The 72089-nt window shown below is 39.1% G+C and overlaps 5 protein-coding genes across 13 annotated transcripts in view; 1 reads left to right on the top strand and 4 right to left on the bottom strand.

Moving 5' to 3' along the window:
* Window positions 1-1317, top strand: part of LOC105052252 (uncharacterized) — a 6123-nt gene extending 4806 nt beyond the window's left edge. Inside the window, exon 3 of one of the 3 annotated variants that reach the window (XM_073244591.1) lies at window positions 881-1317. The gene's annotated coding sequence lies outside the window, so the exon portion shown is untranslated. Of the gene's footprint in view, window positions 1-855 lie in introns of all 3 variants that reach the window. The other 2 variants (XM_010933006.4, XM_029266792.2) reach the window with 2 other exon arrangements.
* A 1809-nt stretch (window positions 1318-3126) lies between these two features.
* On the bottom strand, window positions 3127-9964 carry LOC105052253 (uncharacterized). Of its 5 annotated transcripts, none has more exons than XM_073244371.1 (5): window positions 7077-9964; window positions 6889-6946; window positions 5439-5520; window positions 3539-4303; window positions 3127-3456 (listed from the first exon to the last, which is right to left on the bottom strand). In XM_073244371.1, exon 1 carries the CDS (start codon window positions 9947-9949, stop codon window positions 7313-7315), a length of 2637 nt encoding a protein of 878 aa, XP_073100472.1. In that variant the 5' UTR covers window positions 9950-9964; the 3' UTR covers window positions 3127-3456; window positions 3539-4303; window positions 5439-5520; window positions 6889-6946; window positions 7077-7312. The 5 variants fall into 5 exon arrangements, with proteins under 5 accessions (XP_073100472.1, XP_073100473.1, XP_073100474.1 ...); XM_073244372.1 differs by having other exon boundaries at window positions 3127-3713; window positions 4058-4303; XM_073244373.1 differs by having other exon boundaries at window positions 3127-3701; window positions 4058-4303.
* Window positions 9965-34951: 24987 nt separating this feature from the next.
* On the bottom strand, window positions 34952-39580 carry LOC105052402 (probable protein phosphatase 2C 73). The gene is made up of 5 exons (XM_010933201.4): window positions 39197-39580; window positions 37215-37577; window positions 37015-37132; window positions 36655-36878; window positions 34952-35860 (listed from the first exon to the last, which is right to left on the bottom strand). Exons 1-5 carry the CDS (start codon window positions 39383-39385, stop codon window positions 35414-35416), a joined length of 1341 nt encoding a protein of 446 aa, XP_010931503.1. The 5' UTR covers window positions 39386-39580; the 3' UTR covers window positions 34952-35413.
* A 3376-nt stretch (window positions 39581-42956) lies between these two features.
* On the bottom strand, window positions 42957-46110 carry LOC105052255 (WRKY transcription factor WRKY24). The gene is made up of 5 exons (XM_010933014.4): window positions 45667-46110; window positions 44973-45161; window positions 44244-44824; window positions 43980-44141; window positions 42957-43713 (listed from the first exon to the last, which is right to left on the bottom strand). The coding sequence occupies exons 1-5, from the start codon at window positions 45982-45984 to the stop codon at window positions 43371-43373; spliced, it is 1593 nt and encodes a 530-aa protein (XP_010931316.3). The 5' UTR covers window positions 45985-46110; the 3' UTR covers window positions 42957-43370.
* Window positions 46111-64468: 18358 nt separating this feature from the next.
* Window positions 64469-72089, bottom strand: part of LOC105052256 (uncharacterized) — a 14236-nt gene continuing 6615 nt past the window's right edge. The window contains exons 5-12 of one of the 3 annotated variants that reach the window (XM_010933015.4): window positions 70790-70854; window positions 68759-70698; window positions 68237-68476; window positions 68063-68155; window positions 65386-67934; window positions 65192-65278; window positions 64996-65100; window positions 64469-64890 (exon numbers count right to left, since the gene is read on the bottom strand). In XM_010933015.4, the coding sequence (XP_010931317.1) occupies window positions 64837-64890; window positions 64996-65100; window positions 65192-65278; window positions 65386-67934; window positions 68063-68155; window positions 68237-68476; window positions 68759-70698; window positions 70790-70854 (5133 nt within the window). In that variant the 3' untranslated portion in view covers window positions 64469-64836. Of the gene's footprint in view, window positions 64891-64995; window positions 65101-65191; window positions 65279-65385; window positions 67935-68062; window positions 68477-68758; window positions 70699-70789; window positions 70855-72089 lie in introns of all 3 variants that reach the window. The other 2 variants (XM_019853449.3, XM_019853448.3) reach the window with 2 other exon arrangements.

Raw genomic sequence — 72089 nt, 5'->3', positions numbered from 1 at the left:
TATTCGTTTATAATGCATAAGCTTTTGTGTAGATACAGTTGTCATAAATATATTGATAAATATTTAGGATGGGGCCTCTTACTGTTTTTCTAGTGAGGTTGGTGATTGGTGAAGGGCTGAATTTGAAGTTATGAATGCTTATTAGAAGAAAAGTATTTAATAATACAATGAATTTTTTTGTATATACTTTCGGAGTTATCTTTATACTTTAAATACGATTATGCATGTTTGCTTGTACAATTAGGTTCGAAACCAAGTCCAATGTGAAATGGACCAAGTCCACCACCGTTAGATGTTAGTTCACTTATTTTAACTATGCCCATTTCTTATGGTATTGGGTTATCTTGTGAGCTCAATCCTGACTAGGGGCTCCACTCACAAGTCGAGGTGTTATATATCACATATGCATTGGATATACCTTTGTAGTTACTATTATACACTAAATATGATTATGCATGTTTGCTTGTACATCGAGGTTCCAAATGTTTGCTTGTACATTGGGGTTCAAAACCAAGTCCAACCTGAAATGGACCAAGTCCACCACTGTTAGGCTTAAGTGCACTTATTTAACTATGCCCATTATCTATGGTACTGGGTTATCTTGTGAGCTCAAAATCCTGAGTAGGGGTTCCATTCACAAGTCAAGAGTTTTTATATACACATACGCATTGGCTAGTTACATGCCAATTGAACATTCCTGCCTGTGACATCATGATAGTTTGATTGATGCTACTATTAGCTAGGTATTGCCATATTTGCAGCTTTATGTTTTTATGATTTAATTATCTCTATTAGACTTAATTTTCAATTATCCCAACACCTCCATTCCGTGGTAATAATCTTAGTCACTCACAGTTTTTCATATTGCAGCCCTTTTCAGTGCATTAATGTTCCAAATGAAGGCTGGTTGCTTTGACAGAATGCTAGAGAGCGGATGGAAGCACCATGGATGAGGTGAAGAGGAGACTAGGAAATGCTGTTACGGTTTTGTTGCCTTGAATCGTCTAGGGAAAATTACGTTCTATTATAAGAGTTAGCTCAACTTGTGTTTATGAAGGATGGTGGAGAGCAACAATGCCGAGGACACCAATCCTGGGTAGATTTTGACTTAAAAAGAGAGACATCTTGTTGGGGTCTATGTATATTGTGGAGAAATACGTTCCTCTGAAAATTAAGAAATATTACCATCCGTGATGTCGCATGATGTTGCTGCTTGAGTTTCTTCCCTTTTTGTTATATGGAGCTAAAAGCTGTTGTTTCATTTGTTCTAGACAAGGTCTAATGGTATCTCCACAGCCTTTTGTTTAAGAACTCAAATTTTTGCCGGAGCTAGCCTTTAGATTGATACAGTATGTTTGATTCTTCTTCATCATTATTATTGCAATGCTTGGTTTATCTACATGGGAATTTCTAATTGTACATTGATAGATTCACTTACATTTTCTTAGATGTATACTTATGTCTATTTGGGGATGAAGTTCCAGAGCCATCTGGTAGAGTGCACTCGTCACTATATACTATAGCATCAAGTGCATTGGCATTGCATGTAATCCCTAGTTTATCTCTTTCCTGATTTTCACCTTTAAATCTATGGTTTGGGTACGACCAGAAGAGCCAACCTACGTTCCCTGTTTGGCACTCACAACAAATTTAAGAAGTGTTAAAGATGGACGAATAAAAAGATCGGCATGCAGGTTCAAGAACCATGTTTTCTTTTTAATATTAAATCTTTATCAATTTAAATCTGAATTTGAAACAATAAGATGCACCCTATATTTTGTTCCATAAGAGACCAGTAAATTCTGCTGGGATTTACGTTATGATATCACTAGGTGGGCGACCGGCCGCATGGAATCTTTTACTTATTGCGCTATTTAAATCTGAAAAGCTAACTGGGGCTAATATTTGCGTTGGTTAATTTGATTAATTATGATGAATATAGAACATAAAAGGATAATCGAAGTTGTTCATCTTTGAATCAAGTTGGACCCCCTAAAAAAAATAAAAATGAAAGAGAAGGTTTAAGTTTTTAAATGGATCGTTTTCGATATGTCGTAGAATATTTTTTTTTGCTTCTCGTTCGAAATATCATGTAACCATTTATTAATGTACTGGATCTAATGAATTAAAAAAATAAGTAAAAGATAATATCAGATTATTCATCTCCCAAATGGATTAGATCTTTTTTATTAAAAAAAAAATGATCAAAATCAAAATTCTTTTCAAATCTATTTTTTATTTTATTTTATAATTATTTAAATATAATTTAATTTTTGAATGAAGCTATACTGCATAGTTCTTATTACTATTATTTTATCTAACTCACGACTTGCACAATAAAACTATTAATTTGGAATCACAAAATTGATCGATATCACAGTTGATAAATCCAAAACTATCAGTTGAACTAAACTAAGCCTGTCATTTGATTTTTTCTTACCATCACTGATATTTCCTTAACAATCTGCCCACATTCAGAGCGGACTCAGAAATACCTATCTTTTGGATACAATAGTGTGAGTTTCATGCCGTTCATTACAGAATATTATATTAGAAACCGAGCACCACTAGCTCGATGGATTGTTGGACCTGTAAGTTGGCATCACCTTTCGCATTAGCTTATGATATTAGGTGAGTCCATAAAAAGTTACAATTGAAAAGCAAAGGAAGCACATTTTTCTTTTCATGAGGTGTCACGGTTGTCCCATAAACAGGCAGCAAGCATTTCCGTGGACATCCACAATATCGTTTTTATTTTCTTCTGAGGCTACGACATTCACAATATTGCTAGAAATGATGTTTGCTTATTTAAATGGAAGAACTAAACCAGAAGGCTGTAGAATAATAACATCATAAAATTGAAATTTGTTAAAAAAAATCAAATTCTTAAAAATGGGTGTTTCATTTTTTTTTCTCAAGAAAACTGATAAAATGGGGGCTAGTATAATATACACAAGGCAAAAGGAGTGAAGAGAGAATTTACATCCATAGTCAAATTCAATCACCTAGTTGCAAAATAATAATCTAAACCATTAAATATGATATTAAGGTTTAAAATATGCATTAAAAAAAAGCATATTTTGGAATCTATTTGTCCAAAAATCAACACATCATATTATACCACAATAAGAAAGGAACTTCAGGAGAATGTGATACATAGGAAAAAGATCTTCATAATAGATACAATTTTATTTACAAGCAGTATGCCAGGTAAAAAGATATCCACTTTACAATTGCGACTATCTTCACGAGGGCTCAAACCCGTAGGCTAGTTAAAACGATCCAAAGATGCACGGTTCATCCAGAAGTAGAAAAGCATAAATTTATGTAACAAGTCATGCAACTTGTAGGTTCAGTGTATCCGTATCAGTTAGCCAAGATAAGAAGGTGTGAAGATGAACCTTTATGTTACTTCGGCTCAGTATCTTGTCCCTCAAATCACTTTCTAATGCTTTGCTGAGGGATCACACCATTAAAATCAAGATTATTTTGCTTTTAAAAACAGTGGACTAGAGTAAAGGAAGCACTGGCATTTTACCTTTTCAATGGGCAGGCAGTAAAAATTCAGAGTCTCATCCCTGGATATGGCGTGATGCAATGATGAACAACTTTGATCATAACTCATAAGACGAGAAGACGTGGTTGGTTTCCAATTCTAACCTCTTAGCAGAAATGGCCGCTTCTTGGATCCTAGTACGTCTCTGCAGTGAAACCTGATAGTGTTCTCAATACAAAATGATGGATTTAGGTGACATTAGGAAAATAACATGGAACTGAATATCTGGATTGTTGCTGGGACTCTCGGTCAGCACATTTAACATCGAGTTACAACTGCCGATTTGCTTGTAGTAAAGGAATTTATAAAATCAATTTTGCTTCATACTATGTTTGCAAGTATGTTTCCATAACTGGTTACAAGTTAGGATTCGACACTTACATGAATCAATTGAATTCAAAACTGACCAAAATCAATATATGGCCTTTATTGATCAGGAATTAGCATGTAAAAGAATATAAAAGAATGACAGATTAGTTAAATCAAATAAAACTGTAAAACCTTTGTTTGTCTCCATTGCCAGAGATATAAGCCTTCAAATCACAGAGCCATCATGTAATGTGCTTCAAGATTGCTAGTTGTGGCAGCTTGCTCGAAAAAGCTAGCAATGCATACAGATGGCACCAAACCCATTTTTGCAGGATGTCTGAAGAAGAAATGATGATCCAGATTCCCAGAATATTGCATCTTCCTATCATTCACCATGCTCATACAATAAGAGGATCCCAGGCTTGCAGCAGCCATGCCCTGTCATAAGGAGCCTGGTTAGCAAGCTGCATGATGGGAACCACTCTCAACGAGATACATCTGAATGGTGTTTTGTGGTAGAATAATATCACATTATAATAAGATTTGCATTTTACTGCAGAGGGCCTGCATGATCTCTCACCCCAACGAGCCATCCAAGGTTGGCAGGTAAGCCACCTCTGAAGCACCACAGATGATTCAACATCTTCCCAGCCAACCAGTATCTTGTCTAAATCTGAGAGATGATGGTAAATAGCTGATGTGGTATTGCAAATATAATTGAATAATTTTTCTTTACTGTTACCAGCTAGATGGATATAAGTAATCCACATATAACATTCCCGACTCCCAAGGAACATAATGTACATCCTGGAGAAATAAAAGGCTATATCTAAGTCCTCCTGTTTATTCTAAAACTAAATCCCTACCAAAACCTTGAGACACCAGCAAAACTAAATCCCTACTAAAACCTTGAGACACCAGCAAAATCTAATTTCTTCACTTTCTTTTAGATCCAACTGCTCCAAGTGAAAAATCTTAACTAAGACAGCAGAATGCATTTTCATTATTGAATACAAAATATCCGTTACATCTTGTCTCCAGTGTCACCTACACACTCCAAACTTTGGACTCCCAAAATGGACACCAACACTCGTTGCTTAAAATCATTAAACCGTGATGTCACAACCAGTGCATGTCAACTTTTTGCCATTCTAAGAGCAAAAGTCAAGTCGAACATAACATTTGTGAAGGTTTTATTAATTTTATAATTTATGAAACAATTTGTTCAATTAATTATCCATTATATTCGTACGTACACACATAAGCATATCTATAAGGTACAGACATGTCCTGGTGCTAGATTTTCTAGTTTTTTGGATCAGGTTCCTTTATTTTTATTTCATGGGCCTGAGATTATTTGTTTCCAACACCAACCATCAAACCTTCTCCGAGTCAAATTGCAATGTAACATCACATAACAAATTTTTCTATAGAGCTGTGAAACTGTAGTGTGTTTTTTAATTTTCGCTAATAAAAGACCTTAAAGAACACCAGCTGCATGTACATGCAATCAAGCACAAGCAGAATGCAACTTCATAAAAAAATAGTAATATGAAATAACAAAGGAATTTACCTTATTTCTTTACATCAATTATGACGCTTGGCTGATGGTTTCTTTGAGTTGAACAGCATAATCCTAAGCTGGAAAAATTACCCTGCAGGTAACATTGATTTTCAGTTAATATTTACAAGAGATAATTAAGTCAGATGCACTAAGGAAAAAAAATCACATGATTAAAATTTTTCATAAGACAGCTATTGTATCTTAAAAAATTTCCTGAGATATCACATGGCAGATAACAAAAGGTAGCATTCTATCACCTTGGAAAGTTGATTCATTTTTATGCATCTTATTGAAATCTTAACTGGAATTCTTCTTGTGTTAAAGTTATAATTGTTTTCAACAATTATAATCTTAAGTAGAATGTGTTTGATTAGCATTAAATGGTCAATAAAATAATCATATTGTCTTATCCCATTTAGTTTCTAGGTGTCTTTCTAATATCATGTTGTCTTTTAAAATGTGCTTTTTCTCTGTACTATTTTCCATTCACCTGTACATTGTACAACTGGAAGTCCCAGTGTTTGGTCTATCATACTATCGTTATTGATGCAAACAATGGTGATGCATAATTATTGCCATATTCCTAATTCTAGATGGAAAAAATAAGGATCACTTGAATGATAACCAGACACTAGATAGTATATGATGAAGGTGGTTCATAGGCATGTACTGGCTTCTATAACATGGAAAGAGAACCAACAAGTCTTGACAAAGTCTTTAACTATGTCCTGCCCCAACAAGGCAGTCTTCGAAGGATGGCTGACTGTGTTGTAAATTTTGTCAACACATATGTATATACAGTCATGTTGTTTTGATTTAAGATTGTCGCTATAAAGATTCTTAGGGTTTGAAACATACCACATTTCACATTTAACTGAAACTATGAACGGGCAACCAGGAGAGGTAGAGGATCCAAAACCAAGAAATTTTTTTTAAAAAAAAATATATCAATACATCTAATATAAATCTGAATAACAAGTTGAATTCTAGTCATTTTCATGATCAAGTGGATTATGATTGTGTTGGATCCAACCAACATTCAACCCACTAACAACCCTGATTTGATAGTCTGGTGGAAGATAGGTTGGAATCAATCTTGTGATATCAGGAATACCAGAAAGTTTGCGAACCAATCAGAATGAATTGATCAAAACCCTGATCTTTGATATAATGTTCGCAACACAAGAGTTGGGTACAAGGTTATAAAATTGGTCATAATGGAAAATGAAAAAGAAGCATCATTATACAAAAGAAAACAGGGAAAAGAGGCATGGGGTTTTCGTACAACTTTAAGAAACACGTCTCATAAACAACAGCAATATTGCCTAGCTGCAAAACAACTAGCCATGTATGTTTGTCCCAAAAACAATAACACCGATCATGGGCATATGCAAATCAAACAGGAGTACAACTTGGACGAATATACAAGGATTCATCTAAAATGAGACAAGTTTCATGCCTTATATGGACTATGATTTTTAATCCATGCACCTTTAAATGTTCCTCCGATAAACGACCTGCAAAAACAGATATGCTTAGAAAGAAAGATGAATATCGGGTCACAAGAATGATATGATTAAATGCATGTATACTCTTGTGATGCAAAGCCATGAGCTACAAAAACCACAGTTTAAGCAAGATTAGAACCTGTCAGCCCACAATCATCAGCCGGCCATGAATGTCAACCATCTGTGCCTTCAAGAATGCCATCTCTGAAATATAATTAGTGCTCAAGGCAGGTGAATATAAGCACAAGTTTGCATTTGTATTGCAGCCCAGGGAAATGGATAGTCCTCCACATGTTAAAGCATGCATTAGATGCCTATGAATTCTTCTGAAGGTAGTTGGTCAGATTCAGTTGTCCATGAAAATAGCTTAATATGCTAAGGCCCAATTCCCTGCTTGATAATGCCTCCTTTGGATATGGAAGCAGCTTCCTTAGTTATTCCATGAACTAAAGTAGTGTAAGACACCTCATCCAACACCATATTTTCTTGAGTCATACGATCAGATATCTTAAAAGCCTCTTCCATTCTTCCTTCCTTGCAGAAACCAGACATTAACGTGTTATAAGTGATGGCATCTGGAACAATACCATTATCCAGCATTTCATCTAGAAGTTTAGCCGCTGCATCGTAGTTTGCCATGTTACAGTATCCACGCATCAGGATAGTGTAAGTTACCTTATTTGGGGCTAACCCACTAGCATGCATTTCCTCAATGACTTTGCTTGCTTCATCCATTTGACCTATCTTACAATACCCATCAATAAGTGTCGTATAGCTCACAACGTTCAATTCCAAACCATCCTCTTTCATTTTCACAATAAAATTCTTAGCCTCTTCGACACGACCAACATCACACATGCCATGCATAAGAGTACAGTATGTCACAGAAGTTGGTTCAATGCCTTTACTCTTCATTTCATCTAGAAGATTAGAAGCCTCTGCAATTTTCCCATCCCTAGAGTAACCACCAATAAGTGAATTATAGATGACACTGTTTGGCTCTAAACCCCAACTAGCCAACTCCTTCAAGTAGACTTTGGCTTTATGGACTTCTTTAGCCCGGCAATAACCATCTATTATTGTGCTAAATGTGAAAAGATCCGGAACCAAACCCTCATTCTTAAGCTCATGAAGAAGCCCGATGGTCTCTTCCATCCTACCCAAATTGCATAATCCATGTATTAAGGTATTATAGGTAATAATATCTGGCTTAAACCCTCTTTTAACCATGTCGTCCCGAAGTTTAAACCCTTCACCAATTTTCCCTTCTTTGCAATAACCTGAAATCAAAGTATTGTATGTCACCCTATCCAAAGCCAACCCCTTCTCAAGCATTGTGCTAAGCAGCCGAACTGCCTCTTTCATGTTCTCTGACACACAGAGCCCATGAATCAAAGCATTTGAAGTAATGATGTTCACACCAAAGCCCTTCTCTACCATTTTGAACCAAATATCAATTGCCTGACAATACTTCCCATTCTCACACAGCCCCTTGATCATTGATGTCATTAGAGAATCATTCGGTCTTAAATTCCTTAATAACATCTCCCTGAAAAGCCTCAATGCAGAATCAACTCTTAATGCCTTTGTGACAAGCCAGAAAATAATAGAATTAAATAGCCCGACATTTATCTCCATACCATTTGACAGCATCTCATCTAGTAGATACTCGGCCTGCTCCATCTCCCCTGCCATGCACAAGCCTTTTACAAGTGCATTATAAGTAACCGAATTTGGCTCCATCCCTTTCGCCACCATCTCATCTCTTAAATTCAAAGCCTCTGAACTCTGCCCCATCCTGCAGTGACCATCAATCAAAGTATTATAAATAAACTCATTTGGTGCAATACTCATCTCGTCCATCTCCTTTAGGACAGACTCCGCATCTCCAAACCTATTGCATTTAACCAAACCGTTGATGAGAACATTGAATGTAACAACGCTCGGTTTCACCGAGCTTCTCACCATCTTCTCCTTGAAGCAAAAGGCCACATCAAACCACCTCTTCTTGCAGAGCCCATCGATCAGCACATTGTAAGTAACGACTGTGGGACGAATTCCCGCGCTTTCCATCTCTGAAAACAATGTGATCGCTTCATCGACCTCGTGGTTCTTGCAGAGAACGTCAATGACAGGGGTGTACGAGTAGGCATCCAGAACAACAAACTGTCGCATTCTGTCGAACACCATGCGCGCGTTCTTGCAATCATTGGCCCGAGCAAGCGATGACAGGAAAAAGTTACAGGTTTTGAGAGATGGGCAGAGCCCTCGCTCAACGAGGATCTGGAATGCCATGACGGCGAGCTTCGGGCCGTCGCATCGGAACTGGGTGCAGCACACGTGGACCAGGGTATCGAGAGCGCCAGATGGCGTCTCGTCGGCGGAAACAGTCTCGGCGAGGGCGCGAACGATCTCGGGGAACCGGCGACTGGGATCGTCGAGAAGGACCGGGAGACTCCCACTGGTTCCGCCACCGATGAGGCGGATGAGGAGGAGGCGGGCGGCGGCCGCGAGGTTGGATCGGAGGAGGGCGTGGACGAGGATGGAGTAGGATCGGGGAGTGAAGCAGAAGCCGCAGCGTTCGGAGGCGAAGGAGAAGAAGCGGAGGGCGGGGCGGGGCCTGATCGCCGGCCGGAGATCGAGAAGGAGGATGTCGAGGCGGCGGGGGGAGAGGCGGGCGAGGGTCTCCCGGCAGAGGTCGGCGTCTATGGAGGGGCGGGATAGGAGGAGGGAGAGGTTGCGGCGGAGCAGGTGGGTGTCGTCGGTGGCCGCGGAGCTGGAGCAAGATAAGGCGCGGGAGCAAGATAAGGACCGGCCAGGTTTTCTTGGGAGAGGAGGAGGTGGTCTCATGGTGCGCCGTCGGGAAGAGAAGGGAGAAGAGTTGGGGGTTTTGGAGGGCCGTTCGGAACGGGCGGGGGAGTTGGGGGAGGAATCAACGGCTGGAATTTGATCGGGATCAATCGGGGTGTACCACTTGGGCCATTCCACGGTAGGGCTCGTCACAAAAGTCATGATTCATGGCAAAATTTGATGTTGGTGGCACTTGAGTTACTAATCCTAACCGAACTTTAGGTCATGACAGAAATGGTTCAGATTATATCATCTGTGGTCCGGATGCTAAGCTGTTAGCTGCGGAGAGCTTACATTTTTTGAGCCATCCATTTTTAGAATGAAACTTTATGCCACTTGGACAAATATTATTTAGACAGGAGCTATGAGCGGAGAGGATTTTCATTGAGAGTGACTTCGCCACAGTCATCGATTGAATCTAGAATGAGAAGAAGTATCTGGGTATTCATCTACTTCTCTACGATATGTGTAGGTCCCTTCGTCATTCCATCACGACGATTGTTCGACATATTTTTTGGAAGACGAACAATACTACAGATTGGATTGTTTCATTTGTTGTTGAGCACATTCGAGATTGGATCCGATGTCTAGATGAGGATTGTCCCTCGATCTTAAAAGATATTTTGTATTCTCACTTTTTGAATTGTACTCACACCAAAATGATTTGACTGTCCGATTGTATTAGAAAAAAAAAAAAAAACTTTAGGTTCAATGCACGGCCACCATTTGTGAGGTAGTAGTACAATACATGGTCCAAATACGAGATGTATGTATGAATAAATAAAGAAGGCTAAGTCAACTTAAATGTTTGTGTGGGCAAAATTTGCATCTCCATGATGATTGTCACACTTTTCCTTGCTCAATATTCAATTTTGTATGAGTTATTTGGAGGATCCATTTGGGAGGATGGAATATGTGGTTCCCATTTTATGCAGATTACACTGACTAAGGTCCACGGAACGTGTGCCTCCATCTACAACTCCTAGTAGGTATGGCGATATGTATACATGCATGTAATGTCATATTTTATGGAACAATGCATAATGAAAAGCAAGATGTAGGTGATAGAAGAGGAGATCCCTACTTGGCCCCACGACCACTCCTTAGATGTAGTATTGGAAGTCTTTGATTTCATATCATGCATCAACCGAAATCTTATGGTCTTATATTTGTCATATTAGGCTCTACAACATAAACAAAAAATTTTTACTATCCAGTAGAAGTAATCTATGTTCTTAGAGAAATGATTATGCTTAATTTATTAATGGATATGAGTTGTGTTACGGTGGTATCATGGGTATCTTAAATCTGTGTGTTATCAAGGCATACCTCAAGCCACCGAGCTATCACTGTGGCTACCGACCTAAGCACAGAGCTAAGACATACAGAGCTGAGCTACCTACATCCTATCTACTGCGTGGCCTGTTCAGCATGTGAGCTGCCTCCGTTATCTCGATCAATGAGTCTCCTGACACGTGCAGCAGTCGTCTACCCTAAGTGGATAAGTTCAGAGATAACCACCTCTCCTAATTTCACGAAAGTGATTAAGGACTAAAATATCTCTCCCACAATGGCATGTTTAACGACGCTGCAATCTTGAGATTGCATAATTTCACAGTTGTTCGATCAGCTATTCGATGTCATTATATATAAACAACCAAAGCTCCGAGGATCAAGATAAGCAATCCCTCTCAAAGAACCCATTGTTGCTCCTTTGTTCTCTAATTTCTGACTTGAGTGTCAGAGAATTTTCATCGGAGTGAAAGCCTCCGATTTGGATTTATTTTACAGATCACTCCAGCATCCCTATGCAAGGCTTAGTTATCCGCCTTCCAACCTAGACAAAAACGAACATCAACAGATAGAAGAAGGGCCAATCTTCATTACGCCACCAAAGCGAGTATCATCCCGAATCTCCAACATCGCCACCTTCCGTCAGATGGAGAGCCAGGCCAACAGGCAGGCACAGCAACCGACGATAAAGACTCCGCCAACCCAACCAGCACTAGTCATGGCGGACCAGTTCAACCTACTCTTCCAATAGGTCCAAAATTTGACAATCAATATTCAAGTGGTCCAGACTATTCTTGCATCTCCTGCAATGGTGCCACAGCCTGCTCAAGCTACCCTTGCACCTCCTTCAGCGATACAGCTAGTGATTTTTTTGGTAGTGCCACCAGCGCCTCCCACAGTGGTGCCCCCAGCAAATTCGACTTCGCACTCGGCTTCTTAGCCGCTACAACAACTGAAGCCACGTGTGCGTCCTTAAAATCCGGAAAGGAGGCAGACCTACCAGAGCCATCCTAGGGCCCAGCAACCGGTCAGGCGGTGATCTCTTAGCCCACGATCAGGGCATGGTTCAACCCTTGATCGCCATTCTCCTCAGCATTCAGAGGCCTGCACCGTCCGCAATCTTGCTGTAGAGAGATGGTTCCAGAAAATCGATAAGCGGATTGATGCCGTCCTCAACAATACTTTCTCGATGTAGCCCTATGATGGATTCAATAGTAAGCCACCCTTTGTTCCGAGGATAGTGCAAGAGCCATTCCCTCGGCACTTCAAGGTGCCGCAATTTGATACCTACGACGGGACTGCCGACCCCATTAACAACCTAGAGACATTCAAGACGGCAATGCTCTTTCAAGGAGCTATAGATGTCATCCTCTATCGAGTGTTCTCTACTACCCTTAAAAGGGCAGCTCAACAATGGTATTCGAGCCTGAAGCTAGCTTCCATCCACTCTTTCTAAAAGCTGTGCCGATCTTTTGTCGGTCATTTTGTCAGTAGCTGATGACAGTAGAAGCGGTCCGACTACCTTCATACCATCAACCAGAAGGAGGGGGAGTCAATTCGCATCTTTGTCAACCATTTCAACATGGCAACTTTAGAGGTTCGCAATCTGGATCAGTCGATCGTGATGGCTGCCATGATAAGTGATCTGCTGAAGAATGACTTAACAAAATCATTGATTAAGACTTATCCTTGAGATTTTTTTGATATGCTTGCCTGTGTGGAGAAGTACATCCACACGGAGGAGGTTTTTGTAGAGGATACCCCCACCAGTTCTATTATGGCAGAAAGGAATAAGGAGCGCTCTTCAAGTTGGGAGGGGAGAACCTACCAGCACTCTCGGTCCCCATCCTAGAGGTGAAAAAATGGGGGTCGGAATTATCGATCTCAGAGTCTTCAGAGAAGGGATCGACATCTCAGAGTCCTCAGAGAAGGGATCGACAACCCTCACCTCCAAGGTATTATACTAACTACACACCTTTGACTATTTCTATGGGGGAGATATTGATGGAGGTACGAGCCGAGCTATCTCAGCCTCCAAAGTTATGGATGAGGTCAGAGCACCATCGCAATCCGAGTAAATATTACTTCTACCATCGTGACCACGGTCACGACACTAAAGATTGCATTCAGCTCCGAGATGAGATCGAGAGGCTTGTCAGGCAGGAGAGGTTGAATTACTTTATCCGTAGGGGAGCACCTCAACGTCGACCTTCAAGGGCTCAACAGTCATCTCCTTTTCCTCATCAACCATTCCTTCTGCCTCAGCTACAGTCAGTACCGATGCAGCAGGAGAGGCAAGAAGCAGAGGGACCGGTGGTAGTAGAAGACCGACCCATATGGAGAGAAATCCATATGATAATCAAGGGATCGTCTGGATCAGCGAAGCTTCTGAAAGCGAACAGGCAAAGGCTCGAGGATAGGCACGAGGATGTCATCATCTTCACCGAGTAGGATGCAGAGGGTATGCTAGCCTCACACAATGATGCGGTGGTTTTAACCGTAAATATCGCTGATTATAATGTACACCATGTATTCATTGATAATGAAAGCATGGTTGATGTTTTGTATTACTTTTTCTTCTCCCAAATGAGATTCACTCTAGACCAGCTAGGTAGGTTCGATAATTCGATTTAGGATTTCTCCAAAGGTTCAGTGATTCCAGAGGAAATGATTAAGCTGCCTATTATCATAGGCACCCCACCGCAGCGAATGACGATCCAAGTCAATTTTCTGAAGGTTAAACTTCCTTCAACCTACAATACAATCCTTAGCCATCCAAGTTTGTAGACTTTAAAGGCAGTAGTGTCGAGCTATCACTTGATGGTGAAGTTTTCAATCAAGAATGGAGTAGGGTAGATCTGAGGCAATCAGGCTATGGCTCACCAATATTTTGCTACCAAGCTTCAAGCAGAAGGCCAGCCATCCCAAGCAGAGGTCCAACTGAACTTTTGATAGGGCTGGACGCCTGAGATGATCTATCTGAGGAGTGCGCCCAGCCATCTGAGGACCTCCTCGAGGTCCCGCTGGGGAAAGAGAACCCCAACCAGATAGTGAAGATCGGCTCACACCTAGATGAGGTAACCAAGGCTCGACTAACCATTTTTTTGCTGAAAAATATGGATCTCTTTGTCTGATCAACTGCAGACATGTCTAGCATAGACCTAGAGGTGATGTCCCATCACCTGAAGGTAGATCCGACTTGTCGCTTGGTGAAGCAGAAGAAGCGAAGCTTCTCCCCAGAGTACCAGAAGGCCGTATCTAAGGAAGTAGACAAGCTACTCAAAGCTGACTTTATCAAGGAAATAATGTATCCAGACTGATTGGTGAATATAGTCTTGGTCAAGAAGGCAAATGGAAAGTGATATATGTGCATCGACTTCATCGATCTGAACAAAATCTATCCCAAGGACAGTTACCTGTTATCTCATATCGACTAGCTGATGGATGCTACTTCTGGGCATGAGCTCCTCTGCTTCATAGATGCCTTCGTCAGTTATAACCAGATCCGGATGGCACTTGAAGACCAGAAGAAAACAGCCTTTATCACTGATCCTGGGCTTTTCTATTACAGCATGATGCCCTTTGTCCTAAAGAATGCAGGGGCTACCTATCCGTGGTTAGTGAATAAAATCTTCAAAGATCAACTTGGCCACAATATGGAGACGTATGTGGATGACATGCTGATCAAGAGCCAAGCAGCTCCAGATCATGTTGCTGATCTCCAGGAGATCTTCAACACCCTCTGTCGATGAGTAGAGCAAAAATGCTACTCGCATCAATAAGTAGAGTAAAAATATCACTCGCATCAATGAGCAGAGCAAAAATGCTGTTCACATTAAAAAGAGCAGAGCTTAGATCGATACTCTCAAATAATTACCTCAGATCGGCATGCATGGATGATTATCTTTGATCGAGTTAAATCTCAACGATCTTTGATCAGTCCTAATTCAAAATCGGCCTAGCTACTGTTGGAGTTCCTTTGCTCAAAATATTCCTACTTTCTACCATCAAAACTAAGTTCATGACAAAGCTTAATATCTTAAGTCAGTTCGCATGCTGAATAAAAATATGCAATCATAAATAAAAGGCAGAGGATATAAAGAAAAAATAAACTTCATTTCTTCAAAAGTTTTTATAATGACCTCAAAAGGTCCAAGTACAAAAGAAAAAAAGATAAAGGCCTATAAAGCAGCATCGGGAGTTGAGGCATCCATCATGGGTACGTCGGCTATAGCGGATTCCTAGAGTTCATCCAAAAAATTCAAATTTAATTCTGGATACTTGGCAGCAACCCTATCTCAGACTAGTTGCTTCCCACCAATATAGATGTCAGCGAAGAACTCGATTTTCTCATCCTCATACTCCATTGATGTCCGAAAGTCCATAATAGCTCTTGAGGGGACCTCTACGGCCTTGGCTGTAGCTTTACTCATCTTCAATTAGGCTTCAAGCTCCCTCATTCTCTCTTGTAGTTGAGAGTTCTTTTCGATAGCTCCTTTCAGGGCCACTTCGACATCTTCAGCCCTCCTTTCAGCGACGACGACCCTCATAAAGGCCTCTCCAGCCTCCCTTATAGCCTTATCTTTGGTTTCCTTGAGTGTCTCGACGTCGGCTTGGTGCATCCTTACTTCAACTGAAAGATTGCTGCAGCTTTCCATATACCCATTCAGATAATAAGCGAGCTATCAAAAGAAATCTCTTATCAGTACACATGATAAATATATGTTTAAAGTAAACAAAACTGTAGAAGTTTCAACTTACCCGAATGAAGCTCTCCACAGCTTTTGTCCTCAACTCCCTGCGTGGCTCGATCGGTAGCTTGGTTGTATCAACTGGGAGGAGCATCCTGATGAATAGCTTGTGCGCTAGCTGGTTGTCCTCTAAGGCTGAAGTCTCAAGCTTCAGTGTAGCTGGCATGGCCCCAGAAGTCCCAGCCTCATTGGTTAGCTTGTCTTTTAAGTAGATTGCAATGACAGGAGGAGCCGGCAAGCTCAAAATTGTCTCCTCAAGGATCGACAGGCTCAAAATTGCTTCCTCAGTGGCTCGACTAGTTTGGCTTCTTTGATTTTTATCAGAAGCCGGTGAAGTTGAGTCAGATTGAATCCTCACAACTCTGAAGTCATCAGTACGAGGAGGCTCAGGATCCTTTGGCCCAAGAACTGATAGTGCTGAGGGATGCCTGATCTTGATACGGGTGCTCCATCCACCCGCAGGTTCAGCTGCCCTCTTCTATGGGCCTTCTTCTCCACCTTTTTCGGCAAATCCAAGCTCATCTTTGCAACTATCTCTGCAACCAAGGCAACCAAATGGTTAGCGTAAGGGTAAAGTGAAAATTGAAGAACACATGACCCTGAGGCAGATGACCTATGCACACCTTGAGGAGTGGCTTGGCTGATACAGCATTGAATAGTGTCTGCACTGATAGAAGCTCCTTCAGCACTGAGACCTTGAAGTTATGCAGAGCCTCCATCTCCTGCCTCTGGCATTGATCCAACAAAGATTTTTTTAGCACGGCCTCTTGAGGTTCATCCTAGGCGATGAACCCCCAATCCTCATTGGATGTCTGAGAGACAAAGAGGAATCGCCTCTTCCAGTCATGGACAATGGTAGGAGCATCCTGTATCAATGGGTGGATACTTTTTCTCCTTCGTGTCGATACGTACCACCATCCGCATGAATCAGGATGCTTTTGTTGGAATTTCTATATCGGGGCATGCATGTATGTTTCAAAATTTTATTTTTTAAACATCACAGCAGAATAGTAGATTAAAATACTTTTAATCTATATCATGCATGTATAAAATATAAACCATAAGGATCTACTTCAAATACTGAAATTAAACATATGCTGAAATTTAACATGTGATAGAATCACATACTTATTTCATAATTTTTTTTTTAAATTTGGATCTGGAAGAGAAGAGACTCTCTCTTAGCTGCGCAAGTACACGGCCTCTATGGGTATCCACTCAGGATCAGCCTAGAACAGCCCTCTTAAGATTGAATTTTTTTTCTCTAAGAAAATTCAGTTTGCGAATCTGAACGAAGCCTGGATCATGATCAACTCTTTGATCCTTTTTTTGATTTTCTTTTTCTCTTCTTCTCTTGCCTTTCTTCCCTTGAATATGCTGCTACTAAGCACCAGGATCCAGCACTCAAAGGGGGCACCCAAAGCCCTTATGGGCTGAAGAAGTGGGCCCAAGGGTGGGGCATGTGGATGTCCAAGGGGAGGAGAAGAGAGGGCATGGGGCACTCTAATAGGGGATGTGGGCTGCTGGTTGTGATGCCTAGGAATTTTAAGAAAGGCCCCTTTAAATAGACATAAGGATTAAATCCTATTCAATCTCAAATACAAGTCCTACTTGCATTATGAATCTTTATAACTTAAGTTATTCAACTTACTTTAGAAAACCTATTAGGTGTCAACTCTTAGAGCACTTGTACCTACAAAATCATACCCCAAAATGCACCCAAGGGATGCCCCAATAAGGATCCATACATCCTCTAAAGATGGAACACGCCCAACTTGATCAAATCAAGTGGCGCCCTATCAAAACTATCAAGAAAATAAATTAAGGACTTGTACCCTTAGTTCAATTGATCCAAAATCTTAAACACCCAACAATTGAAGTCCAATGAATCTAATTCATTTAGGTTATTAGCAGATAATTAAGTTTAAATTATCTTATCAAATAAAAAAAATCAAACATAAAGAGAAAATTGAATCCAACTATGTGCTAGCAAGGTTACCTTGAACCCAATATGATTTCTCTAAACTCAATTGACATTTCATAAGTCCAATTGCTTATTCAAATCTAATATCTTTGTTGTGTGACCCCATAGGTTCAATTCTATCTGATAGTAAGATATACAATGATCTCTATCAAAGTATCATTAAAATTTTTTTCAATGAATCAAAATAATTTCACTCTAATTCATCAAGAATTATCGATCCTGAACAATCCTAGTGAGCTCTCACAATCCATCAGTGACACCAAGCAGTATGTAATGGTAACTCAGTAGAATCAAAAATAAATTTTAAGGTATAGTTAACATGTGATTCAGTCTCTCCATTGTGAGTCCCGACTAGATGGCAGGTCATGGATAAATCATCAAACCTCATCATCAGTCATATGATAAATTCGATCAGCTCAAGTCCAATTATGATCCTTATGAAAACTCTTTTCCATCAATCATACTATTGTGACCATAAACTCTCGGACTTAGCCTCTCAAATCTCATAGAACTACTCTTTTGTATCAAGATCGATAGATTTTATCTTGACGTACATCCTACTTCTATAGTAGATCAATTATCACCAACATCCACTACAAGGGCTCATTGAGATCATGTTTATGAGTCAGTCAAACTTCAGCAGTCTCACTATGAGTATCGTACCATCATAGATCAAAAGATTATTCATACAACTACAACATCGAGACAATCACTGACAATCGAGTAAAAATTTAAGTGATCTCTCATATGATCATGCTCAATACTAGTTGTTCTTTAACAACTATCCGCACTCGTCGCCTAGTATCTCTATACTGTAAACTAGAGACTCATCTATTTGAAAAGAAGCGATCTGTGTATCGGTCTATCTGGATCGATCACCATCCTCATGATGATTTTATGATCGAGAGCATTTAGGAATCAAATACATATCTCTAATTCTCAACTCTTTGAGAATATGTATCGATAGTTAATTCCATGGATGATTCAAAGACACATCAAACTTGAACGAAAAATAAACTTATCTTTTTATTAATCAAATCAATATATTAAGTATAAAATTATGTCCTAGATTTGTTATAATGTGTCAGTCATATTGACTTCTAGGACATACATCTAGCAATCTCTCACTTGGATTAAAGTCAATTGGCCACTAATCTAAGTCCCATCTTTTCAAAATGGACTTTCATTTTCGGCTGGCTCAATTGCTTTGTCAGTGGGTCTGCCATGTTGTCCACAGAGTCTACTATTCACATCTTAACATGTTTCTTTTTGAGATAGTCACGTATGATATGATACCGTCGCTCGATATGCTTTAATTTCTGATGAGACCTCAGCTCCTTAGCAAGTGCTATGGCTTCATTGTTATCGCAGTAAAGTGGTATGACATTCGATGTCATAATCTCAAGTTTCATGATGAATTTTTTGAACCAAAAGCTTTCCTTTGCAGCATCCGAAGCAGCGACATACTCAGCCTCTGTGATCGAATCCACTATGATGGGTTGCTTGAAATTCTTCCAGCTGACTGCGCCACCATTGCAAATGAACACATATCCTGACGTAGACTTTCTATCATCAAGATCAGACATAAAGTCTGAATCAGTATACCCCTCGACTCGCAACTCAGAACCTCCTTCAAAGATCAAAAATAAATCTTTAGTTCTTCTCAAGTACTTAAGGATGTTCTTCACAGCTATCCAGTGCTCCTCGCTTGGATTCGACTGATATCTGCTCGTGACATTCATAGCAAGGGCAATATCAGGTTGAGTACACAGCATGGCATATATGAGACTCTTTATGGCTGAGACATAAGGAATCTTACTCATGCGCTGATCTTCCTCAGATGTTGTCGGACACATCATCTTGAAAAGATTAATATCATGTCTAAGAGGTAAAAGTCCTCTTTTAGAGTTTTCCATATTGAACCTCTTCAGCACTTTCTCTATGTACAGCTTTTGTAACAGACCTAGTATCCTTTTAGATCTATCCCTATAGATTTTTATTTCAAGAATATAGGATACTTCTCCTAGATCTTTCATAAAGAATTTCTTGGACAACCATTTTTTGACCATGGTCAACATGAGAATATTATTTTCAATAAGAAAAATATCATCCACGTACAATACGAAGAATGTTATTGCACTCTCACTGACCCTTTTGTATACACATGGTTCCTCTTCATTTTTTATGAAATCAAATGATTAGATCGCATCATCAAAATGATGATTCCAACTTTGAGAAGCTTGCTTTAATCCGTATATGGACCTTTGCAGCTTGCAGACTCTGTGATCACCATCACCAGATGTAAAACCCAAAGGATGCTCCATATAGACATCTTCCTCAAGATATCCATTTAGAAAAATAGTTTTTACATCCATCTGTCAGATTTCATAATCATAATAAGCTACAATAGAAAGCAGAGTACGGATGGATTTCAGCATGGCTACGGACGAGAAAATTTTTTGATAGTCAATGCCCTTGCGCTGGCTATAATCTTTTACCATAAATCTAGCTTTATAGGTCTCTACCTTACCATCAGCACCTATTTTTCTTTTGTAGATCCACTTATACCCAATGGGTACTATACCCTCGGATGGATCCACTAAGATCTATACTTGGTTCGAGTACATCGAGTTAATTTTTGATTTCATTACATCTAATTATTTCTCAAAATTGATGTCAGACATCATCTCGTCAAAGGTATTAGGATCATCACTATGACTCTTATCTCCCATAGAAATATTTTTTTTACTTCCTCTGTAAGCATACCCATATACTTTTCAAGAGGTCGGGATATCCTGCTAGATCTACGAGGTGGTAGATAAACATCAAGTACTGGCTCATGAATAATGGGTTCTTGAGGATCTATAGCTCTTTGCTCTTCAGAGACCTTCTCTTCAAGCTCAACTAACCTCCCACTGCCACCATCCTGAATAAATTATTTTTTTAGAAATATAGCATTCTGACTCACAATCACATTATGATCTTGTGAAACAAAGAAGTAGTATCCTATTGATTCTTTTGGATACCCTATAAAATGAGCTATTGCAGATCTATCCTCTAATTTATCAGTCATCTATCTCTTGACATAGGTCGGATATCCCCAAGTCTTGAGATAACCTAGACTCGACTTCTTACCGTACCATATCTTATACGGTGTGGTAGGAATAAATTTTGATGGAATCCTATTCAACAAGTGAATAGCAGTTAATAAAGCATGTCCCCAAAGATATAAGGATAGATCAGTGAAGCTTATCATGGATCTGACCATATCTAATAGAGTCCTATTCCTCTTTTCAGATACCCCATTGAGTTGAGATATTTCGGAAGGAGTCCATTGAGAGATTATACCGTTATCCTTGAGATATCTTAAAAATTTTCGACTAAGGTATTCACTTCCTCGATCAGATCGAAGAACTTTAATGGGCTTGTCTGTTTATTTTTCTACTTCATTTCTGAATTTTTTAAACTTTTCAAAGGCTTCAGATTTGTGTTTCATCATATATATATATATATATATCCATACTTAGACAGATCATCGATAAAGGTAACAAAGTAGCTATAACCACCCCTGATCTGCACATCAAATAGCCTACACACATCGGTGTGTACTAGAGCAAGTAACTCAGTGGCTCTTTCCCCATGTCCTACAAAGGATAACTTGACTATTTTTTCTCGAAGGTAAGATTCACAAGCTGGATACGACTCTGGATGAAGAGAGCCAAGGATCCCATCTTTTTTCAGTTTGTTTATCCTGTTCTCTTCAATATGACCTAGTCTATGATGCCACAAGTACTTCTGGTTAATTTTATCTCTAGATCTCTTTTAACCAATGGCACTCAATATTTGTTCGTTCAAATTTACATTCGCATCAACATGTAAGTGATATAGACTGTCAATTAAAAGACCTCGTACAACCAATTTATTTCATAAATAAATAAAAAAAATTATTAAAATTAAATTCAAAAGCTTCTTGTGCTATCACAGAGACGAAAATCAAATTTCAACTAGCTACAGGAATAAAATAACAGTCTTTTAAATCTAATCTAAATCCTAACGGTAATCGAAGAGGATAAGTGCCAATGACTTCTGCAGTAACTTTTGCTCTATTGCCGACTCGAAGGATCATGTCATCTTTCCTTAACCTCCTACTTTCTATTAGATCCTATATTAAGGTACATATATGAGCACTCTAATTAGAGTCTAATACCCAACTAAAAGTAGAAGAAACTATAAGGTTAGATTCAATTATGGACATACCTTCTGAAGGTTTATCACCCTTCTTGGTCTTTAGGCTCTCTAGGTAGAGTGGACAGTTCCTCCTCCAGTGGCCTTCAGCATCACAATGAAAATATTTTTTTTTTGCTTCAGCCTTCTTTGGAACGTCCTTCTTTGGCTTGCTCTCTTTCTTCTACTTTCTAACGGTTTAGTCTTCTTCTTCCAACTAGACTTTCTCTTGAAAGAAGTCTGCTCCATAGCGAGAACAGTGCCTCTTGAACTCTTCAAGATTCCTTCCGTAGTGACCAACATGTTGATTAGTTCGGATATAGTGTAATCGAGTTTGTTCATATAAAAATTTATAATAAATTGACTATATGAACTCATAAGGGATTGAAGGATCAAATTCATCTGCAATTCTTTTTGCATATCAAGCCCGAGCTTCCTAAGCTCCTCAATATCTTTGATCACTGTCATACAGTGCTCATGGACTGACTGTCCTTCGCGCATCTTCAAATTGAAGAGTCTCTTGGACACTTTGAAGCACGCTGTATGGCTCTGCTTACCATACAACTCTTGTAGGTGAGTGATCATAGCTCTGACAGTGGGTATATGCTTATACTGGCTCTGCAACTCATTTAACATAAAGGCCAGCACATAGCACTTAACCCAACTATCTTCATCTGTCCACTTTTCATAAGTAGCTCTTTGCTTAGCAGTAGGATGGTTTGGTAACACTATGAGTTTCTGATCAAGTACATGACCTAGTTTTTCTGAGATCAGGACAATCTTGAGATTTCTTAGTCAGTCTTTATAATTTATTCCGATCAAATGATTGGTTTCAAGGATGCAGACTAGAGGATTTGAGACTGACATTGTTTAACTGCGAGAGTAGAGATTCAAGTTAGACTTTTGTACTTTAAAGTTATATTTGCTTCTAGGGACTTTAAGATGCAAACAATGATTTTCACTAATTTTTTGGATCCCTCCACTCCCTGAATGAAAAGTGAAAATCCTAACACGATAATTGGATTCCTAGTAGGTGCTGCGGTCCCATCGATGCCATGTACCTTATCTAACAGTTATTGGTAACATGCACACTGATACGTGGACAACTCTTTGTCTAGATACTTCTCTAAGCATGTTGCAGCGACTTGATCTCTAAGTCATGTGGGCTCACCTAACAGTTATTGACCATACTCCTTAGTTAAGCCCGACCCACCATTCACAAGCAGGTGCAAGACCGTCATTGGGTCCCTCACCTAACAGTTAGTGGGTCCAACCTGATCCTTACCCTGGAGCAACTCTTTGCTCATAGAGTGGTTGCATATTCCTAGTGCAACTGAACCACTGTAATCAGTTGAAAACAATCAACACCAGTAGCACGCCCGCACATCTACAATGGTGGAAAACCCATGGACTTAATATTTATGGAGAGATTTAGGTTTAGGTCTCATCTAATCAGTCATCATATGACCGATCTAATTAGCATGGACTAAACCAAAATGCCAAGCAATCCAATTGAAGACTCAATCTTCCACATTGACCAGGTAAGTGAAGATCGGTGGGATTCTCCCGTTGCTTTCCTTAGACATCAATAAATTGGTCAGATCAGCTAACAAAACTAATTAAATAATTATGTCTCAATTACTTACCTTAGACACTAATAGGTCAATTGATCCAAATAGGATAACTCAAGCGAATCAGGCTCAAGCCATTGAGCCAAATTAGGTCTCTAGATTAATCAATTCTACATATGAGATTCAATCAATTTGATCAACAATAATTGTATGATTATATAACTTAATTGATCTAGTCCTAATTAATACTTGACTTAGTTTGATCAATTATTTAATCAAATTAAACCCATATGATTCAAATCAAAAATTCTAGATATAATCGTATTACATGATCTAATTTTTGATTGTCCCATAACCAAAATCCTTATACACAAATTTTAGATTTTAAAATAAAATTTCAGATCTAAATTCTTTTCATAAAAAATAAGTTTTAAATTATAAAATTAATTTTTAGATTTAACATATAAATACATATCTTATATATGTATGTAAAAGTCAGATCTAAACAAAAATTTAGATCAATACATGATATCATACATCTCATATACAAATCATGAATCATATTAAAAATAAATTTTATGACCTAAACATGTAATCACATATCTCATATATGAATCATAAATCAGGTCAAATAAAATTTTAGGTTTATGCATGCATCTACATGTCATATGAATATGAACTAGAAATCGTTCTAGATCAAAATTCAGATCTATACATACTTTGACATATCAACTATATATTCTAAAATTAAATCTAAAATTAAATTTTAGATTCAAAATATTTATCTATACATCTCATATATCAAGAAAAAAATCAAATTTTGAAACTCTTTTCAAAACATGTATGTCAATTTCATGCATATGAAACCCATGGCTCTGATACCACTATTGAAATTTCTATGTTGGGGCATGCATGTATGTTTTAAAATTTTATTTTTTAAATATCATAGCAGAATAGTAGATTAAAATATTTTTAATCTATATCATGCATGCATAAAATATAAACCACAAGGATCTACTTCATATGCTAAAATGCAATATATATACTAAAATTTAACATGTGATCGAATCACATACCTGTTTCATAATTATTTTCTTCAAATCTGGATCTGGAAGAGAAGAGGCTCTCTCTTAGCCGTGTAAGTGTTTGGCCTCTACAGATATCCACTCAGGATCAGTCTGGAACAGTCCTCTTAAGATTGAATTTTTTAAAAAAAAAAAATTCAGTCTGCGAATCTGAATGAAGTCTGGATCGCGATCAACTCTTTGATCTTTTTCTTGATCTTCTTCTTCACTTCTTCTCTTGCCTTTCTTCCCTTGAATATGCTACTATCAAGCACCAGGAACCAGCACTCAAAGGGGATGCCCAAAGCCCTTATAGGCGTGAAGAAGTGAAATGCCCAAGGGTGGGGCATGTGGACATCCAAGGGGAGGAGAAGGGGAGGAGAAGAGAGGGCGTGGGGCACTCTAATAGGGGCCGTGGGCTGTTGGTTATGATTTCTAAGGATCTTAGAGGAAGCTTCTTTAAATAGACATAAGGATTGAATCCTATTCAATCTCAAATATAAGTTCTACTTGTATTAGGAATTAATCCTTATAACTTAAGATATTCAATTTGCTTTAGGAAACCTATTAGGCGCCAACTCTTGGAGCCCTTGCACCCATAAAATCACACCTCAAAATACACCCAAGGAACGCCCCAATAAGGATCCACACGTCCTCTAAAGATGAAACACGTCCAACTTGATCAAATCAAGTGGCGTCCCATCAAAACTATCAAGAAAATAAATTAAGGACTTGCACCCTTAATTCAATTGATCCAAAATCTTAGACATTCAATAATTGGAGTCCAATGAATCCAATTCATTTAGATTTTTAACAAATAATTAAATTTAAATTACTTTATCAAATAAAAAATCAAACATAAAAAAAAATTGGGTCCAATCATGTGCTAGCAAGGTTATCTTGAACCCAATAGGATTTTTCTAAATCCAATCGATACTTCAATTCTATCTGATAGTGAGATATATAATGATCTCTATCAAAGTATCATTGAAACTCTTTTCAATGGGTCGAAATAATTTTACTCTAACTCATCAAGAATTGTCGATCCTGAACAATCCTAGTGAGCTCTCATAATCTACTAGTGATACCTAGTAGTATATAGTGGCAACCTAGTAGAACTGAAAATAAATTTTAAGGTGTGGTTAACGTGTGATTCAATTTCTCTATCGTAAGTCCCGACTATATAGCAAGTCATGGATAAATCATCAAATCTCATCATCAATCATAAATAAATTCGATCAGCTCAAGTCTAATTGTGATCCTTATGGAAACTCTTTTCTATCAATTATACTACTGTGGCCACAGACTCTCGGACTTAGCCTCTCATATCTCATAGGACTACTCTTTTCTATCAAAGTCAATAGATTCTATCTTGATGTATATCCTACTCCTACAGTAGATCAACTGTCATCAACATCCACTACAAAGACTCATTGAGACCATATTTATGTATCAGTCAAACTTCAGCAGTCTCACTGTAAGTAGTTGTACCATCACAGGTTAAAGGATCATTCACACAACTACAACATCAAGACAATCACTGACAATCGAGTAAAAATTCAAGTGATCTCTCGTATGATCATGTTCAGTACTAGTTGTTCTCAAATAACTACTCGCACTCATCGTCCAGTATTTCTACACTATAGACTAGAGACTCATCTATCTCGAAAGAAGTGATATGTGCGTCGATCTATCTGGATCGATCACCATCCTCATGATGATTCTATGATTGAAAGTATTTAGAAATTAAATACATGTCTCTAATTCTCATATCTTTGAGAATATGTATCAAAAGTTAATTTCATGGATGATTCAAGGACACATCAAACTTGAATGAAAAATAAACTTATCTTTTTATTGATCAAATCAATATATTAAGTCCAAAATTATGTCCTAGATTTATTACAATATGTCAATCATATTGACTTCTAGGACATACATCTAATAGCCTCTTGAGGCTAAGGAAAGAAAAAAAGAGTGTGATGCTAGGATCAATCCCAGCTAACACACATGCTACGATAAAACTGCAGATATGCTGCCATGAGTTTGGGACTATCGAACATGACAGCATCTCAAGATATTAGAGGAGAGCTATAAAGGAGTGGAGAGGAAGCCTCAGTCCAACCTGAAAGCATTCCTCATAGAGACTTATCCAGCCTGGGAGAGGTCGGCAGACTCGATCATTCAGCTCCGAAATTTTTAGTTGGAACTCTGGAGGGATTTGAAATTGCTCATGAAGCAATACCACGTCCCACTTCGTTAGCTCAGACTGAAATCTCAGTGGGGCAAAATCAGAGTCTCCAGAGGTCATTCTCCTTACAGGAAGAGTTTTGGAAGCAAAGAAGGGTTTTGGAAGCAAAGGACGAAGGAGAAAGAAAACCTATAGAGAAAGGAAATAGGGATAATTGGAAACCCTAAAAGCCTGCGCTTGGTCTTGTCTGAGGTTTTGAATAGACCTAAGATTCAAATCATCTCCAAGCGATGCTTCTTTATAAAGATTAATTATTGGTGATGTGAATCGATAGAGCGTGAATGAATGCTCGAGCATGACAACCACTGATGGAATATTATCCCTACCGTCGATATCGTAGTTAGTGCCAACGACAGGCAAATCATACTTTGCGCCCCTTTCGAAGAGACATACGAAGATGTGCGATGGTACCTACCACATGGAGGCAATTTGAACTCTAATTCTTTTAACACCTGCACAACATGTATGAATTATATAGTTCAGATTACAGCCCAGATTATGGCTCGAGCCGTGCTTAGCTCAGAATATTGCTCAGATCGTATTTTATGATTTCAATTATAACTAAGTTCTTAGCTAATATAGATCAAAATTTGGCCAATATAGCTCAGAATGTGATTTGCACTAATCCATTCAAATACAGTAAATATTATCAACAAAAATGAATTTCATTCATTCGCATCTGAAATAGGCTATATTGTTTGGATTATAAAAAAAAAATACATCATTGCCACAGAGCATCGTCAGAGTGACTTGCTCCAGAGTAGCCTTCTTCAGCATCGATAGCTTCTTCGGTCTGGATGGCTGCATCGACCTTATTTGCTTCAGTAGAGTAATGAAATGCTCTTGCAAATTTTTCTATGCTATCCGCCGTCACAGCCTTCAAGCTTTTATCTAAAAAGTTGACTTATAGAAGCTCGACACTGTCAGTAGGGAGATTTGCTTGAGCCATTATTTTACACCTTTCGAAGCCTGCGGAGAATGCCATCTTGCAAGTCTGATTTATGATTTCGGCTTCTCTTTTTGTCAATCGACCTTCTCTTCTTTTAGCGTTCGTAGTCAGAAGCTCCTGATTTATGAGTCGGCACCAGAGGAGATTCTGGCTCTCTCTTTTCTTCTTCAGCTTCTTCTTCAAATGCTTCGCTTCTGGTGAAACCTCTCGAAGTTCAGTAGATGACCCCAGAGACACTTGGATCTTTTTGGAAGCAGAGCCCTTACCCCTCTGAGGTGTTTTCTCCCTACAGCTCGCTCTTTCTGAGGTCTTGGCTCTCTTAGCTGAGCTTCTGCTAGGACTCCTTCGAGGATAAACCCCAGAGGAAGTATAATCTCGATCTCTTTTTCCTTCGAGTGTCTTCCTCAGGCGCTCTACATCATCATGGGTTCAACGGCAATCTCTTTCAGCCTCAAACCTCTGCCTCTCAAGATCTTCGATCTTCTTTTCAGCCTTAGATCTCTGGCACTCGATATCTTTAATTCTCTTCTTGGCTCTCCTCAGCTCATCGTCCCGACGGTCAATCATCTCTTGAGCTTCTCGAAGAGTCTCTTCAGAGGAGTTGGCTTTTTTAACCAACTCGGCATTAGCTATTCTCTCTTGTTCCAAGAGATACTTCAGCAAGTCTATTTCCTCTCTCACCGTTGTAAGCTCCATCATTGACGCATCAGAGATGGAGCTAACAAAATTGGCTAGATAATACCCAACCTGTATACATTTACACGAAGCTGTTAGATGATACAAATTATAGAAGACTTAAAGAAGAAATTCAAAAACCCCCTATCTAGGTGAGAGATCTCAGGGCACCCTTCATCCGCTGTTGAGCCTCTTGTTCATCCAGGTACTATCTCTCAATAGGAGAGAGGAAGTCTCTCAGAAACTCCACTGTGGATTTGAGATTCTCCATCGTAGACGGAGCAGAAGTCATCGATTGTGAAGGTCCCGTTTGAGTGACTACTAAGGGAGGGCACTGGATTGGAAGCATCTACTCTGAAGACTCTCCGGCCTCCATCGTTATCGCCAGAACTTCCTCAGGATGATCGGTTGTGTCCACCACTAGCATCTTCTCCACCGGTCTCTCCTCTGTCGAAACCTCCTTTGGAGTTTTTCCTATAGCTTCCAATGGAGAAACCATAGACTCGACGATCAAAAGAGGATCCTCATCCCTCACGACTGCGATAGTTGATCTAGTCGCTGGAATCCTAACATCGCCAACCACTGGGACTGGAGGGCAAATGGACGGAACTGTGGCTTGCTTCTTCCTAGCCAATACTAGTTCAAGCTTTCTCAAGTGCTCTGGATTCATCTTGTCTTTGAGAGTTACAATGAAAATCTAGAGCAAAAAAGCTTTGTAGTCTTCTTCTCTGTACACCCGAAGGGCAAACTTAAAAGAAGGCAAAGGTGAAGACAAAAAGTCGTCGCTAGAAAAATTAAACTCTCGAGAAAATTATCAGCTATGTGGTCCCATCAATCGCGATCATTCACAGCATACTTCCACCTGTCAGGCTGACATTGTCAACTTTAAATGCTGGGAGCACGTATGAAAGTGCAAGAGCGTGCATCCTCAGATCTGAAGTATGACTTTTGAAGTATTCCTTTTATTTGATTCTCAGACTCAAAAGTGAGGGGTGAAAGAATAATACCCTACATGCCAATCGCATACGGGATGCGATAGGGTGTTTATTGTAATTTATCTTTCAGACTCATGTAATTGATATTTATATTATTAATAAAATAGATATTTTTAATTCATTATATACTATATTTTATAGTTTTTTAAGATTATAATAAACCCCAATAGGTCTGGACAATAATTTTAGGACCGTGATGAGATCATGCCAGTGAGATCTAAATCCTTAATAGCCCTAACCTAAAATATTTTTAGTTATTGGTACATTAAGTTGGAGATCAATGATACCAATAAGACTGGCATGTCCTATGTATGCTCAAAAATGAGGATGGTTGATATCACAACTACTTATGTTATGACACTAATACAAGGATATGGGTGCTCATTAGAGAATGAGTTCACTGAATTGACCTATGAGAGAATATCAGATGGAGTCTTATTTACATATCAACTAATGATTCTCTAGTGGAAGTTGTGTAAGTGATCCTTAAATCTGAGATCACCATGGTACCTTATGTACATGGATCCATGTTTTGGTTCACTACCTAATTTGATTCTTTGATCCTTTTGTGGGGTGTTCTAGATATGGTGAAGTATGCATGGAGGTTATGAGTGATCAATAAGAGATTAGTCACTCCTAATAAAGAGAGCGAACATCCTATGTGATCTTTTTTGGATGGTGATTCTGAAAATCTTTGACCAAAGCAGGATGATAATTAGAAAAAGATGTAATGTATCATCAACTGAATCATTACCTTCAGATTGAGATATATAATGATAAGTGATTAGGTTTGACATATTTTCATACCCACAGCTCATCTGGGATGTTGTTTGACTGAAGGATTGAATTACACGAAACTTGCCATTGAAGGATATTTTGATAATTTTTTATCAAAATTTTAAATCTTTCGGATAGTCATGACATGTTGCTAGACATCAATCTTGACTTATGGATTTATCAGAATTAAAAGAGTTTAATTTTAAAATTACTTTAGAAGAGTTCAAGTTGATTGGGACTCTTCGGATGACCTAATGTCATCGGATTAGGGTTACGTTGAAAGTCTTGGTTCACTGTTGACTAGATTTGGAACCCAATGGGTCACATACTTTAAGATTTGATCTTAATTTAATTTAATTAGAGTTTAATATAAATTTTATGGATTAATTTGATATACTAGCATATTGTATTAATCCATGTTCCTAAATTAGTTTGGTTCAAAGTATTTGAGCTAACCTAGACCAGTATTCTTTGATTCAATGGGATTGGGTCAATTTAAATTAGATCCTTATTTAACTTGAATCAGTTTTAAGTGGAAAAGGACTCCTTTGCTTCCACCAGAAGTCATGACAAAAAATAAATATCGCCCCCTTATTTTTGGCATGTGAAATAAAGAGTTCTTCTTAATGAAGGCTCTTAATTTTTATGCGTTGCCATAATTTTCCAACCAGATCTCCTATGTTTTGTCACCAAAATTTATTGAAGTTTTTATGACACATAGAAGAAGGAGAGTCCTTTTGTTGCAAGTATTTGAAATACCAAAAAATTTACTCGATGAATTTATTCACTGCATGGGAAGTTGAAGCACCAAAGGTTGGCACCCCTTCATCCCATATGATGTCCCTTGGTCCCCTCTTTATAGGGGATGCCCCAAATGGCTAATTGTTGAGATTTTGAGTTGAGATCAGAGAGGAGGGCTGTGGTAAACATTAAAAAAAAAAAAAAAAATTGAAAAAATTTTAAGGAAAAAAAAATGAAAATTTGAGTGGAAAAAGTTGCAAGAAGGGTGGTGAGATTTTTAGCAAGTGTTGCTAAGTGTGCCTTAGGGTTTGGTTTTTTCATATGTTGGAGTCAAAAATCAAATCTTAGGTTGTATGACGTCTGAAGAGTATCTTCTTGATATCGTTCTAGTGGTAAGATGAAAAGCAACTGGGCTTTGGCACGATTGTAACGAAAGTTTGAAGCCAACAGTGTTCTTAAGAAGACAAGACTGCAGCAGCGCATCGGTTGGGAAGGACCTTGGCCAACTTTCGTGTGGATCACCATTAGAGGACTTCTACCTTGGATCCTTGTGGAGAACACCTACATGCCAATTTTTTATTTTGATGAAAGTATCAAATTCTATCCCTTTTGCATGCTTGTTTTTACTTTGATCGATATCGGCAAGGTGATTCTAGGGTTTGGATTCCAGCTCGATAGTTTTATTTGATAAAACTATTGATTGTTTGTTTTAAATTTTTTTAAAAATTATTTTTCACTGCGTGGTCGGAATCCAACAAAGGGGTAGTATTATGATAGTACCGTGGATATCTCGGATCTGTGTGTTATCAAGGCATACCTCAGGCCGTTGAAGTATTGCTGTGGCTGCCGACCTAAGTACAGAGCTGAGATATGCAGAGCCAAGCTATCTACATCATGTTTGCTGCATGGCCTGTTCAGTATGTGAGCTGTCTTTGTTATCTTGACCAACGAGTTTTTGACATGTGTAGTAGCCATCCACCTTAAGTGGATAAGTTCAGAGGTAACCATCTCCTCTAATTTTACGAGAGCAATTAAGGGCTAAAATATCTCACCCGCAACGATATGTTTAATGGCCCTGCAATCTCGAGATTGCACTATTTCACAGTTGTTCGATAGCATTGTATATAAACAACCAAAGCTCCGAGGACTAAAGTAAGCAATCTCTCTCAAAGAACCCGTTGTTGCTTTTTTATTCTTTGATTTTTGACTTGAGCGTTAGAGGGTTCTCACCGAAGCGAAAGCCTCCATCTTAGACTTGTTTTGCAGGTCGCTCTAGCATCCCTACACAAGGCTTAGTCACTCGCCTTCCGACCTCCACAAGAATGAGCAGCGACAGGTTGATTTTAGCTGCTAGCAAGTATAAATTTTAGATTTTACTATAGTACTCTTTTATGATATTTTATTATAAAAGATATTTAAGATATTATCACAGCATCATATTTTTTTTCTCTTTATATTTTATTTTTTTTTAAAATAATATTTTATTATTTTTTAATTCTTTTGCTTCGTAACTTCTCCTCGTCGTTTGCCTCCCTGTCACTCGCCTCTCCACCGCCACATGCAGCCCCCTTCCTCCTCCTTTGACCACCTCTCCATCGCTCGTGCTCGTCGCTCACCTTCCAGCCACAGCACACCACCCCTTTTCTCCTCCTCTTCTATCCACCTCTTCACCGCTCATCTCTACACCACCGCATGCTGCCCCCTTCCTCCTCCTCCATCCACCTCTCCATCACTCAGGCTCTCTACTTGCCTCTCTGCTACCGCATGCTACCTGCCTTCCTCCTCCTATGTCCATCTCTTCATCACTTGGGCCCATTGCTCATCTCCATGCTGCCACACGCCGCCCCTTTCCTTCTCCTTCGGACACCTCTTCACCACTCACCTTTCCATGGCCACACACTAGCCCCCTTCCTCCTACTTGCCCACCTCTCCACTGCTTGCCACCCCACAGTTGCATGCCACCCCCTTCATTCTCCTCTACCACCCACTTCTTCATTGCTCGCACCTGCTACTCACCTCTCCACTACTGCAAGCTGTCCCTTTCCTCTTCCTCCGCCCATCTCTCCATCGCTTGCCTTCCTACCACTGCGCACCATCCCCTTCCTATACCTACCTCTCCATCGCTCGGGCCCACCGCAGCATGCCACCCCTTTCTTCCTCCTCGATTGATCATTGATGACAATGGAAGCAGGAAGGGGTGGTGCTTTATCAGAAAAAGAGAGGAGAGGGGATGGGAGGAGGGCAACTTCCAAAACATCTATAAACTTCTAATTATTTGTAACATTGATCATTTTTTCGTTTCCAAATGGCACCTATAATTTGAATTATTTAATACATTAGCCATTTACATGATCAGTTAACATTGGTTGTTGGTAGGTAAATCAGTGCCGTCCATCTTAAAAAGGATGGTAGGAAAAAAGTCAACACTAAAATAGACTAAAAAAAGGCTTTGGAGCACCATAGCAAAATCCATAAATATTAGTAACTCTACGAAAACATTAGGTAGTTCCAAGAATAGAAAATTATCTTGATAGCTAATATTTTCCTGATGAAATCAAGTTGCCAAGCTACCTATGCATTGAAATGAGGATAGAATCTAAGCCATTTTGGGAGCTAGGCCAGCCAGCCAAACTTTCTTATATGACATTTTGCACCATGTATGTTGACGCAAGATGGATTTTTGTTAAGCTTAACCACACTAGGAATGTCAGCCTTGGGATGACATCTGGTCCGCCCCTTAAATAATATCTAACTAGCATATAACCCACGCCATATGCAGGTCTTTTTTTTAATTTAAAAAAAATACACCACTAAAAAATTATTAGTTTTATTAATTATACAGTTATATAGAAAGTAATATATTTTTGTTTATATATAAATATTTATTTTATTATTAACTCTCTATTAGTTTTAATAAAATATAATTTTGCTTATATATTAATATAATGTTAAACATTTTTTCATTAGTGAAAAATGTTATTACTTTTACTAAAGTATATTATTTTTATTAAAATGCTATTAGTATTATTAGTACCAGTAACTTTACTATTTTTACTAAAATATTATTAGTTTCAATTATTATTTTTACTAAAATATTTTTTATTTTTATTAATATGTATATTAAAGTATTATTAGTTTTTGTTTATAATGTATATTCTAGGAAGGATAGATTGTGCCGTTTGTGTATAGTTATTGACTGCTATCCTCTTTCATCTTGAATGGAGGTGCAATTGAGCCGAGCTGAGTTCAATAACTGAAAACTCGAGTTTGATTCGACTCAAAATCTTGGACTCAAAATTCAGTTTGAGATTTGATCGAATCTTAATATCCTAAATTCGAGTTTGGCTCTATGAAAAATAGACAAACTTGAAATCGACTCAATTCAACTTGAATATCAACTGAGGCATACTTAAGCTCGAGTTCAAATTCGAAATCGACTCTTAATATATTAATAATATATATATATATAATGTTATTAAAAATAGATATAAATTTGAGTATGTTCGTAAGCTTTTTGAGTCAAGTATCTTACTAGTCAAGCTCGACTTGAGCTCACTAATAATTTAGTTGAATCAGACTTGGGCTTGAATCAAGTTCGAACAGCTTGCGAGCAGGTTGATTCATTTGCATCCCTAATTTTCAAACGTATCCCATTGACAGCTTGTGATTAGATTCCATGCTCGATCAAAATACCATGCGGCAATCAACCAGAGGAACTCCAACAATAGCTTCAACTTCCATTTCGATTCAAATCGATAAGCACTTCAACAACTATCTTTTTTTTTCATAAAAAATAAATCAGAATTAGAAATATCTGCATTACTATGTGTGTGTGAGTGCGTGTGTGTTTTTCTAATTACCCATTATGTTTGATAAATGCAACCAAGGCTCTTAGAAAAAAGAAATAGTTACCGAAAAGGACTACAAGAAAAGAGGACAGAACAAAGCCAATAAATCAATTTCTGCTGGCACAAGCATGCTTGACTGATAAAACATCCAAGTCCTTTGCCTCCCAAGAGATTCCAATAGAAGGCTGGGTATATTCATTTACTTTCAAAGGATCATAAGAATCCCAGCTACATTGCCGTTGTCTTCCTAAGCCCATTGCTGATACAAAGCAGAGCATGCTGTGAAAGAATGGGGAATGACATTGGGATGGAAGATGCTAATGCTGATAAGGTGTTTTTCTTTCGTTGTTCCTCAAATTTGGTAGAGCAGATGGTGTAAAGATCTGGCCCTATTGAGCATAAGTTGGCCGAGCACAGGAGGGCCATGCCTGTCTCGTGATTGCGCTTGCTTGCGCAGTGGATTGAATTCATCTTCGAGTATATAATCAAATGAAGGATAAAAACTAGATCTTTGGTGAAGGTGGCATGTCCTGCTCTTCTAGTTTCACCGATCTCTTACGCCAGCTCAATACGCTGGCAAACCGGGGAAGCTTCAACAATGAGTTCACTCTGCTGACACCCTCGAGAGCAGTCCACTCTTCTTTCGAACCTGCAGTGCTCTCATCATCCAAGCCGGAGACTTCCCCACTTCTTGCTGTTTTGAAGCTTTCAGAGAATGATAATTCACGAGATTTTCTGCTGCTTCTGTGAGCATCGATGGTTGGCATGGTTGATGTGGGAAGGAGATTCAAGAAGAGGCATATAACGGCGCAGTCGTCGACCTTAGAGGTCGGGTGTTTGCGTCTCCAGGCTCGGACTGCTCGGTCTACTAATTGCTTAGCAGCAGCATGTCGTTTACTGGCTGATGACACTATCTTTACAACTTCCTCATTTGATAGGACATCCCATACCTAGAAACAATGGTAATTCTTGTATTAGAAGAATTAACTTGCAAAATATATATATCTCTTTTTCAAATTTTGTAGCCTTCGTGTTGTGAACAAAGGGAAAATTCGTAGATAGAAAAAATTTAAGTTGAGTCTTCTCGCAGAAAATAAATCAAGAAACAAATAAAGTGAAGTCAATGGAAGTTGAACAGGAAGTAGAAGAAGAGGCATAGTTCCTCTCAAGATGCCATGGTAACAAACACTCAGTCCAGACCATGATCACCAAGTTAGAACTTCGAGAAGTTGTGGGTGATGGATGGCTCTGCTACAGTGTTGTGTGGCAAAGAATGCCATTCTTAAGTCGTTTCTACCTCGTATTGTAAATGGACTTTGGGATAATTTGTGCTCCATGTGCCCCCCAAAGACTAGGAATACAACAGAGAGGGACTGATGGCTGGTTCTCTTCTTCCCTTTCCCTGCATATTTTCCCCCTCTTTTCTTCTATTATTACCATGATCTCCTTCAAAAGTTCATAATGAAAAAAAGATTGAAAGAAAACTGACTCTGTAATATCTCAACGTCTTGATACACAGGGAAAGTTCAAAATATAGATAAATAGAAAATAGCATGGTATGTCAACTACTGAAGATTCTTAGGCTATGTAAGTCATCTAGAACAATATACTCTTATTACCCATGGAATAATTGAGAAGAAAAAAAAAATCTTCGCAGAAAAATCAGAGTAATTATTCCGTAATATTATTGGTTAAACAGACTTAATCTGCAATTTATTTATAGCTTTTCATGACATCTACTTACCCCATCAGTTGCAAGGACCACAAACTCGTCCTTCTCTGAAAGCTTCCGATAAGAAACCTGGGGTGTGGATATAAGCCCGTAATCCTTCAGGCAAAAATCTCCAAAAGCTCTTGCCATGGCAAGGCCCGGAGTATCCTCATTGGGCAGCCATAACCTATGCACATCTGGTTCTTCTTCAAGAGCGAAAACTCTTCCCTTGCAATTCTTGATCCTTTCGGCCTCACCTGTGTCACAGTCCATGAACATGAGAAAACAATACATATTATCTAAAGTCATAAGCACTTTTCCTCCATCTCTCTCTCTCTAGATGACACTTGAAACTATGTAAATTAAAAAATGAATTAGAATATGAGAACTTACTTGGAACATTGGGTTTTAGATCAACCGTCAGTTGAACAGCAACAGGTCGGTTTCCATCATCTCGGGTACAAAGAACAGCACGAGAATCTCCTAAATTGGCAATTATCAAGTGTTCCCTCTAGAAGAAGAAAAAATGACAAATAATTAGAATTTTATTCCTATCAATGAAAAAAAATAGCTTTTGCAAGACCTAGAACTACCTGTTTAACTATGGATACTGCCGTGGTTCCACTACAAATGCAATCGATGCTAGCTTGTTGGCTGAGCTCTCTATCCATTTCCTCGAAGGCCTTAACAAAGATGGTCTTCCATGAGGACAAACATTGTTGGGAATCATCACTAACATTATGGAAGCGGTCTGAGTCATCGCTGTCATCTCCATGGACATTGTTTTTATTGAGATTGCCATCATTGTTGCCATGATCAAAGAATTGTGATGACATAAAATCTGAAGAGAGTTTTGTTGGCAGGGCATCCCGAACACAGCCGGCAATCTTGTGACCAAAGGGGCCATGTCCATCAAAGACACCACAAAAGATTGTATCCTTCTCACCAGCAAAATCCTATGGATATTAAGGCTATAAATATGAGAACGGCTTTGAATGGTAAAGTAGATCAAGCTTAATTAAATAGCAAAGGTATAATTCATTCCCAAGGAAACTGTAGAGGTTAAGAAAAATATAGTAATCCCGCGTTTCATTTCTTATTTCTTAAAGAACAATAGTCAAAAAGGCATGCAACATTTTTTTTGACAAACCGAGGAGACTTCTGTGCTTATAGACAGAGTCACCAAAATTTAGTCCAAAAAAAGGGGTCTGAACAAAAGAGAATATACAATGCACCGAGTTACAAAATTTGTTCCAAGCCAAAACAAAACTCAAAACCCAACTAAAAAACGAGATAAACAGAGCAGCAATTTGAAGCAAATCAGGCATCCGGTGACCAATACATTCAAAGTGAACAACTTCTGATAGAAACCTAGGCCTCTATAATTCATCGCAGCTGCAAAGACCCACCAAATCCAAACAGAAAGCAGCAGCATCAGCACTGGCATGCAATATTGCAATTCTTTATATAGCAAGAAGAAACATGAAATTATAATTAATGTGACTTTGCTCAGGAATAAATGATATTTTTTTATAGTGGAATTATTATTTTTCAAAAAGAACTAATGAACCATGATGATTTTTTTTTTTCTCGAGAACAAGGTAGGCAAGCCCATTAGGTTAATGAACCATGAAATTGGATAAAAGGAATCAAAAGAAATGTTAATCAAAATCACTGAAGGACTACATTAAGAACCTTGTGAATGCTTGATTTTTTTTTTTTTTACTTTTTTCTATTTAGCTTTTTCTCATGTGTTCTATCATTTTATTATATTATTCTACGATACTCTATCCATGGACGCTGGTTAGGTCTTTGAAAGCTAAGAATCCAATGAACCTCTAAATTTATTGAATAATTCAGAAAATATGACAATCACAAAATTTCAACCAATAGAGAGCACTCGAGAAATGAAGATCATCTTTCTATGATGGGACATTTGCTTTTCAAATTTTTTAAAGAGCAGATCCTTGTTTCTTTTACTTTCCCATGTTGAGGCAGTGTGGATCTTGCCACCTTTTTGCTTAAAAAGAGAGAGAGAGAGACCTTTTTGTTGAGGAGATGGCCATGAACACATGTAAGGGGTGGTCGGTTTGCAATCAGAATCGGAATAAATTGAAATCGGAATCGAAATGGCTAAATCTTTCGAAGTATTTGGTTCATGACTAGAATCAAAATCGAAATGAAACTTTGACGTAGAAATTGAGTTTTAGATAGATTGGATCGTCTCTATTCCGAATTGGAATGGGACTCCATCCAAAAAAAAAAAAAGAAAGTTGGAATAAGAGTAACTCATTCGCATTCTGATTCCAAACCCCAGCTCCCCCAACCAAACACCCCTATAAAATAGAAGAGCATGGAAATAATAATTGAAACCAAAATGTTATAAGAACAATCAAACGTCATGAATTAAAACAACGAAACAGAAAATTTAACAACGAGAACAGAGCATCCAACCAGAACAGATCTCTAAAACCATAGACAAAAACGTGATTAATCTATCATCACTTTTTCCCCCAAAAGGTTTTCAAAACCTTTTTCTACTTTCGATCTAAATTTTCTTCTTTCTGAGTCTTACCTCCCAGATGGTCATTGCATCTTGGTTGACACCCTTCCATCCTTGTTGCGTGTACATGGATGCAAAGGTGCACCACCCTTTCAACCTCACACATCCTCCATCCTCCTCCTTCCCATCAAAAATTTCTTCCTCTGCTTTGCATTGAAGTCCTCCCGGCCTCACCTCCTCTTTGCTACAACACCCTCCCATCTTCCTCGAAACCCCTGAAATCAGACCACACCTCAGAGGATCTCAGAGACGCGATAGAGAGGGAAGATAAATGGCGAGATGGGTGGGGGTTTGTGACTTGAATGCGGCTGGGAACAACATTTATTGCCGTCCGGCGTCCCGGGCAAGCGTGAGTTCCGTTTCAGTTCCTTTGTGTTTCCTTTTTTCGTTCACTCTGTTCTTTTTATTTTCCGTTTTGTTTGTTGGCTTGCTTGCCTTTTTCCCGTGCCACGATGATGATGATGGAACGGAGAATTCGATGGAGGTTTATGCAACGAAAAAACAATAAGAAACTTTTAGCGCTTGGGCCATGCAAAGGTTGAGAGCGCTCGTGGCTTCGTACCAATTTGCCAAGTGCCAGGAGCGGTTCATTTTGAGGAATTAATTGGCATGTCAGAATCAGCCAGTCCAGTATTAAGAAAATATAATATTTTAATTATTATAAATAAAAATAGAATAAATTATCTTGATCATATTTCAGAAATGTACATGTAATTCTTGATCAAATATAAAAATTTAAAAATTATTAATATGAAAAATATAAAATATTTTAATATTTAAAAAGATTAGACAGCAATAATGTTAGTAAGATCATTAATTTATATAAAAAAAATTTATAAAAAATTATGTATTATATATATATATAACAAAAATTAGATAATAGGATATATATTTTTAAAATACTGAATAGAAATTTATAATTATTTTAAATTTTAAAAAATTATTATAATTTACTCACGAAAATAATTCTAAGCTAAGTTGCTACGATAAATTCTTGATCTGTTTGCTTTTACACGACACCATCTTTTTTACCGCAAGGCGCTAACTTCAAGTTTCTCGTTGTGAACTGGCTAACTGGTTGTGTCCGAACTGTAATACTGGTTCGTGGGTCGCCAAATTTCGGTTTGACGGGTGGAAAGTCAAACTCCTAGAATTAGAAAGTTATTTTTTCAGGAAAGCCTAAATTAGAAAGTTCAAAGTCCAAAGTTTAAGGTGCGGATGAGGATGGTAGGTAGGGGGGGGAGAGAGCGAGAGAGAGAGAGAGAACGGTGGAAATAGATGGTGTCGCTGAAGGACAGGGGATGGTTTAGTTACTTAATTGGTTGTCTCCAGGTGTCTGGATTCTCTTGGTCTTCGCTCTAAGCTCGGTCCTGCGCGCTCGTTTAGCCATCAATCTACGGTAGAGGCGGGCTCTCGAGGTGACACAAAGTTTCCTCCGGCTTTGACTTGGTCCTCCATTTGATAAGGACAGAGGACCCTTTTTTGTGTGTGTGTGTGTTTGATCATCAGTGATTTTTGGACAACTAATTCTATTATCTTTTTATTTGACTGTTATTTACTGTAACATTAGCAAATAACAATCATTATAATGACATTAATTTCAAATAACCTCATAATATATGCTCCTGAAACCTCGGTTAAAAGTATCTTTTAGGATTTTATTTCAAAACAATATTGCAGATTGAGGTAAGCGTCTTGGTGTGGGGATCACCTATATTAGCTTTTTTTTTTTTTTTTTGGGTAAGTCACCTATATTAGCTTTTTTGATGAAACACCTATATTAGCTTTGTGGGTATCATATGGTATAGGAAGGCTACGTAATAACTGTTAATCTCTTCCACTATAGTCATCCACCATTCCTAAAAGCACAAATGAAACCAGAGTAGAGGAAAAGGCTAAAAATGGATTTGTTTTGTCCAAAATTATCCAGCTCTAGGTGTTAGAAAGGCACTCATAGTCAGAAGAGAAGAAGAAGAATAAAAAAAAAGAAGGGAGTAGAGAGTTTATGAGAAGGAGAAACGAGTCGTATCATAGAGGCTAAGACGGACAACGGACAATCCGTGATTCTCTTGTTGAGCTTGGTCCATTGGTGGTTGTCTGGGAAAACACCGGATTGAGAGAGAGACAGAGAGAGAGAGGCTGTGGTAGTGTTGGTAGCGCTTGTGAAGAGAGTGAAAAGCAAAATTACGTGAATATTCTTACAAAATTGTTATTTACATATATATATATATATATATATATATATATATATATATATATATATAGAGAGAGAGAGAGAGAGAGAGAGAGAGAGAGAGAGACACACACACACACACTTATGATTTTTTTTTTTTTTTTTTTGGCATGGATATTCTTACAAATTTTTTCATTGTATACTGGAGATCGACTGTACTACTAGTATATATGATCATACATCATATCAACAATATTAAAAAGTCTAGTTAATCAATGTCCACAAGGCATTGCTTATCCCACCAACCTAATACTTTATCAACAATTCCAGTTTCAAAATTCAGAATTAGGTCCATGTGTCAGGTCATGATTTATCATCGCAGTCAAATATAAATTCAGACTAGGGTCAAGGTTTAAACACCTTTAGGCCCTACTATGAAGCAATTTTGGTTCAGGTAGTTAGGTTATTGCCTTGTGGTTGTGTTGCCCCTCCTCTGATCCTTTTATCTTCTGCACTGCTCAACTTATAGATATGTGGAGTAATATTAGAAACAAGAATGCCCGAATTATGTTTTGCTTCTGGTTTAGTTGGAGGAGGAGAAGATAGGAAGCTGTGTTTGTCACATACCATGTCACATGATAGCAGCATGTGACATGGTTCACTTTCAACCAGTAGTCTCATGATGCCAATTGTGCCCTGTAATAAAAATCTCAATGCTATTTATGAAAGTAGTCTAATTAGCTGAAATCTCTCCAAAATAAAACTCACAAATCAATAAATCCAAAAGTTGGATGTTGGCCTGACAACAATCTGGTCCTGATCTCTTCTTGTGAAGGAAGAAGTCAAGTTGTGCTTGTGTTTTATGTCGTGTTATTAAGGGCTTGTTGATATTTAAGTTGGAAGAGCGGGGACTCTAAATGCTGCTATGTACATCCAATTTCACTTCATATGTCTAGAACACCACATATATATATCTTATTTGCGTAAGAAAAAGGGAAGAATGATGGGTGTTTGAAAGTAAATAGCTCAAGCTTCTTTCAGAGGTCAATATATAGAACAGGATAAATTGACCGACTATAGGAAGAAAGGCTGGTAAAGATCGAGGAAATGTTGAATATTCCCACGACCCTCTTACATGCCTCCATGGATGCCAAATAAACATTGCCAACATAAAATGTCGATGTTCATGCTAGTTAATCGTTAGCCAAAGTTCCTGTATATATACATCATGGAGTTTTACATTTGGTCAAGCAATGCCAAATATAATATATGCAAAATTTCCGCAACGCTCGGCAATAAGCTAATCAAGCTTGTCCCATAGGTTCCTTCTTAGGAAGTACACCATCATTAATTTAAGGATTTTCTTTTTTGACAAGCTGCTAATCTAGCTACTGTATGTCAAACCTTCTGCACAAGAGAGTGTACACATACACAAAGACGAGAGAGAGAGAGAGAGATTTCAATATATTTTGTGTTCGTGTTACTCATATATTTGAGAATTGCATTTCAACTAAAAGTACTTGGTAACTTATCAAACCACTACAGAAGGTAATTTATTTTGAACCTATTGACATACTGCCTCAACTCTAAACTGATAGATTCTATGAATATTTCCTTTCTTTGACATTTCATAAGTTGTTGATGTACAACATGAAGATTGGACTTATTCAGATCCCTTTCCTCTTCACTTTTTTCCCGACTCTCATGATACAGCCATGCAGGTGTCAAAAGGTCTTGTTTGTAGCTTAAAAGGGTTCCAAAACAAGTGAAACAAATGATATTTAAAAAAAAAAAAAAAAAATCTATACCTCTTTAACTCAATTTACAACGAAAACCCTATATAATATACAATGAGAACCCTAACTATTAGTACCGTGTCCATTGCTCTTCCCCCTAACAAATTTCAGCATTGCGACGACTCAGGAAGCAACTCATCCCTTGATTCTTCCTTTGTTTCTGAGAACACACCCTCCATCCGTCTCTGCTGCTGCTGCTGATTTATGTAAGAATTCATTAGTAGTCAAAACCAGAGAATCCATAGCTCCCGGGGGTTTGCAGCATCTCGAGTGTAAGGGGAGCCTGGCTTACAGAAGCACTTGGTCTACTACTAAATAGAGAATTAGTCATCATTTGATTAGGATGATTCACCATCGCCGTTGGTCTAATAGCCATGGTGAAGTTATTCTTGCTGTTATCGTCCTCCGTTGGAGGCCTACGCACTCCGATTCCACGAGCAGCAGGAACGTCATGGTTGTGCTTGCCCTCGTAGGTTGTAATCACTGCTCTGAGATCATGGGATGCCCTTTCCACGTGCTTTCTCACCGGGCAACCCACAGTGGTGCATTTGTAGTAGCTCCTATAGGTAGCAAGGAACCAAAATTTTAGTCCATATTCATCTAATTAGTATCATTTATTTTTCTAATAGATTAGACACTGATTCTAATGAAGAATATTTACATAGTGTACCAGATGTCATATTTTCCACAGCATGAAATGAGAAACTAAATGCCTAAAGATCCAAGGTAGTCATGCTCCTCAAGCTCAGTCCGAGTTTGTGGAACATGAACACGCCTCAACAATTCTAGAATTTCCAAAATTAAGAGGAGTCAAGGCAATGCTCACCTTGGATTTGGATTCCCCTTCACCACCTTCTGCCCATACTTTCTCCACCGATACCCATCGTCGAGGATATCGACATCGCTTGTGGTTTGAACCACCACTCTAGGCTCCCGCACTGTCCTATTGCCTAAGGCTGAAATCCCGTCGTTCTCACCATCTTTCCTCCTGAAAAAAAAAAAATGAAGACATTATTTCACTTCTCTCCCTCTTCACAAGACTAATCAATCAAACACTTTTTAAATTCTAATTAACAAAATAAAAGCTTACCGAAGCTTAGCATCTGGTTCATCTTCATCGAACTCATCGGCACCCAATTTACTAGCATCGAGATTGTCGTCACCGAAAGAGACCGAAGAATTTTCTGGTGTTGGAACAGAGTCTATTAGCGTGCCCGGTTGCGCCCCGAAAGAATGATCAGATGCTTCAGCAGCACCTGAAGCCGGGAAAGCTTGAGAGGAAGCTGAGTTCCTTCTGGTGGACGGAGGCTTTGGGTGGTTGTGAGCACCCTTGTACACAATCTCTGTGATCTGTCCATCTAATGACCTCTCCAGCTTCTTCCTTTTCGGGCAATTCGGGAAAGTGCACTTGTAGTAACTGCGAGGGTTCTCGCTTCCTTTCACCGGCTTCTGCCCATACTTTCTCCAGTTGTAGCCATCATCTAACGTCCTCTGCTCTCTTAAGGTTTGAGCAGCTTGGGTAGAATGACTAAAATAAGATTGCTGCTCGCCAGTGTCAACTTGGGCATTTGCATGTAGAATCCCAGAAGAATTTGCTCGGCTGGGAGGGACTAATTCAGCTTTCACGTTGGCATTGTTGCTCTCTTGTTGGTAATTCCATGATTTTTGATCCTATATTAGCAAAAAGAGATGAAAGATACATATTAGAATCTTAGAACATGTCACTGGTATAACAAATATTTCGTATCAGTGCTATAAAAATGAAAATAACACAGGAGCAGTTACTTGGAATAAAAGAAAGAAAGATTAGAACACTTACTGAAGAAATTGGCATTGAAGAAGGGTGGAAGGATGTTGTTTGCACGGCTCCATTACTTGCTTGGGTTTGAAACGATAACTCAGAGTAGCCCTTGTTTTCTTCTTTGATGCCTTGCTGATAACTTGCAGCAGGTCCCCTCCAATCAAACATTTGTGCAGGAGAAGTACCAATTGTTGGAGATTGCAGAATCTATCAAAAGCAATTCAACACATATTAATTATCAAAAAGCATCATTTATGTAATAATTTACAGATACATAGATGTACATCTCAGTCAACTCATGAATCAGAAAGACTAGAAATATCCACCTAATAACTGAAAGGTATAAACTATGGTGTGAGAGGAAGGAGAGAGAGATAAAGACTCTGGTCTCGGAGATGGCAAGAAAAGTTGGGTCTTGCTTTTTCTAATTATGGTTATTGAAGTTAGAATCTGTCCCACAGCAGGCATGAACCCACATATATATTATGATTACAGGAAAAAAGCTAAACAACGGAGGAACCAATTATTCAATACAGTCAGCTCTCTTGTGAATATCTTTCTTTTCTTAATAAAGATGGGTGGCTGATCCATTCCAGCCTCCCCTACTCCTCAAAAAAAAAACAGAGGAACCAATTATGGAACTTAAAATTCCAATTAAATGGATAGAAATATATGTAAGACTACAAAAGACTGTTCTACTTCACATTCTTACATTAGAGGAGAGAAGAACAGAGGAATCCAAGAACTCCGTTGGGCTGAGGCTGGGCAGAATGGCAAAGTATGAGGATGGAGAGATAGGAGCAGGAGAGATGGGCAGTGAAGGAGGAGTCATGGACTTAAACTTCGGTCCACCTGCTCCACCGTTTCCCATATTGTCAGATAGCCCCCAGGTGGCCGTGGTCATCAACCAATCCTCGCCATCATTGCCAGCTCCCGAGAGGAGCTCGGAGAAGGAAGTAGTCGGGAAGGAGAAGGCGGCCGCCGGCCAAGAATTGGACGAGGTCTCTAAACTCCCGGTAGGAGAAGTCATAGCTTGGAGAGACCAAAAGAAGGGAAGAAAAGAGGAAGAGAGGGAGTTGGAATGGAGTTTCTTTTTAATAGAAGAGTTGGAATGGAGTTGGAGAGGAGAGGGTAGTATATGTCTGAGAGAAGGGGAGGAAAGGAGGGTGGGGGATTAGTAATATGGGACTGGTGGTTACGTAGAAGCCGATGGGCAATGGTGAATCTTCGTTGAAGGAGGCGGAGAGGGTGGAAAATTTGACCGTGGAATTCGTGGTCAAAGCTCGTGAGTTTGACCGGCGGCTGAGTTCCCTTGTTTGTTTGTTTGTGACGACACCATCCTCTTGACTTCCTCTCAGCCATAGTAATCCCAAGATATTCCTAATTAAATTTTTTTCTTCATACTACTTCATGATAATGACTTGGTTTTTGCTTTTGAATATGATAGTGCTTGCTACAAAATATAGGATTGAATACGGAAAAAAAATAAAGCATAATAAAACTAGCCAATTATAATTAAACTCTTGTTTTCTTTATGGAATGGATAAATTTGTGATGTTGAATTTCATTAGTTCTAGTATGGTAAAGTCAAATAATTGTTAAATTAATAAAAATTAAAATCAAGGCTTGTAACATTTGAAGAGATATAAATGGGAGATTCAAACTCAACTTACGTGGCCAGCCCGATTTTGGTGGAAGAGTCAAAATAATATGTTAGCTTCCTTGGCAAAGAAATCAATAGTTGCTATATGTTAATTGCTAAGCTGAGTAGCTTCTTTGTGAATAGAATAGCTCCTAGTTCTAATTCAGACTCTGAAGCTGCAAAAATTCCAATTGAATCCACAATTTGTACTGGAAATAATAAAAATCATAAAAAATTTGGTATTGGAGTCATAATAGTGCTTTTTCTATTTATATTATTTGTTCTATATTTTCTATAGTATTAGATAGAAAGAGCAACACCACTATTAAACCAAATAAATGATCCTTTAAAGGGAAAGCCAACAGCTTTGATCACCATGTACGACTTTCCATGCACCCTAATTTGCGGCGCACATCCCTTACAATTTATACGTGTCGTAACATGCCTTTCCGTACTCTAGGCTAACCATGCAAAAGCTTCCAACCGAATGGCCAAACAAACATGAAATGGGCGATTTTAATATTGGTCCGAAGGATCCAGACTGTCTGGATTTGCTGTTTTCCTTGAGCTAGATTGCAAATTTTAGCACCATCTTTCCATCCAGCCACTCTTTGGTGGCCACCCATGTCGTTGGAAAGGCAAGCTATCAAATTGTTGACACATGTTTATATTGTGCATGGCGGTTGCTGTACGCTCATTCTGGAATATATTTCGACGGAGGAAGTTGAACTCTAAAATGAAAATAATAATGAGTAATATTCATTCTAATCATTTTGTTAGATAAAATTTTATTTTTATTTTAATTTTAAAGGTGCCTCAATTCTTTAAAATCTAATTTGGACTATCTTCTACCATTTAGATCCCATTTGAATTCAGATTCTAATTTCAACCACAAACTAAGTGCATTAATTGGTGATCATTTTGATTTTCATTCTAATCTATTATGATTTTAATTCCAGTAATGAAGCACAAGCATCTCTAAAATGTTCTATAGTTATAGCTAGAGGGGGGCCCCAATTGCCAGTGAGGTGATAGGTAGAACCAAAGCAGCATGGTCCAGGATATGAGCCAAATGTGCCACGGTTCTCTCTCCTGCTATGGACATCAAGGCACCTAATGATCCGGTCATATATAAATATTATTATATAAGAATTGAAAGAGGGGATGGTAGATGGATGCATCTAATGTGGCAATGAATAATGCTTTAGAATGCAAGCTATCTTACTATTGTGGCATGTAAGATAATGTCTACTCTGACTCATGGATCTCATAATTTTGTTCCTCTAAATTCTAATCCAAAAAGCACCTCATATAGAGAAGAGGATGGTCTTTTTTCACATAAGCTAGAGTCTTTCTTGACTTAATCAATGTGCAACTAACGATGCCCTCCTTATTATCACCACCTATCAAAAAAGAGTAATTTTGTGGTGGCATGAAAAATAAAAATTGGCACAACAAAAAATACGGTGGTAGCTTAGTTGAAAGTTTATTTTTAAAAATTATATAATTAGCATAGTTTTAAGAGATGCATAGATAATGATCAATAAAATAAAGTACTAATTTAAATATTTATTAATATATCTTAGCCTGTTAATATAATAAAAATTATCTACTTTGTGTCCAGACCTTACATAAATTTCTTTTGAGAAACCAAACCTTACATAAATTAGAGAAGATCAAAATGCATAACTTTCAATCAGGATACATAGTTATATATGGAGAGAGTTCATCTATTCTCCTTTTGGAAGGATTAAGACCTTAATCGTGCCTATTAAAAATCAGTGATGGGCATTCTGCAAAATCTACTTTGTTCATTATAATCTACATCACAAAACTACTAAAAATATTTTATATATTTTGGATGCCTTCTATCTGTACATCAAATGGCTAAAAAAATATCTACAATAATAGTGCATGAGTGCCAAATTATATCATAGAGTACATAAATAAAAAACTATACTATTAATCATGATCTAAATTTTATTAAATATATGTGCACAAAAATATAATAGATCTGGATATTCCATGTGAGAGCCGGCTGAACTGACTCGATTAGGCCGAGTCAACATGGCTAGCTAGGTGAGGCTCAAGCTGCCGAAAGTTGACAGTTTGGCCAGATTAAACGCCAGGCAGGGCCACGATTCACCGCCGGAACAGTGAATGCAAGCATTTAGCAATTTTTTGTACAACCGATCACATTTCTGATTCAAACGGCATCTTCAACAGGGATCCATAACTTGAACTGGACCAAGCATTGGTGGACCAAGCACTCATCGTATGTTTGAATATTCTATCATCCTTCTAATGAGAAACAGCATGACGTTTTAATCAAGGAGCAGGTACCTTCCAAGTTACAAGAAATGGCTCAGACCAAATTCCACTAGAAAAGACTATAATGTTGGTCCTAAAGGGTCCATCAAATTGGAAGGTATAATTCTGCGACAAAATCTGATATATGACTATTTTGAATCAGGTCATTTTCAGGTCAGACCCTATCTAGGGATAATGCCGTACCAGTTTTGTTGCATGGGTTTTTAGTAGCTAAATAGCTATCGACTTGGCCTTAGATGTCACATGGACTGCCTTGGTCCTTGAGGGCCCTTCTTGAATGTAGCTGGTACGATTGAGGGACCGATCGATGTCTGAAGGGAAAGATGATATATGTCGCTTATTAGGTCTAACTATCTAAAAATAGTCTGATCTTTGAAGTCAAAGTGGTGTCTGCACATTAGGTGCTAGAGAGGGCTATATGTTTGACTGCGGAATACTATCGTTTCGATGTTGTCGGTCCATTTTTAGATGTCTCTGAGTCCTGAGACTCCCATGTTGCTCTTACAATGAACTAAATGATTATCTTCAGTTCGTGGGAGTCCCCTCATTCAGGATTTATATCAAAATCAATTTTGATGGCAGTATCAGGAACGACAGAGATGGTGCTGGATTTTTCATCCGGTATCCGAATGTCAGATTATCGATGGTAGGGATCTCATATCTTTTTTAGCCATCCATGCTGAGAGCTGAGCTTCGAGCCATCTGAGCAGATATTATTTGTGCCATGCAGGAGCCGCGAGCGAAGAGAATTTGCATAGAGGGTGATTCAGCAACCGTTATCAATTAGATCCAGGACGACAAGAGACAGCTATAGACCCATCCACTTCTCCATGATATTTGAACATTACTTTATGAGTCTGTCGCGGTGTCTGTTCAGTATATTTTTCGAAAACGAATAGCACGGTAGATTGGATTGCTTCTTACGTTGCTGAGCACATCGAAAGATAGATTTGACAATAGAATAAGACATGCCCATGGATCCCACAGGATCTTTTGAAGCAGGCCAATGGAGAGGAAACCAAGGTCGTGATTCGTAAACAGGAGCTCGTGCTGACATCTTTGTAAATATTGCTTAAAAGAAGCAAGCAACATCGGTAGAAAAATTAAGGATAATATGCTTATGCTGAAGTGGTAAGGAGCAGCTAAGTCTGTTTGAATAATGAAAACAACCATTCTGGCAACCACATGGTGTTTTTTTTTTTTTTTTGATGGAAACCGCATGGTGTTTGGATTTGGAAGAAGTCTGAATTGGCTAGTCCAACTGATTCCACGCTGTATTTTTTTTTTTTTTTTTTAATCCTTAAAAAGAAGAGGGTGCGATTTGAACAATTATCTCTTGGATCGAGAGAGGTCTGAACAGGTCACTCATAGTTAAGATAGACGATCGCACGTGGCCACATGCAGCATGCACCGTGCTATCCACATCTGGACCGTCCATCGTGTGATGGATGATGTGTACGGTGCACCACACCGCAGAGGACCCCCAGTCTACAGATAAATCCATGTGCTAACGGGCGACCGAGACAATGTTAGCTCAAAGCGTTACAAAAACGTCTCCAACGTCTAGGAAAAGTATTTTCCTTTTTGGGTGACAACCACATTGATGAAGACGTGTACCCAGCCATTGTTCCAGCAGAGGCTTATCATGCAAGATCCCCGAGGTTTTTACTGCAAAACGGGGTAGTTTCGACGTGGGACGTGAAGGTCCTGCATACCCTACGTACCGTGTAAGCCGTGGAATTGTTTCAAGCCGGCATGATAGCAACAGCAGACGGCCTTTCACGCAAATCAGCATCCGCCATGTCCGCACATATCACGCTCTATTGCAGAAATGTATATATCATACAAAAGAAAAATGTAATAATATGACACGGTCAAGATTTGAACCTGGACCTCTTCGTAAAATAAATAAATAAAAGTAGAAAATGAAAGAGAGCAGCCAAACAATTGGATTAACTGATAATTGTTGATTAGTGAATGCAACCAAGCAAAGAGGGTTTTTCTTAAGGGAAGAGGGTGGGCATGAACCTATCAGTCTTTGCATCTATTTTTTCATCGAAGATATAAAATACGAAATTATAACAGTCAATGACTAGTAGAGATAGGTGCGATGCACCAGAGGAATATTGGTGTAGTTATAGGGATCAATACAATTCACGGGGTTTAAAAAAAAAGCACCATTAGCACCGCATCAAAAGCAAATTAGGAAGCAGCACTTAGAAGCTTTTTTTTATTTTCGGCATGTGCTATGATTCTGTTGACGAAGCATAGAACATTGCGATCCATGTAGAACATCTTATTGCCTTGTGCATGAAAATATGTATTTTTTGAAGCTATTTGGTTGTGGATAATTTGACATGAAAAAATAAATCATATATCAGATTATCAAGTTTGGTATGAAAAATGAAAGAAAGATGATAAAAAAATTAATGAGCCCCATATCTATTTTTTGAAGAGAAAAGAAAAAATAAATATTAGCATAGTATTTGATAAATTCTCGAGTGATGGTAATCTATACTTAGCAAAAATATCCTCAATAAAACTGTATATATAATCATTAGATTGTTTTGATATCGTTCCAAATTCATCCAATAAAGAGCTTTTGTAAAAAAATTAAGATGGAGAAGACATGATGCAAAAGACTATATGATTATAGTCATTATATAAAAACTAATTAGAAATAACAATACTATCTTAATATTAAAAAAATATTTTATATCGAAAGATATATTTATAAATTTTATCATATTCCTACGTAGGATTACCTCTAACCAAACATAGTAATCTTTTTTCAACATTATTTTCTAAAATAATTTTTTTACCAATCAAATTAGGGATAAAAGTGATATAGATATTATCCATCCAGATCCATTTCTATATCCGCATCAATCCGAATATGGATAAAAATTTGAAGATCTAACTAATATCCATATCTATATCCATATCCGTCAAAGAATAATGGATATGGATATAGATAGATAACTATCCGATCCGTATCCGAATATCCAAATCTATATGTAATCTTATATAATTTTATATGGTACTCATTAATTTTTAAGAAAAATATACAATCATATAACTATATTTTTAACTTGATTTGTCATTTATTTAGTAATATCTTTGACTTTGTAATCATAAAGTTTAATTATCTAAGTTACATCCATCATTATATCCATACTTTCAATATACGAATTTGTTGCGGCCAATCCCCTCGTCGCCTGATCGTCAGGAACGAGCACCTGCAAAAGAAAATCCGCACTGATCGGAGGTGGCTCCGGCGAGGACCCTCCGACGGTCAAGTCAGAGAGAAGACTAAGCAACAGTGAAAAGAAAACAAGGAGCTCAACGAGAGAGAGCGAGAGCTAGAGAGGAGGGGTTCAGGAGTTTCGAATCGACCTCCTCCAGCACTGTTGCCTTCTCCGTTTTATAGTAGAGCGCGGCATGGCACCGTCATTAATGGCGCAGACAATGGGAGGAGTTGTCAAATCATCGGAGGCTATCAGAGTCGCCGTGGGCTGTCAAATCACCACGGATTGTCAGAATCAACCCATGTCCTTGGCAGGACAATGTTTCAGGGTGGTCACACAGCAAGTCCTTGACAGGACAGCAGCCCATAGCGGTCGTACGGCATTTGGGAGGGCAGGCCGATCATATATCGATATTCGACTGTCGGGATGTTGGGTGATGATCCGGCGGCACCGTCGGCTGGTCTGGTGTCTTGCTTAAGTCGGACGTCGGCTGCCACCCCCGACAGTGAGTCGGTAATATGGGTTCGGTCGCTCAGTCGGTCAGGAACAGCATGGGTCGGTTCGGCCGACACACCTTCGGTTTATCCGACACACCTTCGGTCGGATATTGTCGGCAGCCGTCTGTCGGGGTCGTCGGTCGGAGTCGTCCATCGGTCGTCGGTCGGAGTCGTCCGTCGGTCGTCAGTCGGGGTCGTCCGTCGGGGTCGTCGGTCGGTATATCCCAACAGTTGCCCCCCCACTCCTGAGTCTGATGTCGTGTTGGCTCGCGTGAACACGTGGGTGACGGCTTCGGACGAAAGGAGTGGTTTTCCGTCCCGTCTTGCCCCGACTCTGTCGATCACATCAACGAACGATCCAATATCGATCGTCCCGACTGTAGGTCGAGCATGCACGTCGGGTCGGAGGTTGGCCAACCTCCGAACGTTGCTCGTCAACACGATCATTCCACAGAATCTGATAGTCGAGTAGCGTCCGACGTATTCGGATAGGATAACGATGGCAAGTCAAATATCCATTGTCCAGCCCTTGGTCGGACGTATGCGTCGGGATGTATGATAAACGGTGGCAAGCCGAATATCCTTCGACCGGTCGTGACCAGATCGGTATGTCACAAATGCGACTGCGGTCGTCTTGGCATTTTGCCCTTCTTAGTCGAAGCTAAGTCAGCAAGTTAGCCAGCCGCATTAGTCGAAGTCCTTTGCCTTCAGAGGTGGGGGCCGTCGTAGATATTCCACCCCTTTGATCTCCGTCGTAGAATCCGATGTGTCCTCGACGATCGAGACGTAGATTGAGCCGTTGGTTCGGCGATTCGACGATCAGACCGATGATGGAGTCGTAGATTCGACGATCGACAATCGAGCCATGTTGGTCGGGGCCTTTTGCCTTCAGAGGCCGAGGCCGTCGGTTCGGCGATCGGTGATCGAGCCATTGAGTCGACGATCGGTGATCGAGCCATGTTGGTCGGGGCCTTTTGCCTTCAGAGGCCGAGGCCGTCGGTTCGGCAATCGGTGATCGAGCCATTGATTCGGCGATCGATGATCGAGCCATGTTGGTCGGGGCCTTTTGCCTTCAGAGGCCGAGGCCGTCGGTTCGGCGATCGATGATCGAGCTGTTGATTCGACGATCGGTGATCGAGCCATGTTGGTCCGGGCCTTTTGCCTTCAGAGGTCGAGGCCATCGGTTCGGCGATCGGTGATCGAGCCATTGATTCGACGATCGGCGATCGAGCCATTGATTCGGCGATCGACGATCGGCCGTGTTGGTCGGGGCCTTTTGCCTTCAGAGGCCGAGGTCGTCATAGATTCTCCACTCTTTCGATCTCTATCAGGATCTGCGTACGAGGAGCGGGGAGAGGAGTGTAGGAGTCATACCTGCGATGCGTCGGTCTCGGACTCCGTCGTCGGGGTAAGACCCGTCTATCGGTGGAGGGCCTGCTGGGTTCAGCATGGGCCCGACCTTTCTTCCGTTTTTCCTTTCGGCCCGTGCCTTAAGTCAGGCACCGGTCGGAAGCTCCTTCGTCCGCGCGCATGTACTTGTACGCGCGCTCCAGCAGTTCGGCGTATGTCCGGGGGAGGGTCTTGTCCAAGGAGTATGTGAAATGGGACCCCCTTAGCTCCCTCTTCATGGCCGAGATAGCCATGTCTTCGTTGAGGTCTCGAACCTCAAGCGTGGCCGCATTGAATCGCGTCACAAAGTGTCGTAGAGTCTCATTTTCTCTCTGCTTGAGGGAGAAAAGACTGTCCGAGGTTCGTGGCGGCTTCCGACTGGTGCTGAAATGGACCACGAAGGAATGTTCGAGCTGCCCGAAGGAGTGGATACTTCCCGAATGGAGGCCGGAGTACCAGACCCTAGCAGCTTTGCGAAGTGTGGCGGGGAAGCCAATGCAAAGAAGAGTGTCGGTTGCCTCCTGAATCGTCATGAGAGCCTTGTAGCTCTCCAAGTGGTCGACTGGGTCGGTGGAGCCGTCGTAAGGCTCCACGTGTGGCATCTTGAACCGATTGGGGATCGGTTCGTCGAGGATGAGTTGGGAGAGAGGTTGGGCGGTCTGGAAGTCAACATCATTTGAGGACTTCTGTCCGTCCACCTGCAGCTGGGCAAGCCGACGATCGATTTCTTCGAACCTACGTTCGTAGTCGTCGATTCATCGGTGCTGAGAGACCCCGGGGGTGGAGTCTCCCGATGAGTCCGAGAGAGAGGCGGACGGTGTTCGCGGTCGCTTCTCCTTCCTCGCTCGTTCCAGCTGGGAGGGAGATGACCGTCGGGACCGATGGGTGTCACGCCGCAGCCGCCCCTCCTCCTCTCGGTGGGAGCGTTGTGGCAGGTGCTCCCGAGGAGGCGACGGAGACCGACGCGGGTTTCGGCGGCTGCTTCGGGAGGGCACCGGACGTGCCGCCGGTTGCTCCGCCGGCGGGGGCGGCAACCGGATCGGTTGACGCTGAAGGCTCTTGATTGCGTCTGTCAGAACGGTCATCTACCGCACGATCATCGCGATCTGTGCCTCCGTGGTCACCGCGGGATGCGGAGAGCTAGGTTCCGCCATGGAGGGTGGAGGAGAGGCCTCTTCCCGACGGGAAGAGCGCCTCGCCGATCCAGTGACCCTCGATCGCTGAGCTCTCGTTCTTGTCATCTTAGGAGATGCTTCGAGTTCCGCGGGGGTTACAATCCCTGGTGCTGTCGATCCTCCCTATCTGGCGTGCCAATCTGTTGCGGTCAATCCCCTCGTCGCCTGATCGTCGGGAACGAGCGCCTGCAAAAGAAAGTCCGCACTGACCGGAGGTGGCTCCGACGGGGACTCTCCGACGGTCAAGTCAGAGAGGAGACTAGGCAATAGTGAAAAGAAAATAAAGAGCTCAACGAGAGAGAGCGAGAGCTAGAGAGGAGGGGTTCAGGGGTTTCGAATCGACCTCCTCCAGCACTGTTGCCTTCCCCATTTTATAGTAGAGCGCGGCATGGCGCCGTCATTAATGGCGCAGACAATGGGAGGAGTTGTCAAATTGCCGGAGGCTGTCAGAGTCGCCGTGGGTTGTCAAATCACCGCGGGTTGTCAGAATCAACCCATATCCTTGGCAGGACAATGTTTCAGGGTGGTCACACAGCACGTCCTTGACAGGACAGCAGCCCATAGCGGTCGTACGGCATTTGGGAGGGCTGGCCGATCATACATCGGTATTCGGCTGCCGGGACGTCGGGTGATGATCCGGCGGCACCGTCGGCTGGTTTGGTGTCTTGCTTAAGTCAGACGTCGGCTGCCACCCCCGACAGTGAGTCGGTAATATGGGTTCGGCCGCTCGGTCGGTCGGAAACAGCATGGGTCGGTTCGACCGACACACCTTCGGTTTATCCGACACACCTTCGGTCGGATATTGTCGGCAGCCGTCTGTCGGGGTCATCGGTCGGAGTCGTCCGTCGGTCGTCAGTCGGGGTCGTCCGTCGGGGTCGTCCGTCGGGGTCGTCGGTCGGTATATCCCAACAGAATTGTATCTATATCCATTTAAAACAAATATGGATATCAATTTTTGCATCTCAATAATATCTGTATCCGTTTTTATATTCATCAAATAAAACAAATATGAATATGGATATGCTAATATTCGATCTGATTTCAGTCCTAAACTAAATATAATAAATTTTATTTTTCTTTACAATAATTTTTTTGATAAATAATTTTTATGAATAGTTAGATTATCCTATAATTTGAGGCATCCCAACCAAATGGACCTTTCGGATACCTTTCGTTCTTGGAAGTGATGATAGCAATATTCAATCTCGAATCAAAAAAGTTATTGATATGTAAGATAACCACATTAAAATAATTTATGATATTTAAGATAAACCATGAATAAGATGACTATCATCCTTGTCCATGCCTCTCCCATTAAATGGGATTGGCTTTGTACTGTATGTCTACAAATTGAAATCAAAGGATCCATTGGAGGATAAGCACATCCATAAGTATGTATCTGGTGTCTATTACAATGATTCCAAGGTTTAAGATATGAAATTTTTAATAGCTCCCAATATTTTACTTTTTGGATTGCCATGGCTCTTTAATATTGACTTCATTGATGTTTTGCTCTAAAGAAAAAAATTATAGACTTCATCAATGTCAAACAATCACATAACTGATTTAGGGTTAACCACCCTTTTAAAGGACTTGGGCGTAGGGGTGAAAGTAGACCTAATAATATCCATCTAGATCCATTTTCATGTCCGAATTTTTTTGAATATAGATACAAATTTAAGTATTCAACTAATTATTGAAAAAATATCTTGAGATTCGGTCTATAATAAATCTAAGACAAGGTCCAGGACAACGAACGAAATCCAACGAGTCCAAGAACAGCCCAAATGGAGTCCAGATGGAGAAGATATGCACGAGAGAAGGTCGAGAGCAGTTGGTATGGCCCACGGACTGTCGGAGGAGCCCACGGGCTGGTGCAGGCTGAAGGCGGCATGGGCCAGGCTCGGCAGCGCACTGCCTCATGGGCCAGCAGTGCACTAGCCAACCCAGACAGGCACGAGTGTGCGCTCAGGCAGTGCGGGCGTCCAGGCCTGCCTGGATATCACGGTTCACTGTGGACAATGAAGGATATCGTGGCTCACGAGGCCACGTGTGGAGATTTTGGCCGTAATTTTTTTACTCTCACTCATATGGAGGAAGAGATTTTTTTTCACATAAATTTGGTACCCGAGATTATGCTTACTGTGATGATTATTCTCTGATTATTTTCTAAAATTAATTGATATATTCTACTTGAGTACTTTCTCTTAATTCAAATAAAGGGAAGATTTTGTTGTTGTTGTCAAAATTGTTGTTGCAGTCAAACTGGTTCTTTCCAATAGACTAATATCATAGCTTGTTTTTATGTTATCTTATTTGTTTTGAATGATGAAAGTCAATACAAGTAGAATGGTTAATTTGAATGGTTCAAATTATGCTCTTTAAAAAGAAAAAAATGGAGGATCTACTCTATGTTAAAGATTATTATCTACCTGTGTTTGCTACTAAAAAATCTAAATGTAAAATAGATGAGGAATGAGCCTTGATGCATTGGCAAGTGTGTGGCTATATCAGAAAGTGGGTAGATGATAATGTATTGAACGATATTAATGGGGAGACACATGCTCGGACATTTTGGAACAAATTGGAACAATTGTATGCCCAAAAGATTGGGAACAACAAGTTGTTTTTAATAAAATAGATGATGGCCTTGAGGTATGAGGATGGAACTTTGATGAAAAATCACTTAAATATTTTTCAAAGAATCATTAATCAGCTTGCTGGTATAGGCATTAAATTTGATAAAGAAATTTTAGATTTGTGGCTTCTTGATATCTTGTCGAACTTATAAAAGATATTTAGAATGTCTTTATCTAATTCTGCACCAGATGGTATTATCTCCATGGATTTTGCTAAAAGCAATGTTTTGAAAGAAGAGATAAAAAGAAAATCACAAAGGTCTTCTTCACAATCAAAAGTCTTAGTTTCTGAGTCCAGAGAGACAAGTAAGAGCCGGGATCCCAAAAATAGAGAGAATAGCAGAAGCAAGTCAAGGAAGAGTATAAAATTTTGAGTGTCGCTATTGTGGTAAGAAAGGGCATATCAAAAATTTTATTACAAGTGGAAAAGAGAGTACAGGAAGAACAAAGAAAAAAAAGAAATGAGAAGATAACAGTGATGATGATGACAGGGTCAATGTAACTCCTAAAGATCTCCTTGTCATTCAGGAGTATGATGTAGTTAATCTTACTCATGGTGAGACTAGTTGGGTGGTTGACAGTGGTGCTTCCATTCATGTTATAGTTAGGAGGGATGTGTTCACCTCCTACACACCTGGTGGTTTTGGAGATATGAGAATAGCTAATGAGGGTGTAACTAAATGCGCTGGTATTGGAGATGTCTGCTTGGAGACCTTTAATGGATCCAGATTATTTTTCAGACGTATAAAGTATATTCTAGATATTTGGTTAAATCTACTTTTAGTAGGTAAACTTTGTGATGAAGGCTATGATGGTAATTTTTTAGGTGATAGCTGGAAACTCACAGAGGACTCTATGGTTGCAGCTAGAGGTAAGAAGCACACTATTTTGTACTTGCCTCATGCTAAGATTGTTAGAGATGTTGTGCATGCAATTGGGACAAATGATGGATTAGAGTTGTGGCATCAGAGATTATGCCATATGAGCGAGAAAGGGTTACTGTGCTAGCAAAAAGGAAGGTGCTACTTGGAGTTTAGAGGACACATTTGCAGAAATATGTGCATTGTTTGGTAGAAAAATAAAATAGAGTATCCTTCAATAGTCATTCACCTTTCTGAAAATAAAAAATTCTTGATTTGGTACATTCTAATGTTTGTGGTCCTATAAAGACAATGTCTCTTGGTGTTTCTTATTATTTTATTTCTTTCATTGATGATCATTCAAGAAAGTCTTGGGTTTACACTTTGAAGACAAAAGATCAAGTGTTATTCATGTTTAAAAAGTTTCAAGCTTCAATTGAGAGAGGAATTGGGAAGAAATTGAAGTGTATTTATACAGACAATAGTGGTGAATATTCAGGATCATTTGATACTTATTATAGAGAGCAAGGTATTAGACATCAGAAAACTTCTCCAAAGACTCCATAGTTAAATGGCTTAGCTGAAAGGATGAACAGTATACTTGTTGAAAGAGGCAGATGCTTGCTTTCACAAGTTGGATTGCCAAAATTCTTTTGGGGAGAAGCTTTGAATACAATTATATATGTTTTAAATTTTTTACCAAGTGTTCTTTTGCAATTTGACGTGCCATAGAGAATTTGACCTGGTAAAGAGATCTCTTATGATCATTTGTGGATTTTTGGATATAAAGCTTTTGTGCATATTCTAAAAGATGAAAGATCTAAGTTAGATGTGAAAACTAGATAATGTATATTTTTGGATTATGGTCAAGATGAGTTTGGCTATAGGTTATATGATCCTGTTAATAGAAAACTTATCAGAAGCAGAGATGCTATGTTTATGGAGGATCAAACAATGGCTGACATTAAAAGAGAAAAAAAATCAGTACCTAAGTACAGTGCTATACCAGTTGAACTAGATATAGTCCCTCCTACTCCAATGGGAAAGCAAGATGCAATTGAAACTCAGAATGATATGCATGATGCAATTGATATAGATGTTCTCACATAAGAAGAAATAGATAGGGATACTCATGTGGAGCAGCCAACATATGAAATTCCTACAATTCCACTTAGAAGATCTACTAGAAATAGGCAGCTTTCAACTAAATACTGTGCGAGTGAGTATATTTTGTTGACTGATGGGGGAGAACCTGAGTATTATGAAGAGGCCATGGAAAATGAGCAAAAGGATGAGTAGGTTAAAGCTATGCAGAATGAAATGAAATCTCTACATGAAAATCATGCCTTTGAGTTGGTAAAGTTGCCTAAAGGCAAGAAAGCATTGAAGGACAAGTGGGTGTATAGGACAAAGTATGAAGAACATAGGTAAGATTTCGGTACAAAGCAAGATTGGATGTTAAAGGCTTCAACCAAAGAAAGGGGATTGATTTTGGAGACATATTCTCTCCTGTTGTAAAGATATCCTCTATCCATGCAGTATTTGGGTTAGCAGCTAGTCTTGACTTGGAGATTAAGTAGATGGATGTGAAGACTATTTTCTTTCATAGTAATTTAGAAGAAGAAATCTACATAGAGCAGTAAGAAGGATTTGAAGTAAAGGGTAAAGAAGATTATGTTTGTAAGTTGAAGAAAGATATTTATGGGTTAAAGCAAGCTCCGAGACAGTGGTATAAGAAATTTGAGTCAGTTATGAGAGAGCAAGGCTACAAAAAGAATACTTCAGATCACTGTGTAATCATGCAAAATTTTTTTGATGATGATTTTATCATTCTTTTATTTTATGTAGATGATATTTTTATTGTTGGTAAAAATATTTGCAAGATTGATGCCTTGAAGAAACAGCTAAGTCATTTGCTATAAAGGATATAAGTGCTGCAAAATAGATTTTAGGAATGAAGATCAGCTGAGAAAGAAGTATAAAAAGATTGTATTTTTTACAAGAGAAGTATATTCAAAAGGTACTTCAACGGTTCCGCATGGATAAGGCTAAAGTGGTTAGTAGTTCTCTTGTATCTCATTTCAAATTAAGCTCCAAACAATGTCCTACCATATATGAAGCAAAGGAACATATGAAAAGAATCTCCTATGCCTCAGCAGTTGGAAGTTTAATGTATACCATGCTATACACTAGACCTGATATAGCTCATGTAGTTTGTACAGTTAGTCATTTTCTCTTAAATCTTGATCAAGAGCATTGGAATGCTGTGAAGTGGATTATGAGATATCTTTGTGATACCCCCAACTTGAGACTTTTCTTTGGTGAAGATAAACCTATGTTAGTTGGCTTTACTAATACAGATTTAGGAGGAGAAATTGATTCTTGCAAGTCTACTTTAGAATATTTGATTAACTTTGCAGAGGGAGCAGAGGGAGCTGTAGTATAGCAGTCAAGGTTGCAAAAGTGCATTGCACTTTCAATTACAAAGGCAAAATTTATTGTAGCAACTGAAGTATGTAAAGAGTTGCTATGGATGAAAAAGTTTCTTCGAGGGTTTGGTTTCAAACAAGACAAGTATGTACTGTTTTGCAACAATCAGAATGCCATACACTTTGGTAAGAATTCTTTTTTTCATTCAAAGTCGAAGCATATTGACATCCGATATCATTGGATACGTGATGTGTTAAGCTCTAAGTTGTTAGACTTGAGAAAATTCATGTAGCTGATAATAGTACTGATATGTTGACAAAGACGCTGTCAAGAGAGAAGCTTGATACATATCGTCTCATAGCTGGAATGTCGAATTCCTCCACATACTCGTGAGAGGGAGATTTGTTGGATTGGGCTTCACTCATATGTGGAGGATGGCTCAAACACAATGTGGGAAAAATTGAGCCCACTTATTTTCTGATTAGAGTGTCCTTAATTTAGTGTGGCAGAGCCACCTCTGGTAGCGTGTGAAGAAGAGCGACGGCAGAGGCAGAATACAAAGTTCCTTGTCTGGTTTGGCAGCAGCAGAGTTCTGATCAATCTGACGATCGGATAGTAATTTGAATACCGATTGAGCTAAAATATTATGTGGAGATTCTACTCTCATAGTTCTTTGTCCTAAACGGTGCAATTGGCCATTGAAGCTTTTTAGCATTTTCAGATTTGGTTGTTTCAGCAGCTCAGATTCTCAAATTTTTTTTGCAACCCGGTTTCTTCAACTCTTCTTGTTGATTTATCACTATCTTGGTGATTTTGTCAGGTGATTTCGATCTTTGACTTTGATAGAGAGTTGCTTTACATCTATAAGATTTTAGATTTCAAAGAACTCCTTTTACATCTCATTATTTTGATGATAGTGGAGATTTTGGCTATGATTTTTTTACTCTCACTCATATTGAGGGGAAGATTTTTTTCACATAAATTTGGTGTCCGAGATTATACTTACTGTGATAATTATTTTATAATTATCTTTTGAAATTGATTGATAATTATTCTACTAGATAATTATTCTCTGATTATCTTATGAAATTGATTGATAATTATTTTTCAAAGAAAAGGAAGATTTTATTGTTATTATCAAAATTTTTGTTACAGCCAAACTGGTTCTTCCGAACAAGAGAAAAAGTCGAACTTAGACAAGGCCTATAAAGTAAGCTTTGGCTCGTTCGCAAACGGAGTTCTCTCAGAGTCGCTTCTTAACCGCCTCCAAGCCAACGTCAATTAAGTTACAAGGAATTTCGAAGACTAGGGCCTTTTCTTGGTTGGTTAGACATGATACATGGTCTCTCTTCCCAACATTTATAATCATGTTTTTTCAACACCGACTCACCGTCCGAGTCAACAACTTGAGTTAACAAAAAAGATAAAATAAAATAAAATAGGCCCGGTTGACCCGACTCAGCCCGGACCCTATCCAAACCAACCCAAAAATCATATAAAATCCCTTCTGATCCACACTAAATATCTTTTCAATTCTTTTAATAAATCTCATTTAAACTAATCTCTCTTTACACATCTCAATAACCCACCTCTGCTGACCTACTTTTACTTAATTATATTTAAATATTTATAATTTCTCAAGTATTTCAATGTTTATTTTTTTTTAAATTTTAGTTTATAAACTTCTATCTTAACAATGACCAAATTCTTAGATCAAGTTTAATAATCTTTGACTAAGAAATTTAACGTCTAAGATCGCCTTTTAGTTTCATCTAAAACTTTTGATGATTTTATATTCACTATCAATTACTATATTTTTAACTATAAAGAGCTAACTATTTGTTTGAACTATAAATCCGACCAGATGCAACTGGTCCCTACTTGATCAACTATTAGGGTTAGGTTTCCGTAATCATGCTTGAACCTAACTTGACTCAAAAGATCTATTGAGTCTAAAATTAACCTCACCTGATCCGATCAACCAATGAGTTAGATCTAAGTCCAAAATCAAGAGTTTAACATAAACCCAGGTTGAACCAGAATCAAGCATGCATCAATATGACCTAATTTGCTTGCAGTTTTCAACCCTAGATAGATCTTCAAGCAAGCAATTATGATAGTACTGACATCAAGCTTTAACTGCTCCCCCACCCCCGTCCATATGCCGGCACTAGTTCAGACATACGCATGAGACCTATCTTTGTCTCAGCATACCAGTCACAAGAACCGGTGCAAACAAAACGCAGGGGCATGCAAAAAAATTGATCAAATCATAAATCAATCCGAATCGCTAATTTCGATTTGATTTGAATCAATTTTTTTCAAATCCGATTCAATTTTGATTTAAAAAATTTTAAAAATCCAAAAAATCATTTCAATTTTGATTTCAATTTGAAAAAATCTAATTTAAACATAAGCGGTTCATTTAAATTTTGTTCTACCCTATAAATTTATTATTTTTATATTTAACCCATTTAACCCATCTTATAAACTGCCCATCATATAAACCATCAATTTTGCATGATTAGATAAAAATTAAAATGAATAGCAGCTTATTTAACCCATCCTATAACTATATATTTGATATAAGCCCAATAACTCAAAACCCAATAAATCAAACCAAACGAAAAATTTTTCAGTTCATTTTGAACAGATTTTTTTATGGTCAATCCGATTTCGATTTTAAAAAACCCATTCAAATCAATTTGATATGAAAATTGATCACAAATCAATCGAAACCTTATACCCCCTGACAACATGCAACGTCTAAAGACTAGCTCAGACATGGTGAGATCAATGGTAGTCCCTGCATAGCCAGTTCCGACACTAGTTCAAACATATACAAGTTCCCACACACCCAGTGCCGAGACCAGTTTGAACATATACTAGTTATGCTTGTGATTTGCTGTACGTGATTCAGTTTGTTGCTGAAAACATTTCTGATATATAGATAACTTGGAGTAAGATCAAAATGAGTCCAGCCTGCAGATATGTGAACTAATGCTTAACCTCCCAATGCTCACAAAGCACCTATTGCTCACCTGACTTTAAAGTTACAGTCTGCATCGTTAATTGCAGCTCTGAGATTCTAAGGTTCCAATCTGGTGCAAAAGCTGAAAGTGAGGAACCAGATATGAAATCTGCAGTGCACATTAATTTTCCGCAACCTTTGGTCACATAAATACTGCACTAAGTCTGCGCTGGCGGGCAACAAGACCTGCATAAAACCAGGAAATACTGGACTCAAGAGGAGCTCTATAAACTCCAAAGATCTAAGCGCCTACAAAATCTACACACCAAAAATTTTATCACTTGCAATTACATTGAGCAACAAGGGCAAGGTCTGCCTTACCTCACTGTATAGCCCTCACTGGTGAATACAAGCTGACTAAAGAATACATTTTGACACAGAAGAAAAGATCAAAAAGAATATTATATACATCACAATATATACACATGAACCAAACCACTTCCTTTTGTGGTGATCCTTTGGTTTATGCCTTGTTATCACTGATGCATCTCATTTCTGTCAGTTCAACAACGGTATAGCTCAAGGAAGACTCACATGATTGGCATGTTTCTGATATGGAAAGCTCCAAAAGTTCGAGAAGTGATTGGTGCTTACTAATCACTCAAACTGCACTGTAATAGTTTCAAGAAATGGTCCATGCTTAAGAATCACTCCAAGTATCTTTATCATCGTCTTCATCACTTCCCACAAATGCCTATACCAAGAATATGTTTCTAAGATTGTTAGACACAGAGAGAGAGAGAGAGAGAGAGAGAGAGAGAGAGAGATTTAATTTCTAGGTTGTTGGTCAAGGATCAACCTGGCGGATTGCATTTGCTTTCTCTATGATAGCAGCAACCTTTAGATTTGTTGGAGGACCCTTGACGTTTGATTTTGTGACAACTGATGGTTTCAGGTTAAAGGACTGATAAAGAACAAGTAATCTTGAAGTGAGAACCAGATGTGGCCCTTGAAAAAAGGGAAAGGAAATGGAAATCCCATTAAGTGCAACATACCTTGTTTCTTATCTGCTCTAGTAATGAATCCCTTTCATCTGCCTTTGGCTTATTGGAAGATAGAACCATCTCTGATACCTTTCTCATCTGCAAAATCATTGAAACACAAGATAACAGGGTGGAAAAATCTTATGGAATTCTTATCTGGTATAGGTTTTTAGAAATATAAGCCTGCTGCAGTAAACAATTATTACCGTGCTTCTATCATGAGCAGCGACAGCCTCAATCAGAGGATCTCTCAGCCGACTACGAATGGAATGAGGCTCTACATTTAAGTTCTCATCATCTGGTGGTGGTAAAACATCAAATTGAGAACATTGATTTTCTTCCCTCAAAGTTACACAACCAAGCTTAGGCAACTCAGGTGCTGTTGTTGGTATTCGCATTGATGATTGCAGAAGCTGCATATTTTCACCTCCACAAATTCCACAGCCATGCTGATGCTTCTCATCTTCTCTATCTGATCCAACCAAGAATGGGTTCAAAGGCTGCACAGTCTCTCTGTCTAAACTTAAGTGACCATGCCCTAACTCTTGAGATGTCTCCGACTCTAAACTTGTTAGCAACCAATCACGTTGAGAACTTGCATCCTCTGAAGGCTGTAGTATTTCTCCATGTAATACTGTGGGATGCTGAGAGATCTTATCATCCAATATCGATAATGATGCAAATGGGTTTGATGGCTGCAACATCACTTCCCCCACTTCATCATGAATGGATAGTTGCTTCTCATTTTCTACAACTGGAACTATTAAAGAAGGGGTGGAAGGATGCACAGTTTTCCCCTCCAAAAATGAAGCATCATGTTGATAACTCTCATCACCAGCACTAGGTGGCAGTTCAGAAAACCTAAAGGGATGCATCTTTTCTCCATCTGATTTGAACAAATCATGCTGAGAACTCTTAGCTTCCAACACCGGCATAACAACAACTTCGTTTGCCAGCTTAACCATTTCACCTTCATCTTCCAATAAACCATGTCCATGCTTCCAATCTGCAGCTGATGCTGCCATTAGCGAATTTGTTCCACTCAGAGATTGAAATAAATTTCCACTTGATGATAGAGGGCAAAGTTGAAGCTTCCCCCTTCTCCACTCGAGTGGGGGGAGTGGGGGAAGCGGAGGTGGTTCTTTGACACCTTGTAAAGGAAAACTGGAGGCCGGTTCATCAAACCGTGGCTCAAAGGGCAATTGAGAAGAAGTTTCCAAAACGGCAATGTCAAAGCTTGCAAAGGGTGGTAATGTGACAGCTGAAACATTAGAAGCCAAAGAACTTGAGATACCTGCAGAACTGCATGCAGAAGAAACATAAGTTTCTGGCTCCGCTTGCCCACACATGGCTTTGTTCAATGGTGATATATCCAACTCACTAACATCTCCATCACTAGCAGAGTCATGGGACCTCTGTTCTGGCCCTGGTTCTGAAAGTTCATCATTAAGGTCAATAGAACTAGTTGGAATGCCTGGATCAAGATGCTCACCCTCTTGATGTACAGGGAACACATTCAGTTCACTGACAACCTGTGATTTGGAGGCTGCTTCTTCGAGTGGAATTGTTGGTTCTGAAAGGAAATGAATAGTTGGAGGCTTCTCTTCTGCACTTTCACAAACACCATGTGGCAAAGCACTTAAACTAAGATCTTGTTTGCTTTCTGAGGAACATCCTGAATTTACTTCATTGTTATCAGAATGCAGATCTTTTTGGACACCTTCAGATAGTTTTGTTTGGCAAACACCACTGAGTAATCCAGAAGCAGATGGATCAGATGAATCTAAAATGGATAACTCAGGGTTGGAAGCAGTAGGAGCAGACACAAGTTGATCTTCCTCACTTGAAGGAAGAGTCAAGTGCGGAGTGCTTTGAGAATCCAATGCTGTTGTGTCCTTTGGACTAATTGTCTCTTGGTTCTCCACTACGTGCTGGTACAGAAAGGCATCATCAGGAATACTATTTTCTTGTGGCTTTACTAGAAGGCCTAATGTTTCTGGAGTATAGGTTGAAGAAGGACGTGCATTACCATTGTTATCATTAAAAATTGCATTCTCAGCTGCCAGGTCATCACACTGTGCAGGCCCTCCTGTCTGCAGTGTATTCTCCTGAGAGAGATGTTCTGTGGGCTCATCTAGCAATTTCAAATTATTATCAACAGGAATGGGACATTCAATCAACTCATGGTTGGGAACACTACACTGCAACTGCACATCAGTAGGACAGGTGTCTTCTACAGAATACAAATGGGTAAACCCTGCTGAGACCACATGAGGGAACTCTTGAGGCTCCTCAGCATCAGAAAAGTACTCCAACTCAGGGGACAGTGTCTTGGGCATTGAAATATTAACCTTAGCCATTTCTTCAGCATTTTCAAGGCTTGAACTCAAGCATGCTAAATGTTCACTAGGTGCAGCTACTTTTTCCATGCCTGCAGCTGAGTCTTCAAGGTGAACAGTAAAGCTGATATCAGGGGACAAAGAAGGGATGGTAGCTGATATGTTCCCACCTAAATAAGCTTCTGTATATTGTTTCATAGATTCATGCAGCTCTCCTATGCACCCATTTGAAGGAAGTGTTAAGTCTTCTCCAAATCCTGTAGGAACCTTTCCAAGAGTACACTCATCTCGTGCTTGGGAATGATGATTGGTCATGTCCAGTGTGATTGCCTTATCTTCTGAATTTAGCTCTACAGTATAGTCTGAAGGACGTCTATTTTCAGGAACATCTTCATCTTTAGTCTCAAGGCATGAACCTGTCATATTAAATAAAATGCAGAAGAACTTCAGAAATGAGTTCTGTCTATTTAAAAATTCTTCAAACACCATGTCATCATTTTCTTGAGAAGGAAGTTCAGAGGTCTGTGCTCTGCAAGAAACTTACCATCGAACTCTTCAGCTATGTCATGACTGTCTTCCACAACGCCAGATGATCTCTCTGCATGTGCATCTTCAGGTTGCACACCATTTTCCAGATCTGTAACCAAGCCATCAAGATGTGAAGTAATAGAATTGATGGCAGGGGAAAAAGCAGAGATGATTGGTGATTTGCCAACACCTGAACAAGCCCTAGTATCAGGTTCCACTGATTCTTGTGACTCTCCTACTACAGATGCAGGTAATAAAATCAATAAGTCTTCAATACAACCTGAAGGAGCTTCTCTCAACATACTTCTGCATTCTATTTGAGAAAGGTGATCAGGCATGTCAAATGATTCTGCTATATCTTCTGAAATCAGTTCTTCAACATGCTCTGCAGGATGGAGCATTTCAGGATGATCACTCTCAAGAGGAAAACCTGCCATATCACATACAGTAAAGCATCAAAAGAAATGTTAAAGTATTCAGCAATTCTGAAAATAGCAATGCTATGTTAACATCAAATATCAAGACTCCTCTTTTTATGGGAAAAAAGACCATGCTGACAGGCAGCCAACACCAGCACCTGATGTTTGTCTCCCATGTTCAAGTCTTTATATTTGTTCATGGAGTTTTTATCATAGCATTTGCTATCAGAAGATGAATCATAAATTAGCATCAAGATATTTGGTGGCTTCATTAGCATCTAGTGCTTCATTACCTAAAGGTAAGCCATTTTGCTCCCTGGTAATGGATTGGGATACATAAGTACTCCATTGAGGATGAATGCTAACAAGAACAGAAGTTGAATCTATAACACAAGAATTAGATACAAAATGATCCAAAGAATTAAGTTCCATAGCCTCGTTATTTTGCCAGATCTCTTCAGTAGTTCTATCATGGGTTTTGCCAGGGCAAATTTCTGAAGCAGCAGGCAAATCAATAGAAACCATATTCATTTGGATTGGCTGTGCAACAATTGGACTAGTTCTAATATCTGAGTCAGAAACACATGCCATTTCACTCTTAAACATATTGTTCAAGCTCAATGATTTAGTGGAGTTATCAACAGAATCTGGTGCTGGAAAATGAGCTTGCAACTCTCGTTCCACCTCATTACTGTCAGAATCCTTTCCATGAGATTCCATGTTGAAGACACCCTGATCAGATTTTGCTGCATCTTCAAAATCTGTTTCAGTACTCATTTCAAAGGTTTTACCAGGGCATATTTCTGAATTGGCAGGCAAATCAAAACAAACCATATTCCTTTGAGTTGGCTGTGCAATAGTCGAACTACTTGAATCTGAGTCAGAAATACTTGTAATTTCATTCTTAAACATATTATCTGAGCTCAATGATTTGGTAGAGTTATTTTGCCAGAGCTCTCCAGGAGTTCTATCGTGGGTTTTGCCAGGGCAAATTTCTGAATTAGCAGGCAAATCAACAGAAACCATATTCCTTTGGATTGGCTCTGCAACAATTGAACTAGTTCTAATAACTGAGTCAGAAACACAAGCCGTTTCACTCTTAAACATATTGTTCAAGCTCAATGATTTAGTGGAGTTATCAACAGAATTTGGTGCTGGAAAATGAGCTTGCAACTCCCATTGCGCCTCGTTACCATCAGAATCCTTTCCATGAGATTCCATGTTGAAGACACCCTGATCAGATTTTGCTGCATCTTCAAAATCTGTTTTGGTAGTCTTTTCAAAGGTTTTACCAGGGCATACTTCTGAATTGGCAGGCAAATCAAAAGAAACCATATTCTTTTGAGTTGGCTGTGCAACAGTCAAATTACTTGAATCTGAGTCGGAAATACTTGTAATTTCATTCGTAAACATATTATCCGAGCTCACTGATTTGGTAGAGTTATCAACAGAATCTGGTTCTGAAAATTGAACTTGCAACACCTGTTGTACCTCGTTTCTATCAGAATCCTTTCCATGAGATTCCATGTCGAAGACACATGGATCAGCTTTAGCTCCGCTTTCAGAATCTGTTTCTATGTCTGATTCTATTGTATTCAATGCATCCACAAAATTATCCAGCTCACTACTAATGTCATCGGACCTATAGCCATCAACACCGCATTCTGATATGCCTTCAGCATTACCCAACAATTTGTTCTGACAGACCACCTGAGGTGCTGGAGAACTTTTTTCAGGTTCACCAGATACATCACCATCAACACTGCCTTCTGAATTATATCCAGACTCAGTGGACATTTCTTTTTGCTCCACAACAGGATAGTCTGAGTCAGTCATTCTTATTTCACCAAATGAGTCATGCAGTGCCTCTGACAATTCTTTATTCTTTATCTTCTGAGTCTCCAATTCATATGAAGACAACCCTGCGACTTCTATTTTAATAGGAGACTGAATTGGATTTAGGTCTCCAACTAACGTGCGATCAGCCAAAGCATCAACTACAATTTCATGTATTTCAGAAGCTGGTTCATTTGAATCAATTGGATTTACCTTTACGTGGGAGTGGCTTATGGAATTTCCAAACAAAATGTTCTGCTCAGATGAATGTATTTCAAGTAGATGCTCCATTAAGCATCTTTCATTGCTTCTCCGCATACCATTCAAGTGCCTAGATTTCAATCTCACATGCCTCAAAGTTTTCTCAGAAACTTGGTCAGAAGATATGGGCTGCAAACTGTATGCACCAATAATAAAGTTAAGCCAATAAATTGACATTATGTATGATAATAAGATCAGCTTGTAGATGAAATAAAAAAGGCGCTTACTCAGAGTCAGCATGGGGTGCCAATAAGGACTCAAGTGTTTGACCATTCTTCCACCGTGAACCCTTCTGAAAGAGAAATGATGAAGCAGGTTCCTTTCAAATTTTAAGAAATTGATAATTTAAACCAAGTGGTTGATACAGGTATGTTATAAAAAGTAGAAAAGAATGAAGAAAAAAAAATTTAAAAAGAAGGGAAGAGACAACATGAGGACTGTTAGGAAATAGAATAGCTCCTATTACATCTCATTAACATGAAAAAGTTTCTCAGAAAATACAAATTATAAAAATAAATCATGTCAAAATGGAGATGAGACTAGCACATATTATTTTAAAGAATGGTATCTTAACGCATAAGAATTTCTAACAAAATAATAATATAATCAACAGACTTAGCAAAATTATATGCAAGATCACTGTATTAAAGTGAACTAAAACGGGCATGGTACAGTCCATAGGTCCTTACAGATAATCTCTATCATATCCCATTGGTTACCTTACAGTGATAATAATATATTCGAATACTGTACGTTCAAAAAGCTTCTTGTTCCCACCAAACACCCAAGCCAAAGATTCTTGGAGACATTATGACCATTGAAAAACACATTTGCTGTATTCTGGCATCTTTCAAGTTTCAAAGCCATTGGGGGTTTGCAAATTTTATACCAAAGCAACCAGTTAATAATCAGACCACTAACTTGTGGAGTTAGTGATGGAACGTTTGCAAATTGCAAGTACATTGATATTATGCATTGACAATTAGCTATAACCCTGCACAGAGTCATGGTTACATTAAAATAACACCAAGCACAAAATACATACCAGCATTTTGCTCTTCCCTCTCACTTCCCACACATATACACCTCGTCTTGATAATGGCAAATTATAGAACAACAGCTCGTCCTCATAAACAGTGAAAGAATATGATGGATTCGGTCTTCTTATTAAGTCCACAATGTGCTAAATAGACAACACTAAGGAAGAGATACACATTGTGATGAAACTAATTATCAAAGTGATAATCAAAATCTCAATGCATTCCTCAAATAGGAAATTTTGTAAATGTGGAGATAAAGGGTATTGATTCCCTACCTTTACACCCTGCCATCTGCTCTTCATCCCAATAACACATGAACATTTTGTCCGTTCATGAAAGGTTGGGTTACTGGTGTAATTGTTGATATTTATTACTGGTGATTATAGTATAGCACAAAAAGAGCATCAAAGGCAACTCTTTGATAGGGAAGATGGCTACAAAGCCAAACAACCTCCAAAACATCATGAAATACCACCAGGAAGTCAGG

The sequence above is a fragment of the Elaeis guineensis genome, chromosome 10 (assembly GCF_000442705.2).
Source record: "Elaeis guineensis isolate ETL-2024a chromosome 10, EG11, whole genome shotgun sequence".
NCBI lineage: Eukaryota > Viridiplantae > Streptophyta > Magnoliopsida > Arecales > Arecaceae > Elaeis > Elaeis guineensis.
The sequence above is the reverse complement of the archived record's forward strand: the minus strand, read 5'-3'. Positions and strand labels throughout refer to the sequence as shown.

Coding starts and splice junctions, on each gene's coding strand:
- LOC105052253 (XM_010933008.3), bottom strand. CDS start 9,949: ATGACTTTTGTGACGAGCCCTACCGTGGAATGGCCCAAGTGGTACACC.
- LOC105052402 (XM_010933201.4), bottom strand. CDS start 39,385: ATGGGAGGGTGTTGTAGCAAAGAGGAGGTGAGGCCGGGAGGACTTCAA. Junction 37,133..37,214: donor CAGTATCCATAGTTAAACAG/GTAGTTCTAGGT, acceptor TTCTTCTTCTAG/AGGGAACACTTGATAATTGC. Junction 35,861..36,654: donor TGGTCCTTGCAACTGATGGG/GTAAGTAGATGT, acceptor CATTGTTTCTAG/GTATGGGATGTCCTATCAAA.
- LOC105052255 (XM_010933014.4), bottom strand. CDS start 45,984: ATGACTTCTCCTACCGGGAGTTTAGAGACCTCGTCCAATTCTTGGCCG. Junction 44,825..44,972: donor CTTCAATGCCAATTTCTTCA/GTAAGTGTTCTA, acceptor TTGCTAATATAG/GATCAAAAATCATGGAATTA. Junction 43,714..43,979: donor AAGGGGAATCCAAATCCAAG/GTGAGCATTGCC, acceptor TGCTACCTATAG/GAGCTACTACAAATGCACCA.